At 57.1% G+C, this 67,692-nt stretch overlaps 2 protein-coding genes across 15 annotated transcripts; both read left to right on the top strand.

Moving 5' to 3' along the window:
- The first annotated feature begins 10,324 nt into the window (after window positions 1-10,324).
- On the top strand, window positions 10,325-38,018 carry EHD1 (EH domain containing 1). Of its 6 annotated transcripts, none has more exons than XM_063782608.1 (7): window positions 10,325-10,426; window positions 10,882-11,203; window positions 11,551-11,977; window positions 15,520-15,617; window positions 29,654-30,066; window positions 35,260-35,424; window positions 35,889-38,018. In XM_063782608.1, the coding sequence occupies exons 3-7, from the start codon at window positions 11,574-11,576 to the stop codon at window positions 36,411-36,413; spliced, it is 1,605 nt and encodes a 534-aa protein (XP_063638678.1). In that variant the 5' UTR covers window positions 10,325-10,426; window positions 10,882-11,203; window positions 11,551-11,573; the 3' UTR covers window positions 36,414-38,018.
- An 8,131-nt stretch (window positions 38,019-46,149) lies between these two features.
- Window positions 46,150-67,139, top strand: CDC42BPG (CDC42 binding protein kinase gamma). Of its 9 annotated transcripts, none has more exons than XM_054662440.2 (37): window positions 46,150-46,402; window positions 48,891-48,982; window positions 49,062-49,145; window positions 50,151-50,246; window positions 50,531-50,679; window positions 51,210-51,303; window positions 51,548-51,748; window positions 51,879-52,127; window positions 52,619-52,698; window positions 53,762-53,859; window positions 53,983-54,042; window positions 54,243-54,346; window positions 54,477-54,656; window positions 54,923-55,012; window positions 55,153-55,274; window positions 55,355-55,427; window positions 55,619-55,725; window positions 55,809-55,923; window positions 56,195-56,343; window positions 56,418-56,506; window positions 56,795-56,847; window positions 56,936-57,034; window positions 57,113-57,172; window positions 57,382-57,541; window positions 57,813-57,946; window positions 58,029-58,168; window positions 58,263-58,344; window positions 59,051-59,267; window positions 60,518-60,580; window positions 60,704-61,303; window positions 62,987-63,084; window positions 63,159-63,243; window positions 63,372-63,492; window positions 63,603-63,720; window positions 63,976-64,099; window positions 64,215-64,300; window positions 66,074-67,139. In XM_054662440.2, exons 1-37 carry the CDS (start codon window positions 46,243-46,245, stop codon window positions 66,128-66,130), a joined length of 4,689 nt encoding a protein of 1,562 aa, XP_054518415.2. In that variant the 5' UTR covers window positions 46,150-46,242; the 3' UTR covers window positions 66,131-67,139. The 9 variants fall into 9 exon arrangements, 8 of the variants coding, with proteins under 8 accessions (XP_054518415.2, XP_001146567.3, XP_009421709.2 ...); XM_001146567.8 differs by having other exon boundaries at window positions 53,962-54,042; window positions 57,436-57,541; XM_009423434.4 differs by having other exon boundaries at window positions 53,962-54,042.
- Window positions 67,140-67,692: the final 553 nt, after the last annotated feature.

Below are 67,692 nucleotides of genomic sequence, written 5' to 3'. Positions count from 1 at the left end.
TAGCTGAGATTACAGGCATGCACCACCATGCCCAGCTAATTTTTGTGTTTTTAGTAGAGACTGGGTTTCACCATGTTGGCCAGGCTGGTCTTGAACTCCTGACCTCAGATAATCTGCCCACCTCGGCCTCCCAGAGTGCTGGGATTATAGGTGTGAGCCACTGCGCCCAGCCCCACCTGTTTCTTATACAACGGGGTTCTGAGGAAATTTTCCTTTTTTTTTTTTTGAGACAGGGTCTTGCTCGCTTTGTCACCCAGGCTGGAGTGCAGTGGTACAATCACAGCTCGCTGCAGCCTCCACCTGCCAGGGCTCACACAGCCCTCCCATCTCAGCCTCCCAAATAGCTGTGACTACAGGCACGTGCCACCATGCCTGGTTAATTTTTGTATTTTTCATAGAGATGGGGTTTCACCATGTTGCCCAGGCTGGTCTCAAATTCCTGGCCTCAAGCAGTCCTGCCTCAGCCCCCCAAACTGCTGGGATTACAGGCATGAGCCACTGTGCCCTGTCAGAATTTTTCATTTGAATAAAAAGGTTTCTGGTACTACAAAATAAAATTTGTAAAATGGGAAATAGAGACCTAGGAATAAATGTCAAATTGCTTAATAACAGGCGTTGGCTATTGAGCCCTTTCTGTCTGCTGGGCACGCACATCCAGGACCTGGTCCTCCTGGCATCCATCATGAACCTGTTTGGGACAGGAGGACACAGCCTCAGAGAGGGTGCACATTTGCTGAAGTCACAGAGCAAGTTGGACCTTCTCCTGGGGACTGTAGGCAGCCAACAAACATCTGGCCCCTAAGACACTGTCTCTCTCCCCTTCCCACAGGCAGCTCTGCTCACACTGTCCTGGCTGCTCTGAATCCCTGGGCCCCGATTGGCCCCTGCCGTGGCCCAGCTCAGCAACCCCTCCCTGCAGACCATCCCATGACTCTGCAGGCGCTGCTCCCCTCTCTGCCCACACCCCGGCTTCGTGGGCCTCTCCCGCAACCCTTATCTCATTCCCTGCAGAGTTAAGGAGCCCTGTGTGCTTATCTAATCCTGTGCTAGTTTCAGACTCCTTGAGGGCAAGGTCCACGACTTACTCATCCTCCCTGGCTGCTTCCCCCACCCACCAGCATAGTAGGTGTTCAGGATACATGGGCTGGATGGTAGGGCCCTGGACTCTAACCCTCTTGGGGCTGTCAGGCCTCAGACTCAGAGCACTGGCATAGGGTGAAAGGGGTGCAGACAGCAGCCACCCTGCCCTGGGGGTCCTCCTGCATCTGCCTCTGCAGAGCACTGCGATCCCACAAAGGCCTGCGAGGGCTATTGGAGACCTGTTCCAACGCATGAGCAAGGCGGATCCAACACCCTCCCCCAGCTCCTTGAGCCCACTGACCTGTGTCCTTTACCCAGCAGGCCCTGGGCCCATGCACATTTCCCTGGCCTGGGTCTCACCTCCAACCCCTCTCAGAACTCCTCAAGACCTGCCCAAGGGTCACTCCCTCGCGGACACCTGCCTGGCCCCCCGCCCCACCCCCCATTACCCCACTCACTGGCTCCCTGGATGCTCTGTGGCTGGGATGTTAGCGCCCCCATAATGCCCCATTACCCACACCGGGCTATTTCCCCCACCAGCCTGAAAGCCCCCAGGAGTGGCGGCCACTGACTTTTTTCCTGTAGCCTCAGACTCAAAGGAGGCACTTAATAAATGCACACAGAAGGACTGACCTTGTGCATGAGCAAAGTTGCTTAGGGAGGGAGCCTAGACACAGTGGGGCGGTCAGCACAGAGCTGGTGGTGGGAGGCCTCAGTAGTATTGTCTTTGTCCCATCGTCCACACCACACGTGTGTGAAACGCTACGCTGACAGAGGCCCTGAGAGGTTGTGCAGATTGACCGTACGCCAGCCTCAGAGAGAGAAGGCCCAGGCGGGGAGGAGTAAAGCCTCCCTGGGAGAGGTGAGTGTGAGGTCGGCGTTTGCTGAGGTGAACCCCAGAAACAGGTCGTGATCACTGGAGGAGGAAGGAATGCCAGGGGCAAAGATGCAGAAACGGGACGGAGGCGCGGGGCGGGCGGGGACAGCTTCCTCTTCTGCAAGGCTTACTCCCGGTGGCCACCACTAGGGGGCGCCCCGGGCACCCCTCCCAAGCGGGGCGGGGCCAACCCTCCCCACCGCGCGGCTCCCAAGGCCTGGGGGAGCAGCCCCTGGGTTCGCCTTCCCCGGGCCGCCTAGAACTGCGCCTGGCCTGGCCAGGACACTGTCCTGGGCCGAGGGCACAGCCCAGGTGCCAGCGTCCTATACACAGTTGCGGGTCCCAGGCGCGCACTGCCTTACCCAAGGTGGCCCTGGTGGGGCTCTTCCCTCTGTGGTGTGTATAAAACATCACTGTATAATGTATATTCACAGAATTCACAATGAGTCCCCATGTAACAACCTGCAGAGCCCCCACATATGCCCTTCCAGGTCCCCCCCGCCCATGGTCAGCAAAGTTCTGAGTGTTAAGGTAATCACTTCCTCTCCTTTCTCTGGGATTTGCTACCCCGTACACTTTCCCAAACAGTCTGCGAGCATTTTGTCTGGCTTTCTTGTTATTAATGTAAATGGAATCACGGTGCCGTGTCTGGCTGAGTCTCATGCAGTTGATGGAGCCGAAGCTTCTTCACTCTTGTTCACTGCTGTATAGTGAAGAGAACACTTGGGGTTATTATGAGCGCTGTTATTATGAGCACTGTTGGGATTATAATGAGTATTGTAATGCACAGATTCTACTGCAGGGTGCTTCTCCAGCAGGGGCTGTCAGGTCATGGAGTGGTGGACCTAACACTGGACCAGGCCACATGGTGCCTAATAAAGGACAGCTGGGTACAGGCCTTTTTTTGATTTTGTTTTTCTTTTTTTTTTTTTTTGAGACGGAGTCTCATTCTGTTGCCCAGGAATGCAGTGGCTTGATCTCAGCTCACTGCAAGCTCTGCCTCCCGGGTTCAAACGATTCTCCCGCCTCAGCCTCCCGAGTAGCGGGGATTACAGGCACCCACCACCATGCCCAGCTAATTTTTGTATTTTAGTAGAGATGGGGTTTCACCATGTTGGCCAGGCTGGTCTTGAGCTCCTAATCCCAGGGGATCTGCCCACCTCGGCCTCTCAAAGTTCTGAGATTACAGGCGTGAGCCACTGTGCCCGGCTGTCTTTCTGTTTTTCTTTTTGACAATGATGACAACTTCAGAAAAGTTGCAAGAAAAGTACGAACAACATCCATATACCGTTTATTTTGATTCATTGACAGTTAACACTTTGCAATTATATATATATACACATATTTTTATATATATATACATATATATATTTTTTGAGATGGAGTTTCTCTCTTATTGCCCAGGCTGGAGTGCAATAGCGCTCACTGCAACCTCTGCCTCCCAGGTTCAAGCGATTCTCCTGCCTCAGCCTCCCGAGTAGCTGGGATTACAGGCATGCGCCACCACATCTGGCTAATTTTTGTATTTTTAGTAGAGACGGGGTTTCTCCATGTTGGTCAGGGTGTTCTCGAACTCCCGACCTCAGGTGATCTGCCCGCCTCGGCCTCCCAAAGTGCTGGGATTACAGGCATAAGCCACCATACCCGGCCTGCAATAATATTTGCTCCCTTTTCTCTCTCTCTCTGGCACCCACATACACACATACACACACACATATTTTCTGAACCACGGGAGAGTAAGTTACATAAGTCCTAGCCCTTTACCCTTAAATATTTCAACATGTATCTCCTAAGAAAAATGACATTTCTTACGCAACCACAAGACAAGTACCAAATTCAGGCCTGATGACAGTGATGCAATGCTATTATCTAACGTACAGTCCACTTTCAAATGTCTCTGATTGTCCCAGTCTGCCAGGACCACGCTTCACATCTGGTGTCAGCTCTCCTCAGTCTTCTTTAATCCAGAACCATCCTCAGCCTTTCTTTGTTTTTCAAGACCTTGATATTTTTGAAGAGTCTAGATCAGTTGTTTTGTAGAGTGTTCCTCATCTTTTTCTCTCCGTTTCCCCCCAATTAAACAAGTCAAGTACATCCATTATATACATTTGGACAACATAGAAAAGTAAATAAAAATTGCCCCAGTTCCTACGATGCAGGGATAACCCCGTAGACACTTGCTGTAATCATTGAGTAAGCTGACTCACTTGTTCTACGCACTCTGTGCACATGAACTCATGTCATCCTAGGAGGCAGGTGCTTTTGTTATCTCTTGAGTGCCTTGCTAAAGATCATATGGTCTGTAGGATTTGATCCTGAACAGTCTGCTCCAAAGCCCATGCACTTGGCCTTTATGCTATACTGCTTCTCAATAATGGCCAGCCACGTGCGTGCGTGCGTGTGCGCGCTCATCAGGATGCCTCAGCTTCTGCCCTATTGGCATTTCGGGCAGGGTAATTCTCTGCTGTGGGAGTGCCCTGTGTGTTGTAGGATGGTCAGCAGCAGCCTTGTCCTCTGCCTAGTAGATGCCAGCAACAATCCCCAAAATAATCATACCAAGAATGTCCCCGGGGGAGCAAAATCACACCCAGCTGAGAATCACTGTGTGGGGTGTGTGTGTGTATGTGTGTGTGTGTAGACAGGTGATGCTGTATTCCCTTCTGAAATCTATCCCAGTGATTGGTACTCCATGGTCACTTTTGGGTCCTTCCATTTTCTTCTCTGGTCCCATGTCTAGTGGCTGCCAGGTGTTGCCTGTGAAGGGACTCGTGGATCGACAAAAAGACAAATCTATTGCAGTAGCTACCTTCTACTGCTATACAACAAAGTGCCATAAACTTCGTGGTTTAGAACCGCCCCCATTTATGAGCTCCTGGTTCTGCAGGTCGGAAGTCTGGGCCCAGCATGACTGAGTTCTGTTCTCAGAGTGTCAGATGCTGAAGGAAGGTGGCAGCCAGGCTGCCCTATCACCGGGAGGCTGGGGAAGGAATCTGTCTCCAAGCTCATTCTTGCTGGCAGAATCTGGTTCCTTGCATCCATAGGACTGAGGTCCCCGTTTCCTTGCTGGTGGTCTGCTGGGGCCCCTCTCAGCTCCTAGAGGTCACCCACATTCCTTTCCACATGGTGTCCCCCAGGCTGGAGTGCAGTAGCACAATCATGGCTCGAAGCAGCCTCAACCTCCCTGGCTCAGGTGATCCTCCCACCTCAGCCTCCTGAGTAGCCGGGACTACAGGTGCATGCCACCACACCCAGCTAATATTTTGTATTTTGGGTAGAGATGGGATTTTGCCATGTTACCCAGGCTAGTCTTGAACTCCTGGGCTCAAGTGACCCACGCCCTCAGTCTCCTAAAGTGCTGGGATCACAGGTGTAAGCCACTGCCCAGACAGCTCTGCTTTCAGAGGGCTCAGTGAGCGGGGGGGGCCCACTGGGATTATCTCCCTTTGTACAGTGGACTGCACCATCTAACACCGCATGTCATGGAGTAAGTCACCAGATCCGCATTCCCAGCATTACACTGGATATGTACACCAGGGGTGGGGGATCTTGCAGACATCCTGAAATTCTGCTTAATGATGACCAAAGGGCAAGAGAGGTGTTTCTGGGACAGGACATGGAGCCAAGGGGCAGGGGACCAGGTTGGGTGAGCAGGAGACGGAGGCCTGACCCCACCTCTGAGAGGGTCCCACTATATTCCTGCCCTCGGGGACACCCCAACATGTACCTCTAGGAGCAAGCATGGCGCCTGGGCAGACGTGGGCCTCAGGGGAGGGTTCTGGTCTCCAGTCTCCTTGCAGATGGAGCGTCACCATGTTCTGTACTTAAGGGCACACTAAAGAAGCTGCAGGTCAGAGGAATGTGGCGGCTGGGCCACAGGACGGGCAGGGAGACTGAGTGTCGGCAGACAGGCGGGCTGGGGGACCACCATGTACCACCCCAAGTGACCTACAAAGACACTTTAATTTGGGGGGATGGAGGAGGGAGGTGTTAGCCCAGCAGAGGGGACAGGAGGGTGGCCTTGGGCACGATGTTTGACTCCTGAGGTGTGGGAGTGAGGGGCTAGGCTTGTTGAAGATGGGCTGGGCTCTGTGCCCTGGTGGCTGAGTGTGACACAGAGTTGGGGACAGAATTACCCTCCAGCCCCCCAGCCTGTGAGCCCATGGTGAGGCTCAGGGCCACAGCAGGGCAAGGCCAAGGCAAGGGAGAGGCAGCTAGAGCAGAACTTGGGCAGGCTCATTCTTGCACACACGAGACACACTTCAGAGCCCCCGGAAATGCAGAGGGGCCGTGTGCACGGCAGCAGTCTGCACTCATACAAGGGAGGCTAAGACCATGCACCTCACTTGTACTCTCAGGCTGCTGAGGCTGGGGGACAATGGGGTTACACTCTCCATTTCATTAGTGTAGGGCAAGGGGGACCCCAGCACCCTACAAGGGACCCCCTAATGTTGTCACCACAGAAGGCGATTGCTCATGTGCCAAATAATAAGCCATTTCCTGTGGAGTCAGGCAAAGGCCTGGGCCCTCCAATAAGTTTAGAGTAAACCCTGCACCCTGCACTCAGCGGCAGCCCCAGCCTCGGCAGCCCCAGCCTCATCAGCCCCAGCCTCATCAGCCCCAGCAAGGCAGGGCCAGAAGCTGCAGGGACTGAGACACACACACAGAAAACTGGCAGGTGAACTAGAGCTTTTACTGAAAGTGCTCAGAGACCTATAAGTCTCAGCTCTGCAAAGCACTGTGCGGTTATATGTGTACATCATCCTGATAAATGTGTAAGCCTGTCCCCCAGGCTGCAGAGCAGCAAAGGGAAGGGCTGGTGAGCTTCAGGGCAGAGATTCACTTCAGCCTGCATCTGGGGAAGAGGCTCTTGAAACCCTCTTTCTCTGCTTTTCCACCTGCCCGTCCTTGCAACTTCAAGTGGCTGGAGTGTGGAAAGGGCAGTGTTAAGATTCAGAAGGCCCTGGCCGGGCGTGGTGGCTCACACCTGTAATTCCAGTACTCTGGGAGGCCGAGGCAGGCAGATCACAAGGTCAGGAGATCAAGACCATCCTGGCTAACATGGTGAAACCCCATCTCTACTAAAAATAGAAAAAATTAGCCAACGGGCATGGTGGTACATGCCTGTAGTCCCAGCTACTCGGGAGGCTGAGGCAGGAGAATCACTTGAACCCGGGAGGTGGAGGTTGCAGTGAGCCAAGATCACGCCACTGCACTCCAGCCTGGGCAACAGAGGGAGACTCCCTCTCAAAAAAAAAAAAAAAAAAAAAAAAAAAGACTCCGAAGGCCCAGATTCTCTTTCAGTCTGGGCTACTTCGAGCAGTCACTGGACATCCCGGGCCTCAGGCTCTTTCTCACTGGAATTTGAAAGCAGCTAAGATTCTGACACGGTCACCTCCAAATTGGGCCATGTTCCGGCTGCCAGATGCCTTCAGAGCCCTCTGGGGCCCAGCAATCTCCCCAGAGCCATCACCCAAGGGCCACAGCTGCTGCAAGAGAAAGGCCTCATGGTGTGGAGAGGACACTCTTCTTGCCAGTGTGGGAGACCCGGCATTCAAAAGAACAGTCCTCCTCAGTTCCTCACCTTGTGTCGGGAAAACTGATTTGTTGCCCAAATCTCATGACTGTGAGAACAAAAATCTGTGCTGATATGCAAACTCTGTCAGTGGAAAGAATGAACCACTCCTCATCCCAGGGAGAAACCTATGTGTTTTGGTTTTTCTCAGCTCGATTTTTCTGCCATATTTGGAGAAAAACTCCTTAAAAAAAAAAATCGGCTGGGCGCGGTGGCTCATGCCTGTAATCCCAGCATTTTGGGAGGCTGAGGTGGGTGTATCACTTGAGGTCAGGGGTTCGAGACCAGCCTGACCAACATGTATTTTTAGTAGTCTCTACTAAAAATACAAAAAATTAGCCAGGCATGGTGGCAGGCGCCTGTAATCCCACCTACTTGGGAGGCTAAGGCAGGATAATCACTCGAACCCAGGAGGTGGAGGTTGCAGTGAGCTGAGATCGCACCATTGCACTCCAGCTTGGGTGACACAGAGTGAGACTCTGTCTCAAAATAAAAAAAAACCTCTCAAACATAGTTTATTATATAGGTGAATCCTGGTCCCTGTGATGGGCTTATCGGTACGATTTCTGGTAGCAAGTATAGGTACCAGGGCCTCCAACGTTTTTGGATTTGCAGCAACGGGGGTCAGCTACTGACAGGGTCCAGTCATGCTGGATGAGGATGCCTCTGGTCCTTTTGGAAGCCTCATCCATTTATTTCCGGTAATAGGCCACTAAGGCTTTGGAGATGGACTGATGGATAGCATAAATCTGGGTCACATGACCACCACCCTTCACACAAACATGCGTGTGCATGTCAGCAAATTGCTCCTTGCCCAGAGGCAGAACTAGGAACTAGTTCCAGCAGCTTGAATTGCAGCGCTCGGCTCCATCATCTCCAGGGGCCACCCATTCACCTTGATGAGGCCACTGCCATGTGTGCAGTGGACTGCACGGACTGCAGCTGGCCCTTGGATGGCATAGCCAAGAGCACAGATAAGAGCTCCTCACTGCACAGCACCGCAAGTGGAAAAGGCACCTCTCTTTTTTTTTTTTTTTTTTTTTTTTGAGATGGAGTCTCCTTCTGTTGCCCAGGTTAGAATGCAGTGGTGCGATCTTGGCTCACTGCAACCTCCACCTCACGGGTTCAAGCGATTCTCTTGCCTCAGCCTCCTCAGTAGCTGGGATTACAGGCACATGCCACCATACCTGGCTAATTTTTGTATTTTTAGTAGAGACGGGGTTTTGTGATATTGGCCAGGGTGGTCTTGATCTCAGGTGATCTGCTTGCATCGGCCTCCCAAAGTGCTGGGATTACAGACATGAGCTACTGCACCTGGCCTTTTTTTTTTTTAAGTTGTCTCTAGGGACCTTGTAGACGTTTTCCTAGATCAGGCCATGACAGGACCAAGCAGACCACTTAGAGGGGAGGTGAGGCCCCTTTCTGCTGGATGAGGGCGTTTCTGAGGAGAGCTAGGGGGTACCTCAAGGCCCTGGGTTTGCAGGGAATGGATTTATTAACTGAAGAATAAAACACTGGGAGTGGGGGATGGCACAGTTTCTGAGATAAAAGGAAAATACTTGAACCCTCCATCAATCTGCCATGGGCTCAGGCAGACAGGCAGAAAGTGAAACAGCGGAGAAACCAAAAGTGAAATGGTGCATTCACATTTTATACAACTTTCCCACCAAACAAACTGCCCTACTCAGAAAACACAAAAGAAAAAAAAATTAGGACATTTTCGGTGTGGGGCATGACAAGATAAGGAAGCTGCCTGGAAGCTGGGTGCCAACTCCATGAAATTGGGGGAACTAATTCCTGGTCACGTGGGCCTCACCAGGGTGACAGAGATCCCTTCTTTCAGTCCTTTAAGCTCTTTGGAGAAAGTCAAGTGGCCATACATAACGACAGGGTCTGGATTTTGTTTATAAATAACCCAGGAACATTTTGTTGTTTTCAGTTTTCTAGGGCTGGGTTTTCCCAGCACACAGGGCTCTGGGGAGATTTGAAAACCATGGCGCGTCAATGAGAATGCTGCCGGGGCGCCAGTTTGGAGCAGCCTCATTGAGACGACTGAACAACTACTTCATTCAGGATCCTCAGCCCTGGGCCCTTCCCTAGATCAACCCAGAAACTGCATCTCCGGGGTGGATCCCTAACAGTGCTGAGTAGGAGGCAAACACTGTGGCTTCTAAGGCTGACCCGGGAAGTCTGGACTGGGCCCGCCGGAGGCTCCTCGTCACCAATTGGCATGCAGCCTCTGGTGACAGCTCTGCCTAGGAGCCTCAGTATCTTCTTTTGAGAATAACACCAAAAAAAAAAAAAAAAAAAAAAAAAAAAAGGCGGGGGCAGTAGCTTGTGTGCTTTACTATGATGAAAAGAATCAAATCAAAGCACTAAGGGGCGTAAGATTGCAGGCAGTGTTGGAATTACTTATCTGCTCTCCAATGGTTAGGGAGCAAGAGGGGAGGGCAAGGGAACTATCTATTCCCTCGGAAGGGATCTTACAAGCGGTAGGCGAACAAACCTCCCATCGTGTCCTCTCTAGATTCCACCAGACTCAGTTCCCCTGAGATATCCCCCGTTCTCAGATTTGAGTTCCTGCCTGTTCCTCTTAGCCTACCAGCCCAAGTTATTCCCTGATACAGGCCCCTAGCCCTCCAGGCTTCCACATCTCCCAGAAGCGAGGAAGTTGGACCTGAGGCTTTCAAAGTCGCAGGTTCAATTCAGATCTCTTTAAGAGCCCCCAGGGTCCTGCTACCACAGGTTGGTGTCTTGATACTGGTTACATAACAATCAGTCCCCAAAGCTCTGACATCACCCACTGAAGATTCTCACCAGCCTGGACAGCCAAAGGGGTCTGTGTGTGGCCGGGGAGGATGGCGGGGGAGTGAGCCCCATGGAACAGCCAGGAACTGGTAAGGGGAGGTAGGGCACAGATCCCAGTAAATGATGGTAAATGGTGGTGACCCCGAGAGGAAAGCGGAAGTATTTGGGTTTTTAAACTTCCCCCTAAATTCCCACAAGATTTCATTGTTGCCCCCACACTTCCCCTCTTCCCCACATAGGGAATTTCCGATTTCACTTCCCAATACGCAAGTGGCCGGAGAGCCTCAACTTCCTCCTCATGCCCTCTCTGCCCTGCCCCAGCTATAGCCTCTGTGGGGAAACCTTCTCTTCTCCCGCGCGCGTCCGGTGTCACCCATGTCCTCCCTCGCTTGCGTCCCTCTCCCATTCCCACCCCGTCGGCCTGAGGGGAGGTCAGGCCTCTCGCTGCCCATTTTTCTTTCCCCAGTCACCAGCCCGCCCCGGATTCTCTACTCCCTCAGCTTGCTCTGCTACCACTTTCCTGTCTCTCCCTCTCCCAAAGCAGATAAAAGATGAGGGGACAAAGACAGTGTGTGTCTGGGAAGCTGGGCTGAGAGGAGGAGGTGCCGCCGCCCGGGGGTACTCCGATGCTTCCGGGGATTCCGAGCCAGCTGGAGGACCGCACGTGGCGAACGGCGGGCGCGGCGCGTAGTCAGGGAACCAGGGTGCCTGACTGGGTGTCTCGTGGAGCCATCCCGCGGGGGTGTGGGGGGGCCACGGTGCCGGAAGGCGCGCGGCCCAGAGGCCGTCTCCGCCGAACGCCCGCTCCTCGCCTTCCTAACCGCAGCACTTTCGCGAGCCTCCCTACGAGGGGCGGGGCAAAACAGGTGCGGTTGCCACGGCTCCCGGACCACAGCCTCGCGAGATTTGGAATCAGCCAATGGGGGCGGGGTAGGGGAAGACGTGGCACCAGTCGGAGGGGCGGGGCTGGGAGGGGCCCCTCCCTACCTCCCCCAATTCCGCCCTGCCCCCGCCGCGGCGGCGCTAGCCGCCACTGAGGGACCGACCCTATAAAGGCCGCTCCGCGAGGGGTGCGCAGCACTCGGCAGAGGGCGCTTCGACGGGCTGGGCTGTGCGCCTGCGCAGTGTGGGTCGCTCCCCATTCCCTGCCCCGGCCGGCCCCGCCTCGGCTCCGCACCCTCGCCCCGCTCTCAGCCGCCGCTCTGCCCCGCAGCAGCCAGCCCCGTGTCCGGCAGTATGTTCAGCTGGGTCAGCAAGGATGCCCGCCGCAAGAAGGAGCCGGAGCTCTTCCAGACGGTGGCTGAGGGGCTGCGGCAGCTGTACGCGCAGAAGCTGCTGCCCCTGGAGGAGCACTACCGTTTCCACGAGTTCCACTCGCCCGCGCTGGAGGACGCTGACTTCGACAACAAGCCTATGGTGCTCCTCGTGGGGCAGTACAGCACGGGCAAGACCACCTTCATCCGACACCTAATCGAGCAGGACTTCCCGGGTATGCGCATCGGGCCCGAGCCCACCACCGACTCCTTCATCGCCGTCATGCACGGCCCCACTGAGGGCGTGGTGCCGGGCAACGCGCTCGTGGTGGACCCGCGGCGCCCCTTCCGCAAGCTCAACGCGTTTGGCAACGCTTTCCTCAACAGGTACCCACCCATCACTCCAGGGGGCGGGGGGCGCGGCCGGGGCACACCCCTCACTCGGAGCCTGACCCTCCCGTGGCTGTCGCCCCGCCGTCCTTTGTCTCCGAGGCCCCAGTGAGACCCTCAGTGACCACTCCCTGGTCCAAGGGCCCTGCCCCTTCCCAGAGAAAACCCACTGGGGGTCTAAGAGTGGGCGTTGTCGGCTCCCCCAGCTTCTGTCCTCCCCAGAATCTTCCAGGGTAACCACCAAGCCCTCCTGCAGATCCCAGCCCCACTCCCCTCAGCACCAGGGCCGCAGTAGGAAGCTGAGCCATTCCTGCGCTCCTTTTCTTGGTCTCCACCTCCGTCCCGCAGGCTGGATGCACCTAATTCACGGAAATCAACCCTCCCCTCCCTGTCTCCTTAAGTGTCAATAGCAAAACACAATGAAACTTTTAGCCATTCCCTTCTCTGGTGCGGTGTGGGTCTGCTCTGCCTCCCCTGGGACGGTGGTTTTGTGTAGGTGGGAGGAGGAGGATCGGCTGTGGCTTGCTGACTTTGGGGCAGCCCCTTGGAGGCAGGGGACAGTTGAGGTTCGAACACTTCTCCCAATGGCAGCTCTCAAGAGGTCAGTGCTGCCCTGAGGGGTTTCAGGAAGCAGGATGAGGTGGTGGCAGTGGGAGCCCTGCAATGAGATTCTGGCCCTAAGCTCTTCTGTGCACTGAGGGACAGAATCTGAGGTTCCTTCACCCACTTGGACCTCACTTTTCCAGTTAAGTGGCCTCTGCACGCGAGGAGAGTGAGCTCCAGGACTCTGCCTGTCTCAGTGCTGTGAATGAAACACAGTGCTCCCGCCGCTCAAGGAGTGCAATGCCCAAGCTCACTTTTCTCCAAAGAAACTCGAGACATGCCCGTCCCAACCCCCAGGCGACATACCAGAGTACTTCACAGACCCTGTCCTCCCTGCCACCCCACGTTCACGGACTCCACATGCCTTTCATAATTCTGCACCAGCGAAGAGCCTCTGAAGGAATCTTTGAATCCTGCCTTCCAGGTCCCCGCCCTGCATGGTCACATTCCTTTCCAGACGCCATCCAGCCGTGCAGGGCAGCTTGCCCTAGAGCCAAGCTGGTGGCCAGGCCTACTCCAGGCACAGAGCTGACCTTCAGCAGGGTCTGTTCACTTCCAGGCATTTCAGCCCGCCCTCCTGTTTTACGGCTGTTGATGTTTGTCTGTCAAGGCCAGGTTGAGTGCAGCCCTTTGGGCTAAGGGTCCTGAAGAGGCGGAGTCCTCTTCACTTTCCTTGTGAGGGCACACCTTTTTTGAAAGGAGAGACATGGCACAGGACCAGTTTTCTGAATTTGGAAGCCTAGAGTTTCAGAGCTGGAAGGATCTTAGACATCATCTTGGCAGCCCCCACCTGACTGGTTCAGGAAACCGAGGCTCAGAGGGTCTGGCTGATGTGCGGAAGTCACCCATTAGGTCAGCCAGCACTGACTGCCTGGCTTTTGCACAGCCAGTTACTGCCTTCTGCTGCTTCTACCCGAAAAAGAGCAATTCGAGATTGCTTTGTCCGAGACCGGTGCTTTGATGACATTGGTGCCACAGGATCTGAGAGGTGGCACACGTTTATTTCCTTCTTGCTGCCACCTCATCTCCAGAGGATCCCTGATCACTGATGGCCCTGCCGAAAGGGCCCTATCAGCCCACGCTGAGGCCCAGAGCTGTGCCAGGATGTGTAGTGTGGGGAGTGAGCCCGGCGAGGAGGGTGCAACAAAGGAGGCTTTTCTCTGGCTGATACAGCCTCTCCCAGCTGAGTCTTGAAGAGACTCATTGAGCCGTGAACTTGACTTGCCGGCCTTCTCCCCCTATGTGGCTGCTCTAAGAATAAAATCAGCTGGAGCAGACCAAGGCAAGGTGCAGTCAGGGTGTCTTAAGAGTGTCTTGCAAAAACTTATTGCATAACTGGGACTGCCACTTGTGCGAGATGAAACCTGTGCGTCCTTGGTGAGATGGAATCGGAGGCATCTTTGCTGCTTCCCCTTTCTTGTTTTCTGCCATATACCCTGGGCTCTGCAGAGCAACTGGTTTCTGGGTCCTATAGATATTAACTCACTTTCTGGGCTCATTTATGAGGCATTTTTATGTATGTGATTTCCCAGAGCCAATTCTGCTTCCCATCCTTCTATTCTGTAATCATCTCTCCAGCGCCTCCTGTCCCCAGCAGGAAGGCCAGGACTGGCCTTCATGCATTGCTACTGGCACTGGTGAGAGTGAGGCCCACGTTTTGCTCGCCCTGCAGGTCAGCTGGTCTTGCTCCACTGCCTTGCAGAGCACCCCTTGCCCTGGCCAGCTGCCCTCTGCCCGTGGGCCCCTGGTCACTGGGGGATGGGGCCAAAGGGAGAAGCTGATCGGCTCAGAGTCCTCCCGTCTGTTGGAAAGGCAGCTTCAAGTCTGCGTCCTACAGATAATGGGTCAGTCTTTTCTTTGCTCTCACTACCTTTTTCAGAGAAGTTTTTTGTTTGTTTTTTTGAGACAGAGTCTCGCTCTGTTGCCCAGGCTGGAGTGCAGTGGCGCACAATTTCGGCTCACTGCAAGCTCCACCTCCTGGGTTCGAGCAATTCTCCTGCCTCAGCCTGCCGAGTAGCTGGGACTACAGGCGCGTGCCACCATGCCCAGCTAATTTTTCTATTTTGGGTAGAGATGGAGTTTCACCATGTTGGCCAGGCTGGTCCTGAACTCCTGACCTCAAGTGATCTGCCTGCCTTGGCCTCCCAAAGTACTAGGATTACAGGCGTGAGCCACCACGCCTGGCCTTTCAGAGAACTTTTCAAAGGAGCTTTTTCTGCGTCCAGTGAAGGATCCCTGCTCTCAACTGAGACTGCCCCTTGCCTTTCTGGGCTGTTCTAAGCTTAGTGTGAAACTCAGATATGCGTGGCTGAGCCCTGGCCCACAAGTCGCCAGCCTCTCCACGGCTTTGTTCTTCCTCAGCCTGCTCGGACTTTCAGAGAATGGTGCGTCTGTGCTTCTCCGTCCCACCATCTACCAGCCTGTGTGGTCCCCAGCTTTTGCCGGCTGTCCATTTCAATTCCCTCACCCAAGCGGCTGGTTGAAAGGGCAGGGCTGGCCCTAGCAGCAGTAGGAAGTGGCCAGCTCTCTTCAGTGTGGAGATTTAGCCAAGTGCTGGAGGATTCTGAGATTGGATTTCAGCGCCCCAGCGTGACCTTCTGCTTCCCCTCCGAACTGAATGGTGACCTAGGCTTGCACAGTTTTCACTAACAAGTCAGCAGCTTGAAAGTTGACCTCTCAAACTCTAGGGGAAAAGTGTGTGAGGAAGTGCTGATTTGGGTCAGTTTGAGCCTGCTGGTTGCATTCCCAGTTGAGAAAGTCCATACGATTTGCCGGCCACCCCGGGAAACTAAGACGATAGAAAACCACCTGTCAGTTCCCCGCTGCTGGAGAGGAAGCCAGAGATGGAGCGAAGGAGTACAGAGAGCCCTTTGTTGTGTCCGGAGCAGTGATGACTGTGTCTTGACGCCTCTCTTCTGGCTCTTGCTCTCATGTAGGTTCATGTGTGCCCAGCTGCCCAACCCCGTCCTGGACAGCATCAGCATCATCGACACCCCTGGGATCCTGTCTGGAGAGAAGCAGCGGATCAGCAGAGGTAAACAGCTGTGACCACAGCTCGGGCTGCTGGTGTTGTCACACATCCTTCTCTCTAAGATCTGCAACTTGGTTCAGATGCTGCCCTTGAGATTTCTCCTTTTTTTTTTTTTTTTTTTTTTGACGGAGTCTTACTCTGTCACCCAGGCTGGAGTGCAGTGGCGCGATCTCAGCTCACTGCAACCTCTGCCTCCTGGGTTCAAGCGATTCTCCTGCCTCAGCCTCCTGAGTAGCTGGGACTACGGGCATGTGCCACCACGCCCGGCTAATTTTTGTATTTTTCGTAGAGATGGGGTTTCACTATATTGGCCAGGCTGGTCTCGAACTCCTGACCTCATGATCTGCCCGCTTTGGCCTCCCAAAGTGCTGGGATTACAGGCGTGAGCTGCCACACCTGGCTGCCCTCGAGATTTCTTCCAGTCTCAGCCTTTCTAAAAAAAAAAATGTGGCCGGGCACGGTGGCTCACACCTGTAATCCCAGCACTTTGGGAGGCCGAGGTGGGCGGATCACGAGGTCAGGAGATTGAGACCATCCTGGCTAACACGGTGAAACCCCATCTCTACTAAAAAATAGAAAAAATTAGCTGGGCGTGTTGGTGGGCGCCTGTAGTCCCAGCTACTCAGGAGGCTGAGGCAGGAGAATAGCGTGAACCCAGGAGGTGGAGCTTGCAGTGAGCCGAGATCGCGCCACTGCACTGCAGGCTGGGCGACAGCGAGACTCCGTCTCAGAAAAAAAAAAAAAAGTGTCCGAGTAAGAACCCATTTTACATCAGCCTCCCATCTCCACAGTGCTCTGTGCACTGAGAGGGCGGGAGCTGCTTTCTTTCTTGGCTCCCTGGGCCTAGGCAATGGGAGCAGCCATGGTGAAACCACAGCCAATCTTATGTGGCTGTCATGCTTTTGAACCCCTGGGGCATGCTGGAAACAACAGGATCAGAATCGGGCCATGCTGTGAGGGTGCAGGAAGCATTGCTGACTCTGAACAAGCCCCTGGTCCCCAGAGCTTATTAGCTTTAGTCTGTGTTTAACAGCCTTTGCCCCCCAAAGCCATATACATTCCTCACACATCCAGCAGGACTGAGAGAGAGCCAAGCAAAAGGAGAAGCTGGTAGAAATTCATGAAACAGGGGCTGGTGGAAATTTGCTTACATTTGCTTAGAGGTTGACAGCAGCCTCCCTGGCTGAGGCCTTCTTGCTATGCAGTAGTGCACCGTGCCCATTCCAATTGTGTAAACTCCTGCCTAGATTCTGCCAAGCTCTTTTGAAGATCTGGTTCAGGATGAGCCTGAACTGGGTCCTCCATCTGTCACTGCCCCTTTTTCACAGACGGGTGGGGCGCTTTGGGGCCTGATGCTTTCTGGGAGGAGCTTGAGGGTAGGCTGGTACCTGGCAGGTGAGGAGTGGAGTCTACAGCTCCAAATGTGAAAATGAAATAAGATCAAACTCAAAGAGGGGTTGAGGACAAGTGAGCAAGTTTGTTGATGATTAACTTGCAGATCCTTCCCGTGTCCCTTACCCTCTGGACTGGCCTTTGCTGGGTGAGCCTTGCAGTCAAAGCCGGCAGCTAGGATTTGGGGTGCACATGTCTCTCTGCTAGGGCTCTGAGGGCATGGGGACTCTGTTCTTGGAGCTGAGAAACCTTGCTTCTCTTTCCTTCCAGCCTTGCGGGTCTTGCCCGTGTGGGACTGCATCAGAGCGTACTGAAATCACTGGCCCTCATCTGGTTTCAGAGCTGCCAGTTAAGCTGTTAGATTCTCCCACCCCCTGGAGTTAAGGGAGTAGATTTGGAGACCCCTTCTAAAAAAAAAAAAAAGCGAGGGCTAGTATTTTTATTTCTTACTGCTATTGTTGTTCCAACCTAGTTTTAGTAAATGCCGGATAAGCAAAAGCCCTGTCATTTGCCAAAGCAAGGTCAGAAAATCTGATTAAGTTACTCTTTTATTTTTTTGAGGCAGAGTGTCACTCTGTCGCCCAGGCTGGAGTGCAATGGCATGATCTCGGTTCACTACAACCTCCTCCTCCCTGGTTCAAGCGATCCTCCCACCTTAGCCTCCTGAGTAGCTGGGATTACAGGTGCATGCCACCACGCCTGGCTAATTTATATATTTTTAGTAGATACGGGGTTTCGCCATGTTGGCCAGGCTGGTCTTGAACTCCTGACCTCAGGTGATCTGCCCGCTTCGGCCTCTCAAAGCATCATCACAGCCTTGAACTCCTGGGCTCAAGTGATCCTTCCACCTTAGTCTCCCGAGTAGCTGGGCCCACAGGCACAGGCCATCATGCTCGGCTGGGGTTGTATGTCTTGTGTTGCTTGCCTTGGCCCCTGCCCTCTGAGATGCTCCCTCCCCACCTCCCACTCCCTCTGCTTCCTTTCCCTGGTAGGAAAGAGGCAGGCAGAGGTGTCTACACTGGCTGTCTCTGGGACAAGCACCAAAGTGTATGCTCCATATCAGTGGATCTGCAGACACAGCATGGCGTTTTGATTGGGAGCAAGGGGTGGACATAGGTGTTGCCTTGTGGTCCCTGCCCTGGAGTTGCCTGTGCAGACAACAGGTTGGAGGAACAAGCCAGCAGGACATGAGGCTGCTGTCAGTGTGCTGCCATGCTCTGCCTGTGTGGCCTCCCTCTCCCCTCCAGGTGCAAAGTGTGGCCCCTCTGCATCCCTGAGAGGCCAGGCTCCCCTATATCCACAGAAGGTCATCTCTACCCATTATGGGCAGGAAGGAGCCGGTGGCTGAAAGAGAAGCACATCACGCTGATTGGAGGAGGGGTTTCCTGCTGTGAAGTAGCAGAAGATCAAACCGATTTTACTAGACCATTTCTTTTCCTCCATAGCCCTAGAGGCCTTGGTTTAGATGTGTTTTACTAAAAGTTACCTGGTTAGGGTTTGAATGATGGTGTTTTACTGTCAGGAGAAAGACCATTGCTCAGTACCTCTTGGAGGTGCTGGGTGTAAACTCCAGGATGAGCCCCGCTAGGTGTACACAGGAGGAGTGGATTTCTGTTTCCTGGAGGCCCCGCCCGTCAGTCATGGAAAGGCCCGTGTGGCCTGTCCAGCGGAGGAGGTTGGAGTGGAGCAGTGCGCTCCCGGCAGGGCTGGCCGCCTGCTACTGCCTTTGCTGGTGGCGTGGAAAGCAGGTGTTTCCCTCTCGGAAAGATAGGGCCGGCAGAGCACGCACCAGGGCCCCAGCACGACACGCCTCCCCTGGCCTGCCAGCCCGTTCCCTGGAAACATGTCCTTGTGGAGGCCATGGATGGACATTGGGGTTGCTAATTGCATTTACTTCCATTTCCCACCCCGTCTGGCCCCGCCTGGCCCCTCCTGACTTTTTTTCCCCTTTCCCCATGGTCCTAATGTGTGCAGGAAACACGGTCTGAAAAGATAAGGTGGGCTGGTGCAGGCCCAAAGCAGTCAGGATGCAGCCAGGCTCTGTCAGGGACCCCTGAGGACTGCCTCAGGGACGAGAAGGGGGCCGGGTTGGGGTCTCTTGGGCTGCGTTTGCCTGTGTGCTAATCTGAGTGACTTTAAAGATACCATTCTCCTGTGTCAGCAGAGAAAGGTGGCCTCTGGGGGCTGCGTTCATTCTTGAGTGCTGCCTGTGTGACTGATAAGGGCATTCCAAAGGGCAGCTGGGTCCGGCAGGGGTGGTGCCCTTGGCTCCAGGGGCTGCCGACCAGTTGCGTGGTCCCGGCAGTGCCTCATGCCGAGTCATCCCCCGGCGGGGCCTCTGTGGGCAGCCCGGCCAGTTCGTTCGTTCCCCACTGTGGTCACTAGGCAACTGTGAACTAAGCGGGAGTTTTTGTGTCTCAATCTCCCCATGAAAGCTGTATCAGCATCAGCAGGGTAGTGTTGTTTCTACTTGCAGTAGCAGATCAGAGACCTGGCCAGCTTTGTGTCTGACTTTCTGCTGGCCACTGCCACATCAGTGAGTTCCATTGAGTTATCACAGCAGCTGCATCTAGGAGGAAGCTCCTGCCTTTCAGAGGAGGAAGCAGAGGCTTAGGAAAGTTAAGTAATTGGCCTAAGATGACAGGCAGGCCAGCAAGTGTCGGCGCTAGGATTTGAACCCAGGTAGGGGCTGTGCTCCTACTGCGGCGGAGCTGAGAAGGGTGCCTTGGCATGAAGGCTGTGGGTGAAGGAGTGCCGGGAGCTTGGGTCAGACAGACCTTTGCCCCTGTTGGGTCATTACTGTGGAGGCCTTCTCAGCCCTCCTGAGACACACAGAGGCCACCCTCTGTTTCTCTCCCACCCAAGGTTAGACTCCAGTCCTGAAATGGACCTGAGGTCTGGGGCTTTGAACAGCAGTGCTGGTATTGTGTTCCCTGTTCCCAGCCATAAATGACCCCTTGGGGTCTCCAGGGAGCCTGGTGGCCTGGGCTCTCGTTTGCCCTCTGGTGGTCTGCAGGCTCCCTCTAAGCCTGGGAGCTGTCCTGATCCTTAGTGGTTGGATGGGGCCTCCCTGCCCACACTCCCACCTGTGTGTCCTGAGCCCTCCGGCCCAGAGGCAGGCCTGCGCCGTGGGCCGCCCCCACTTCCTGCCGACACCTCCTGAGATGGAGATGCCGCTGCCAGCAGCACCCCCAGGCTGAGGTTTCACCAGGGTGCTCCGAAGACCATCAAATGCTCCCAGGGGCGGCCCAAAGGCCATGAGCCAGGCCAGGTGCTGTGTCCCTCTTGGATTCAGCATCCATAGCACAAGTAGATCAGAAAGTTCAAGTCCCACGTTAGTACTTGGGGAGCTGGGTGGCTCTAGGGAGTTGCTGTAGTCCCTGGGAGCTGCATCAGTCCATCAGGAAACACCATAGTCTCTCCAGTTATTGTAGATGACCAGAATTTACATGTTAAGCTCTTGCCCTAGTGCCTGGTGCACAGTTAAGTGTTCAAGTGTCAGCTGGTTCATAGTCAAGAGATTGAAAAGCCCAGGGCTTTCCAGACAGTGATCTGAGTAACATCCTGGGGAGTATCCTCGGGGAAGTGCTGACTCAGCCGGGGTTTCCCGTTGGGTTCCAGGCCCTCCTTTGCTCCCAGCTCCAGGCCTCCCAAAACCCTCTGCTCGCCCCACCTGGCTGTGGTCTCCCTCTGTGGCCCAGCAGGCCAGGATGCCAAGACAGCTTTTGGCCTCAGCCTCTGCTGGGGGCGTGCAGGCTCTGCCACAGAGGAGGCGTACCAGGCGCTGCCCGCGCTCAGCACCTGTTCCCCAGGCTGCGCACTGGCGGTGGGCTGGGGAGCAGCTGGCTGAGCGCCTGCAAACATTCCGTTTATATTTGGGGGATGAGGCATTCTTCATGCATTTGAAGTCCTTGCCTACACACCCATCAGAATCTGAGCTTCTTAAGCCCAAAATACAAATCCTGCGAGTAAATAAGAGCAAACATTTACTCCTGCTCGCAGTGTGCCAGGCTCACTCCATCCTCCCGCGGCCCTCCAAGCTGGAAACCTACTATCTTCGTGTTACAGACTGAGAAGCTGGGAACCGAGGCTCTGAGAGGTCAGAGACCTGCTGGGTCACACAGCTCGTTGTTGAGTAGAAGGTTCAGGATGGAAATGTGGGCCTGATTCCAGAGTTCCTCTGCCCCCTCCCGCCCCTCTTTTGTTGCTTCTGTCTGATTTGCTGGGGTCTACGTTGTGTGTAGTGAAGTCCACCCTCCTCAGGCGCCCTGCTGTACAAAGCATTCCTGGGCTGCCGCCACCATGACAGAGAGTATTCCCATCGCCTGAAAGTTCCCGTGCCCCTCATAGTCACTCCTGGTCCCAGGCAGCCCACTGACCTTTGTCTCTAACTTTTGCCTTTTCCGGAATGTCACCTAAATGGAATCATACAGGATGAAGCCTTTTGCTTCCACCTTCACTTAGCAGGATGCTTCTGAGCTGCATCTGTGTGTTTGAGAGCCCCTGTGGCCCGCTCCTCTTTGTTGGGGGTCCTTGTCCCATCATAGGGATGCACCATCCATTGTCATCCATTCACCTGTTGGGGCGCTTGGGTTGTTCCACCCGAGGCAGTTTTGAGTCAAGTACGTGGTTCGTGTGGGCGTGTGCTGCTGCTGCTCTCAGGTAAATGCTGAGGAACGGAGGCGCCTCTGTGCTCCACTGGAAAACCCTTCCGGAGGAGCTTCAGCCTGAGCAAGCCCAGGAACGAGGCCCAGCACGCGTTGGAAACCTGTGTGATGGAGAGCTAGGGCGAGAAATACTGAAGCCCACGCAGCTTGAATGACAGGAAACAAAAGTCGATTGGAGACAAACCCTCTATTGTTTCATGTTCTAGAAATCTTTGGAATGTATAAAGCAGCTTTTCCCCCTGCGGCTGGAACTACCTGTGTTTTGGAGGCTGCTGGGGTAGGGCGGGGAGGCCTGAGAACCTCCCTCTTCCCCTTCTGTGCTGGCGGGAAACATGGTCCGGCTGTTCTCAGGAAGGCAGACCCTGTAAGGCCAGCGCCTGGAGAGGGGCGCCCCAGAGCCGCAGTGGCCTGGAGGAGGCTGGGTGGGACGCGGGTAGCCATGAGAGGCACCTGCGTGCACGCTACCCTGAGGTGCCATGCCTGGCTCAGCCTGGTTGCCCGGAGCCACTCTGTTCTTTCATCCCACAGCCCCAGGACTTTTCGTTTTCACTTTTTAAAAATTGTGATAAAATACACCTAACATATAATATTTACCATTTTAATCTTTTTTTTGGAGGTGGGGGTGCGGAGATGGAGTTTTCCTCTCATTGCCCAGGCTGGAGTACAGTGGCACGATCAATCTTGGCCCACTGCAACCTCCGCCTCTGGGTTCAAGCAATTCTCCTGCCTCAGCCTCCCAAGTAGCTGGGATTACAGGCGCCTGCCACCACGCCCAGCTAATTTTTGTATTTTTAGTAGAGACAGGGTTTCACCATGTTGACCAGGCTGGTCTCGAACTCTTGACCTCAGGTGATTCGCCCACCTCGGCCTCCCAAAGTGCTGGGATTGCTGGCATAAGCCGCCGTGCTTAGCCTTTTTTTTTTTTTTTCTTTTGAGACAGAGTCTTGCTCTGTTGCCCAGGCCGAAGTGCAGTGGTGCGATCTCGGCTCACTGCAGCCTCTGCCTCCCGAGTTCCAGCAGTTCTCCTGCCTCGGCCTCTTGGGTAGCTGGGATTACAGGCGTGTGGCACCATACCTGGCTAATTTTTGTATTTTTAGTGGAGATGGGGTTTCACCATGTTGGTCAGGCTGGTCTCGAACTCCTGACCTCAGGTGATCAGCCCGCCTTGGCCTCCCAAAGCACTGGGATTACAGGTGTGAGCCACTGTGCCCGGCCTCATTTTAACCACGTTTTTTGGTCATGGACCCCAGAAAAGTAGATTTTAACTATTTGTAGGTGTGCATTTCACTGGCATTTAGCACATTCTTCATTGTTCAGCCGTCACCACCATCCAGCTCCAGAGCTCTTCACTTCCCAAATGGACACTCTTCCTGTTCAACACCAGCTCCCCTCCTGGCTCCCTGCACCCCGCAGCCCCTGCACTCCCCATTCTATATTCCTTTTCTGTGCACTTGATTACTCCTGGTATCTCCTGTCAGTGGAATCCTACAGTGCCGTATCTGTCCTTTTGTGACAGGATGTTTTAAATAAACTTTTAGGTTCAGGAGTACATGTACAGGTTTGTTATACAGGTAAATGGAGTGTGGTGGGGTTTGGTGTACAGATTATTTCATCACCCAGGTAATAAGCGTAGTATCTGATAGGTAGTTTTTCTTTTCTTTTTTTTTTTTTTGGGGACAGGGTCTCACTCTGTCACCCAGGCTGGGAGTGCAGTGGCACAATCACAGCTCACTGTAGCCTCAACCTCCCGGGCCCAAACAATCCTCTTACCTCAGTGTCCCAAGTAGCTGGGAATACAGATGCATGCCACCACACCCAAATTTTTTAAATTTTTGTAGAGGGGGGTCTCGCTATGTTACCCAGGCTGGACTCAAGCAGTCCTCCTGCCTCAGCCTCCCAGAGTGCTGTGATTACAAGCGTGAGCCACCATGCCCAGCCTGCTAGGCAGTTTTTCTGTCCTCACCCATTCCACCCTCAAGTAGGCCCTGGTGTCTGTTGTTCTCTTCTTTGTTGCCATGTGTACTCGATGTTTCACACCCATGGATGAGTGAGAACATGCGGTATTTGGTGTGGAACATGCGGTATTTGGTTTTCTATTCCAGTGTTAGTTTGCTGAGGATAATGGTCTCCAGCTCCATCCATGTTGCTGCAAAGGTCATGATCTTGTTCCTTTTTATGGGTGGATAGTATTCTCTGTGGTATATGTACCATGTTTTCTTTATCCAGTCTACTGTTGATGGGTATTTAGGTGGATTCCATCTTTGCTATCGTGAATAGTGCTGCAATGGACATATGTGTGCATGTATCCTTATGGCAGAATGATTTCTCTTCCTTAGGGTTTATGCCCAGTAATGTGATTGCTGAGTCGAATGGTAGTTCTGTTTTAAATTCTTTCAGAAATTGCCAAGCTGCTTTTCACAGTGGCTGAACTGGTTTACATTCCCACCAGCAGCGTATAAATGTTCCCTTTTCTCTGCAACCTCACCAGCATCTGTTATTTTTAGACTTTTTAATAATAGCCATTCTGACTGTTATGAGATGTTGTCTCATTGTGGTTTGATTTGCATTTCTCTAATGATTAGTGATGCTGAGAGTTTTTTCATATGCTCGTTGGCTGCGTGTGTGTCATCTTTGGAAAAGGTGACAGACTTATTTCATCACTTAGCATCATGTCTTCTAGGTCCCAGGATTTTCTGAGCCAGAGCTTCCTGGTGGCTTATGATCCCTTATCAGAGGGGGCTCTGGCTTTTACTCACTAAAACCACTCCCTCTGCAGGTGGGCCTTTCTCTCCAGCCCACCCGCTTGGGCCATGTTTTCTGTGTCCTTTTGCTCGGCGTCAGTTCTGTCACTCCCACCGGGGCCTGAGCTAGTCAAGCTAACAGCAAGGCCCCTACCTTGGTGGGTGCCAAAGCCTGAAGGCTTGTTGCCTTGGGCAGTGCCGGGGGTGCTGGCAAGCCCTGTTCTGTACTTGATACCGGCCGTCCAGCTCTGATCTAGAGAGTGGCTCAGTGCTACCGCTGTGCAGTGTAGCCTTTGGCACCTCTTGAAACCCGGCGTCTTTAAGGCTGAGTGAGGTGCCTTTGAGGGCAGCGAGGGCCTGGTGGGCTAAGGAGCGCCGGTGGGCCTGGTGGGGCGTGCAGTTACGTGGTCACTGCCTGCATGGCACCGGCCTGAGTGCTGTGGCCCTTTTTGTCACCTGTGGGTGTGGCTGGCCAGTCACTGTGTTTCCCTCACAGCAAAAGCACATTTTCTGTAATAAACAGGAAATTTTAGTCACCTGCAAAGAAATGGGCTTACGTCTGTTGACTCCAGCTTGAGATGACGGCCAGTAACTGGGTTTCAGAGCAGGTGGGGCAGGGCTTCTGGACCTGGGGCAGGGAGTTTTGGAGTGCTCACTCTTCTTTCTTCCTTCCCCTCCTTTTTCTCTCTTTCCCCAGGGCCCCCCAGCCATCCAGGGGGAGGGGGGAGTGGGGCCTTGCTGGGTGGAGTTTGGGAGGGTGACCTCAGCTCCCCAGGCGCCGTCCTGACTCCCAGGCCAAAGCTAACATGGGCTGAGCACAGCCCATCAGGGCGCCCTCATTCCCAAGAACTCGGTTTTGGCATCACAGCCTCCCCAGCTGTGTGAATTCTAGTTTCAGCTTGTGGCGGGCTGAAGACAAATGATTTGACAAGGGGAGAAGCTGGGCCCCCTTTTTGCTGAGCGAGGAGCCTCAGTCCTTGAGTCATCGCCTTTTCAGTACTGACCTGCGTTCCCAGAGCTGGCCATAAAAGGCTGTGGGCTGCGGGCCCCAGGCAGGCGCTGCAGGCTCAGCTAGTGTGGCCTCATCCCCTGGGGGCAGAGGCGGCCTCTCCCTGCCCCTGTTTCCCTCATGTTGCCCTTGGCCTCTCTTTCTGGTTTTCTGCCGAGACTTCACTCTTTGGGCATCCTCTCCTGTGGAGCTCAGAGCCAGCTGCAGGGAGTCCGGGTGCCCGGGGCCTTGTACTTTGGAAGCAGGAGCCTGTGGTGGCATGAGGTGCCCTGGCACGATGCCCTTCCACACCTTCTGGGCACAGGGAACCTGGCAGCTCTGCTGTCTCCTACCATCCACCTGAGCCTCTGGAAGGCTGATCGGGCCTCCCCGCCCAGGCTGGAGGCCAGGACCCCGGCTCCCCTGCACTCCTACCCTGTTAAGAAGCTTGGCCCTCGGGGCTGCTTCTGGTCAGAGTGCCCTATTTCCTGTTGAGCTGGGGCAGGGAACGGCCGCACATCACCTGTGGAGAGGCTGCCGAGGCTGTGTGGCTGAAGCTGTGGATTTGGGATTTTCCTTACGTTTTGGTGACTTTGCTCAAGGATGAAAGTCCTTGACCGGTGATGGGTCCAGGCCGCTGGCCCCTTGTTCCCACAGAACCCTGGCTTCCCCTGCCCCAGCCTGCCAAGGAGGCTGTCCCTGTCGGGTCCTGGGCTGGAGGCCCAGTGCTCCCACACGCCCTTCTCCCTGCAGCCCGGCCGAGGAATTGGTATTTAAATTTCACAGATGGAGAAAGTAACTGAGAAGTTAGGAAAAGAACTTCAGGTCACAGAGTCAGTGGCAGGGGGCGGGAGTGGAGTGCAGAGCCATCTTAGTTAGTGGCCCGAGTTCCTTCTGGGAGCGCCAGGTGTGGGGAGGGGCTCCGCGCCCCTGTGGCTTTGGGCTCACAGATGGCGCCAAGCACGCTTGGGCCTGGGGCCGGGGCGGGCGGCAGGAGTGTTTATCCCATGAGCGAGCTTGACTCCGCACACCCTGTGGTGCCATTTATCTTGGCGCGCTTGTGCGTAGAGGCAGCCTCTCAGGAGCCTGGGCTGTGGACCTGCCTTTGTCCTGGAGGGCTTTGCAGGGTGGGAGCAGCGGATGCCACCAAGGGGGAACCCGTGTAGCGGAGGAGTCAGCAGCAGCTCCCACTGGGGGACGGCAGGGCTGCCCTCCCATCACCGTGGGCGACCCTGTCCAGCTGCCGCTTTTCCTTAACGCTTTGTCCTTGGACCTCCCACCTCGCTGCTGTTTTTCTGCCCCCTCAGTCTAGAGAGCACCCATCTCCATCCCCAGCTTGGCAAGAGGGTGGTGTTTTTCATGGAGATGCCAGGAGCGGGTGGTGGGCTGAGGACGGGTTTGGGCCCAAGCTGTGCGACTCTCAGACTGTTGTGTGCAGGAGTGGCTTCTCCTGCTCTTTTCCGGAGCCTGACTGCTCTCTGGGAAGTATTTGGTGCTTCTGAAGAGGGCTGGCCTACATTTGGGTGGCCTGGGACCTGTGGGAAGACTGAGCCAGGGACATGGAGGCTTGCCCAGAATCAGGCAGAGAGGATGTGGCCCCTCGGGGGTGGGGCCCAAGCTCCCCAAGGACTCTAGGCCTTTGTTTCCACATGGCCCGCCTGTCACTCCTTACTCTTCCTAGACCGGGAGGGACAGAAGTTTTACTCTAGGGGCAGAGGAAGAGGTGAGGATTTCTTTTGTTTTGTTTTTGAGACAGGGTGTCGCTCTGTCGCCCAGGCTGGAATGCAGTGGCATGATCACGGCTCACTGCAGCCTCAACCTCCTGGGCTCAGGTTATCCTCCTGCCTTAGTCTCCCAAGTAGCTGTGACTACAGGCCTGCACCACCTTTGTAGAGTCGGGATTTTGCTATGTTGCCCAGGCTGAAGTGGAAATATTTAGAAGAGGCCTAGTTGTCATATAGGATTCAAAACCGCTGTTACAGAGACCCAAAAATCATTGGCTTAAGTCAGATAGCCGATAGTTTATGTGAAAAACAACAGTCTAAGGCCATTCTGAACATGCAGCTTTCATCTCTGAACCCGAGGTGCTTCCTCCAGCTCCTCCCATCACATCAGCATCCCCGTCCTCAGGAGGGAGAAAACAGAGGGCTCATGCACCTTTTCTTGTTCATTCTGCTGAAGGAGGCTGGGAAATGCAGTCTGAAGCTGGGAGGCCATGAATCCAGCTGAAACTAGATAGTTATATCTGGTTCCTTCCTTTAGGAGGAATTTCAATTAGCAGTCTCTGCCACAGGCGACAGAATTCACTTTAATTGGTGGGCCTTAATTGGGCCATAATGGGTTGGTGGGAAGCAATATAGAATAGAGTTTAGAATCCAGGCGCGGTGGCTCAGGCCTGTCATCCCAGCACTTTGGGAGGCCAAGGCGGGAGAATCTCTGAGCCCAGGAGTTTAGCATAGACAACATAGTGAGACCCCCATCTCTACAAAATAAAAATTTTAAAATTAGCCAGACATGGTGGCACACGCCTGTAGTCCCAGCTACTCAGGAGTCTAAGGTGGGGGGGATGGCTTGAGCCCAGGAGTTCAAGGTTGCAGTGAGCGAAGATTGTGCCACTGCACTCCAGCCTGGGTGACAGAGCAAAACCCTGTCTCTAAAAAAATGAATATAAAAATTTTTTAAAAAGAATATGGAGCTTAAAGCTGGAGTCTGTCCAGTCCAACCACTTTGTTTTGGAGAAGTGTTTAAGACCCAGGAAGGGGAAGTGGTTTGTAGCACTTCCTGGGCTTCTTGTAGAGCAGAGGTCAGCAAACTTTTTCTGTAAGGGTGGGATAGTTAATACTTCCAGCTTTGCAGACCTTATAGTTTCTGTCACAACGACTGAACTCTGCTGTGTTAGACAAAAGAAGCCATGGATAATACAAATGAGCATGGCTGTGTTTCAATAAAACTTTATTTATACAAACAGGTGGTGGGCCAGGTTTGATCCCTGAGCTGTAGTTTGCCAACCCTTGTTGCAGAAAATAAGTGAGATTCCTGCAAAATGGGGAGCCTGGCACATCAGCACTGAAAAAGTAGCAGCTGCAGTTACTTTTGCAGGCGCCTCTTGTCACTACCGTCCCAGGGCATACAGCAGGCAGGTGGCAACACTGGAGTCTATGTTCTACCCTCTGTGCTGTGCCGAGCACAGTGCTGGGTCTCCTCCTCACTCTCGCCCTCCTCTGACCCACCTTAGAGCTTGCACTGTGGGACAACCTTTGCATTAGCACCTGTTTATGCCAAGTGCTACATGGGTTGGGGAGTGTTATGGTGGGGGCAGGAATAGGGGAGATAATCCTGCCCTCAGGGTGCTGTGCTGTCTAGATGAACACCTAGGAATTTTTTTTTTTTTTTTTTTTTTTTTTTGAGACGGAGTCTCGCTGTGTCACGCAGGCTGGACTACAGTGGCACGATCTCGGCTCACTGCAACCTCTGCCTCCTGGTTTCAAGCAGTTCTCCTGCATCAGCCTCCTGAGTAGCTAGGACTACAGGCATGTGCCACCACACCCAGCTATTTTTTTTTTTTTTTTTGAGATGGAGTCTCACACTGTTGCCCAGGCTGGAGTGCAGTGGCGCAATCTCAGCTCACTGCAACCTCTGCCGCCCAGGTTCAAGCAATTCTCCTGCCTCGGCCTCTTGAGTAACTGGGATTACAGGTGCCCACCACCATGCCGGGCTAATTTTTGTATTTTTAGTAGAGACAGGGCTTCACTATGTTGGCCAGGCTGGTCTTGAACTCCTGACCTTGTGATCCACCCACCTCAGCCTCCCAAAGTGTCGGGATTACAGGTGTAAGCCACTGTGCCTGGCCTTTTCTTTTTTTTTTTTTTTGCGACAGTTTTGCTCTTCTTACCCAGGCTAGAGTGCGGTGGCATGGGCTTGGCTCACCACAACCTCCGCCTGCTGGGTTCAAGCGATTCTCCTGCTTCAGCCTCCTGAGGGCTTGCGCCACCCTGCCCGGCTAATTTGTGTATTTTTAGTGGAGACAGGGTTTCACTATGTTGGCCAGGCTGGTCTCAAACTCATGACCTCGTGATCCTCCCACCTTGGCCTCCCAAAGTGTTGGGATTACAGGCGTGAGCCACCACGCCCGGCCTATAGGAATTTTAAAAACTATCTCAGGCTGAGAAATACCAGGCCAGGTTGGAGATGAGAGCCATCAGAGCAGCAGGTCCCTTGGCGCCCCTGAGCTCTCCCTTCTCTTCCCCCCAGGCTATGACTTTGCAGCCGTCCTGGAGTGGTTCGCGGAGCGTGTGGACCGCATCATCCTGCTCTTCGACGCCCACAAGCTGGACATCTCCGATGAGTTCTCGGAAGTGATCAAGGCTCTGAAGAACCATGAGGACAAGATCCGCGTGGTGCTGAACAAGGCAGACCAGATCGAGACGCAGCAGCTGATGCGGGTGTACGGGGCCCTCATGTGGTCCCTGGGCAAGATCATCAACACCCCTGAGGTGGTCAGGGTCTACATCGGCTCCTTCTGGTCCCACCCGCTCCTCATCCCCGACAACCGCAAGCTCTTTGAGGCCGAGGAGCAGGACCTCTTCAAGGACATCCAGTCACTGCCCCGAAACGCTGCCCTCAGGAAGCTCAATGACCTGATCAAGCGGGCACGGCTGGCCAAGGTAGACCCTGGGGTGAGGGGAGCAGCCTATTGCCAGGCAGGGCCATGGGGCTCTGAGACTGGCACTCAGGGCCCCAGGATTGCCCGAGACCCTTCCCAGCTCACTTCACAGGCAGACCTGCACTGAGCTGTTTCCCTCTATAGAAACCAGTCTTTGGTCAGCACCCGCGTGCAGCCTGCTGTTAACTAAGATTCTCTACCCGGCCTCCCTCTAAACCTGTTCTGTTTGTGGTTTATACCCCATCTACTTTCAGGAAGGGTTTGACTATGCTTACAACACAGAAACAGCACACAGGAAGTTACCGCTGAAGCAAAGGAGGCAGCCTCAGAAATGGAGTGTTGGGGGATAGAGCTCTAAGGCTTGCTGGCTTCCCTCTAGGGTTTTTTGTTTTTGTTTTTGTTTTTGAAGCGGAGACTCGCTCTGTTGCCCAAGCTGGAGTGCAGTGGCATGATCTCGGCTCATAGCAACCTCCACCTCCCAGGTTTAAATGATTCTCCTACCTCAGCCTCCCGAGTAGCTGGGATCACAGGCACGCACCACTATGCCCAGCTGATTTTTGTATTTTTATTAGAGACAGGGTTTCACCATGTTGGCCAGCCTGGTCTCAAACTCCTGATCTCAGGTGATCTGCCCACCTCAGCCTCCCAGAGTGCTGGGATTACCCCTCTGGGGTTTACTGAGCCTGAAGTGCACTCAGCACAGTGCTGGATGCCGGGGACTGGCGGGGAGTGACACACAGCCCCTGTCCACTCCTCAGCCTTCATGGGGAAAGCAGAGCACGCAAACAAAAAATAAACATCAGTTATTTGTGTCGTCTCGGAGCGAGCACAGGCTGCTGCGGGAGCTGGCGCTAGGGGCTGTCCCAGTGGAGTAGAAGGGCTGGGGGGGCCTGGCAGGAGCTGAAGCTTAAGCTGTGACAGGAAGCAGCTCATGAGGAGACAGGGTGCCAGCCTGCAGCCCGGGGAGCACTGTGCACGGAAGCCAAGGTCACGCTGAGGCAGTGTCAGTTCAGCAGGCCTTGCAGACCATCCTTATGTCTCCTGGCAGCCCAGGCCTGGTGGCACCTATCAGCAGCCTCTGAATGGCCAAAGGGTTTGGAATCTCAGTGGCTGACCAAGTACTTGAGTGAGAGCCGGCGTGGGTGGGGCCAGGAAACGAAGGTTAATGCCACCAGCGGGCCCTTCCAACACAGAATGACAGAACACATGCCCTTGGCGTGTCTGACTTTGGATAGCACCCTATCGTGAGCCAGCCTAGACGAGTCACCATGAATGACAGTCCCGGCTGTGGTTGGGGTTGACCCCGTGGACAGGAGTGTTTGACACAGATTGTCTGAACAGCTGAGAAGTGACCAAGCCCACATTTGTATCAGCAGGGCACCTAGCTATTCTTTCAGGCTCTTAGCACAGGGCTCGGTTGTTTCAGAAATAGGCTCCAGCCAGGCATGGTGGCTCATCCTGTAATTCCAGCACTTTGGGAGGCCAAGGTGGGTGGGCGCATCACCTGAGGTCAGGAGTTCGAGACCAGCCTGGCCAACATGGCGAAACCCCATCTCTACTAAAAAAAATACAAAAATTAGCCGGGCGTGGTGGTGCGTGCCTGTAATCCCAGCTACTTGGGAGGCTGAGACAGGAGAATCACTTGAACCCAGGAGGGAGAGGTTGCAGTGAGCTGAGATCACACCACTGCACTCCATCCCAGGTGGCAGAGCAAGACTCTATCTCAAAAAAAAAAAAAAAAGAAAAAAAATAGGCTCTGGCCAGGCATGGTGGCTCACGCCTGTAATCCCAGCACTTTGGGAGGCCAAAGCAGGAGGATCCCTTAAGGCCAGGAGTTAGAGACCAGCCTGAGCAACCTAGTGAGACCCTGTCTCTATTTAATTTAAAAAAAAAAAAAAAAAAAAAAAAGGCCCTTGCCGTAGCTCCCATCTCCAGGCCAGGCCAGGCCACAGCGTGGCTGGGGAACTGTCCTGCCTGCCAAGCCAGGCCCTTTGGTGATACGTCCCCAGTTCTTCAACAGAGCAGGGTGCTTGCCCCCACCTCGTGGCATGCAGGGGGTACCAGGGTAGACATCATGTGGGCATGAAGGCTTCAGTGACAGATGTGCCTGTGGCCAGGGTCACAGTCCCCTGATCTCCAGAATATAACTGAGGACTGAGGATGGGCACTTCCTGGGGAGCCCATGTCCTTGCCTGCTCAGAGGCATAGAGACTGCAGGCGTTGAGCACAGTGGCCCTCGTACCCACTCTGTCTGGAGGCCAGACAGTCAGAGGGCATGTGGGTGCTACCTGGTCTGAGCAGTGAGAACTGACCCTTCATCCTTTGCCACCACTGTCCTCCCATTGTGCCCCAAGTACCCTGGGCCCCACCTCACCCTGTAGATGAGGAATTCTTATTCTGGCCTGAACCTCCGTGAGCTGTGTGCACGGGCGTGGGTCAGATGCCTGCTCTGGAGGACAGAGGGCTGCGTGTTTTTCTTATTTTTAATTTTATTATTTTATTTTTTGATTTTTTTGGAGATGGAGTTTCACTCTGTTACCTAGGCTGGAGTGCAGTGGCGCAATCTCGGCTCATTGCAACCTCCGCTTCCCAGGCTCAAGCCATTCTCCTGCCTCAGCCTCCTGAGTAGCTGGGATTGCAGGCACCCGTCACCACACCCAGCTAATTTTTATATTTTAGTAGAGACGGGGTTTCACCATGTTGATCAGGCTAGTCTCGAACTCCTGACTTTAGGTGATCCGCCTGCCTCGGCCTCCCAAAATGCTGGGATTACAGGCGTGAGCCACCGCGCCCCGCTGGCTGGATGTTTTTCTAGATCTCTCCCTTCTGGAGCCTCCCTGTGAGTGGAGCCAGCTTTGAGAGAGGAACCCATACAAAAACCCAGGTGACTGACCCTGGCCTCAAAGGACAAAGGACGTCCTGAGCTGAGGGGTGTGGGTGTGGCCCTAGCTGAGGCTCTCTCCTTGCAGGGCAGAGAGAGCTCCCTTGCTCAGCCACCTTTGAGGACAGACAGGACAAGGGGCAGGCATGAGCCCCTGCCTGGTCGTCTGTGAGACCGTGTGTGACTGCCAGGCCCCAGGCACACTGAGTCACCGCGCCTGGAAAACCCTGTGGCCTCCAGTGTTGCCTCACACCTGCCACTTCCTTTTCCTGGAGTGAGTGGTGCTCTCTGTGATGACTCCCACCGGCCTGGGATCTGCCTGCCACAGTGTCCCTGGGGAGACTCTAGATCCAGACCCACATGGCACGGGGCTGCCTCCCTCAGGCAGTTCTCAGCCAGGCCCCCACCCAGGGCACAGGCTCAGGCTGAGTGGGGTGGTGGATGGGCTGGAGCCGGGGAGAAGGGCAGCAAGGCTGGCTGGCCGCAGCCCTCCGTGGCTGGACACGACTTGGCAAGGCCGAGGGATCTGAGGGCTGGGCTACTCTCGAGGGCTGCCAGGTTCCCAGCTTGCCGCAGGGAAATGAAGGGGGTGCCGCCCTGAACAGGCACATGCCTAAGCAAGGTATTGACGCTTGGATAAAGCTGGCAACCGCCAGGAGAAGCCTTTTTGGGATTTTTCGAATCCTTCGTCATCCGAGCTGTGATGATGGAGTGGAGCGTGGCACGGGCCCATTGGAGTTCTGTGGGCTCCATTGGCACTCAGCACGGATTTGGACATGCAGGCTGGTGGGCCCTGCAGGAAGCCTGCTCCCTGCTCTGCTGCGTGGGAGGGGGCAGCTCGGGGGAAGGGGGCTTGCAGAGAAACAGAAGAACATGGGCTGTGGGGCACCTTCAGCAGCCCAGGGTTCCAATCCCAGCTCCTCCATGTGGGAGCCAAGCGCCCCAGGCAGCCTTCCCAGCCTTGCTTAGGGCCGGGTTGGGAGAATCCCACCCCGCAGGGCTGTGGTGAGGGTTGAACGGAGGGTGTGTGATGTGCAGTGAGGGTTGAACGGAGGGTGTGTGATGCACGGTGAGGGTTGAGTGGAGGGTGTGTGATGTGCGGTGAGGGTTGAGTGGAGGGTGTGTGGTGAGGGTTGAGTGGAGGGTGTGTGATGCGTGGTGAGGGTTGAGTGGAGGGTGTGTGATGCGTGGTGAGGGTTGAACGGAGGGTGTGTGATGCGTGGTGAGGGTTGAACGGAGGGTGTGTGATGCGTGGTGAGGGTTGAACGGAGGGTGTGTGATGCGCGGTGAGGGTTGAGTGGAGGGTGTGTGATGCGCGGTGAGGGTTGAGTGGAGGGTGTGTGATGCGCGGTGAGGGTTGAGTGGAGGGTGTGTGATGTGTGGTGAGGGTTGAACGGAGGGTGTGTGATGTGAGGGTTGAACGGAGGGTGTGTGATGCGTGGTGAGGGTTGAACGGAGGGTGTGTGATGTGTGGTGAGGGTTGAGTGGAGGGTGTGTGATGTGCGGTGAGGGTTGAGTGGAGGGTGTGTGATGCGCGGTGAGGGTTGAGTGGAGGGTGTGTGATGTGCGGTGAGGGTTGAGTGGAGGGTGTGTGATGTGCGGTGAGGGTTGAGTGGAGGGTGTGTGATGTGCGGTGAGGGTTGAGTGGAGGGTGTGTGATGTGCGGTGAGGGTTGAGTGGAGGGTGTGTGGTGAGGGTTGAGTGGAGGGTGTGTGATGTGCGGTGAGGGTTGAGTGAAGGGTGTGTGATGTGTGGTGAGGGTTGAGTGCAGGGTGTATGATGTGCGGTGAGGGTTGAGTGGAGGGTGTGTGATGTGCGGTGAGGGTTGAGTGGAGGGTGTGTGATGTGTGGTGAGGGTTGAACAGAGGGTGTGTGGTGAGGGTTGAGTGGAGGGTGTGTGATGTGCGGTGAGGGTTGAGTGGAGGGTGTGTGGTGAGGGTTGAACGGAGGGTGTGTGATGTGCCCAGTGGTGCACGACAAATTGCCTTCTTTGGGTTGACAGACTGGGTTTTACTCTTCCTGAATCATCACAATGATCCGTGCAAGGCCAAGGCTGTTGTCTTCTGTTTCAAGTGCGTTTTCCTGTCCTGTCCTCTGTCCTGTGGCAGTGGACAGCTGTGGCTCTTGCCAGATTGTGTCTGCTCCTAGGACTGTGTGAGCTGGTGGTGGTAGCGGCCTTGAGCTTGACCCATCCCTCCCGCTTCCCTGTTCCTGAGCGAGCACCTTGGAGTATCCTTGGAGTGTCCTTGGAGGCTCTGCTCTCGGGGGCAGCCTGGGCCAAGAGAGCGCCTGATGCTCACCCTGTCCTCACAGGTTCACGCCTACATAATCAGCTCCCTCAAGAAGGAGATGCCCAATGTCTTTGGTAAAGAGAGCAAAAAGAAAGAGCTGGTGAACAACCTGGGAGAGATCTACCAGAAGATTGAGCGCGAGCACCAGATCTCCCCTGGGGACTTCCCGAGCCTCCGCAAGATGCAGGTACAGCTGTCCCGAGGCCCCATGCAGGCTGGTGGCCATCAGGGCAGAAGGAAGGCCCAGGGCACTGGATTTGGAGGGAATCCCATCTCCATGGGGAAGGGCCTCCCTGAACGGAAGCAGCTGGGTTAATCACCAGCACCCCACCCAACTCAGAGTTGACCCAGGCGGTGACACTGCAGAGGGGAATGTGGTGACTCACCCTGCGTGGTGGGGGGAGGGCAGGGCCATGCCAGGCGCTCTGGTGCCCTGTCCATGAATCCTTGCCGCAGCCCTGCAAGGAAAGAGCTGGAGGTGCCTCCTGTGTACAGGTTAGAGAGCCAAGGGCCAGACAGGTTTGCCGAGTTGCCCCTGCTAGTGTGGGGGAGCAGCACTTTCTGCTTGTGAAGCCCTGACTGGAACCACTTGGCCTGGAGTCTGGGAGGGGCCTCCCTTCCCAGCCCTTGTCCTTCCTCCCCCGCCCACAGGAACTCCTGCAGACCCAGGACTTCAGCAAGTTCCAGGCGCTGAAGCCCAAGCTGCTGGACACGGTGGATGACATGCTGGCCAACGACATCGCGCGGCTGATGGTGATGGTGCGGCAGGAGGAGTCCCTGATGCCTTCCCAGGTGGTCAAGGGCGGCGCCTTTGACGGCACCATGAACGGGCCGTTCGGGCACGGCTACGGCGAGGGGGCCGGTGAGGGCATTGACGACGTGGAGTGGGTGGTGGGCAAGGACAAGCCCACCTACGACGAGATCTTCTACACGCTGTCCCCTGTCAACGGCAAGATCACGGGCGCCAACGCCAAGAAGGAGATGGTGAAGTCCAAGCTCCCCAACACCGTGCTAGGGAAGATCTGGAAGCTGGCCGATGTGGACAAGGACGGGCTGCTGGACGACGAGGAGTTCGCTCTGGCCAACCACCTCATCAAGGTCAAGCTGGAGGGCCACGAGCTGCCCGCCGACCTGCCCCCGCACCTGGTGCCGCCCTCCAAGCGCAGACATGAGTGATGGTGCCCGGCCCGGCACCTGCCATTTGCACGCCCGGCCGGGAGGCAGAGACGGGGGGAGGGGAAGGCTCACCATTTCTCAAGGTCCATAAAGACTGAGCGGATGTTTCCTCACCTCTCGAAAAGGAAAACCACCATCTTTCTTTTAAGGCTGTTCCTGGGCCTGGCGGGGGAGGCAGGGGTGAGAGGATGGAATTGTGTGCACAAGAACTGTGGCTATTTTAATATATAACGTTAGAGGCTGCGTTCTTTGTCGCCGCCTCCCCTGTGTGCCAGCCCTGTGTGCACGGCCTCTGCCCCCCGGCCTTTGCTGTGGCTGGAGCTGGACAGTGCAGCGACTGCGACCGTGGGGGAGCCAGGTCGCCCTTTTGGCAGCTGCTAGGCTGGGGCTGCATGGACAGGAACACCAGGCACCCTCCGTGTGCTTCTGAGCTGAGGTTGCTTCACGGGACCGTGCCTTCCTTCCTCACCCGGCTCTGCCTCCTCCGTGCTCTCGGGCGAAGTGGGTTCTTGTGCCTTCCCCTCCCGGGCCCAGGCTCCCCGTGCGCGGGCCCTGCCCTTTCCTCCCGCGCCCCACCGGCTCCGACGCGCCACCCCGCTCAGCAGTCACAGAAGCAGGGCCCAGCCACCTTGGTCTTTTTTTGGGAGTTCAGGGGAGTAGGAGAATGTCTTCCAGAAAAATACATAAGCTAGTTTCTGTTCTGTAAAGTGATATCTTTCATACTTGACCAAAGTTCCCAATAACTTCCCAACCACTGTTCAAAAGCTGTGATTTTTGTCTCCCCTTCCCACCCTCCAGCCAAGGAGCAGCCCTGCCCAGGGGGCATTAGGTGTGGGTACCCGGGGAGCACCCCGTTCCTGGACCCCAGTGTTGCGTTTCCTGGCTGAGGAAGGGTGGTCATCCCAGCTCCTGCCCTACCCTCTCACTTAACTGGAGCTTTGGGACGCGCCCTCCACAGTGGGAGGTGGGTGGTGGGTGGCGGTGGCGGGGCCTCACGACAGCTTGGTGCTGGTAAGAGGAAGCCCGTGGTTCTGGCTAGGCTCTCATGTCCAGACAGCGGGGACCAGGGGAAAACCCAGCCCCTTCTCCTGTAATCCCCCTTCATTTCCTACCTTCCTTCCTCCTCTGTTTAGCAAAGGAGGGCAGCTCACTTGGATGCCCTTACAATGCCCCTGGCCCCAGGTTGAGCAATAAGAAACCAGAGCCTTGCGGCCCAGTGGCCCGGGCCAGTTCAGGCCGCCTCCCCCTCCTCTGCCTGGGGCCATTGAGCCCAGCCTCCAGGGCCCGGGCGCGTTTGCAGGCCAGTGGCCACTGTCCGGGCTGTGATGGCACCAAGGCAGGTGGAGCACCAGGTACCACACAGCTGGGCTTCCCACCAGGCTTTCCCGCGGGGGTCTCAGGGAGCTTCTCCCCAGCGCTGCTCGGAGTCTGCAGGAACTGGCCTTGTTCTCCTTAGCCCGTCACTCCATACAGTATTAGGTGAGGATGGATGCGGGCGCTGTCCTTGCCGGGAAGTCACTGTTGAAGTTGCAGTGGCTTGTTCACACCTGTGGGAAGAGAAGTGAAGACTTTCTCCTTGCATTAAAAAGTCTGAACTGTGCGAAAGCTTCGGGTGCTTCCTTGTCTTTTCCAGGGGCAGCAGTCCTGGGCCGTCCTCCCCTGGTGTCTGAGGGGGTGATGCCAGCATGGACAGAGTGGCAAGGCAGCCGGGGCAAGGTGACCAACCCTGCCCAGTCCTGCTCTGCTGGGCAGTAGCTGCCCCCTCCTACTAAGAGGGCCAGGCCTGTAGGGAAAAGGGTTTCTGGGGTGATGCCGCCTTCCCTGAGCAAGGTGGGAGCTGAGCAGTTCACTTGGGGTGGGGAGGGGGGAAACAGTTGGGAGGATGTTGATAGCTGAGGCCTAGGCTGGCACCCCTCAGCCACAGACGGATGAGTGGGCACCTGCAGGGCCCTTGGCACTGGGTGGCATCAAGTAAACAAGGGTTTCTGGGCTCTGGAGCCAGACTGGCTCCTTGCTAGCCCCAAGGACGGTTTAAATACAGGGAAGCCGGGCCTCTGAAGGCAAAGCAGATAGCCCGTGACAAACATGCAACTAAGGGTGGGGCCAGTCAGGCCCAGGTGATGTCACAGATGGGGGACTGTTTATACCAGCAGAGGGAAGGGTGACCGATTAGTGACCCTTCATAAAAGGGTGCAGACTTGAGGTGCCATGGGTAGAGGCTGCTCCAGCCCCTCTGGCAGAAGGCAGGACAGAAACAAGTTCCTGAGGGTTTCAGGGACCCAGTTGTGTGCTCCGAGCCTAGCTGGTGCGGTGGTGTCTGGTCCTATGACCAGCACTTGAGGTGCCAGTGGATGCTTCAGTTGCTGCAGGGCTGGCCGGCCCTCCCTGCGTCACTCAGCTGCCACCTGTGGGCGTTCACCCTGTGCCAGGTGGAGCTGCGCTGTCACGATCTGAGGAAGTTCACGTTCCCCCATTTCACAGAGGGAGAGTCCGAGACTGAGGACTGCCGAAATAACAAAGGTGGTAGAAGCAGATGCAAACCAGGCCGTCCAACTCCAGCGTGCTTTCCATCAGGTTACTAATCCAAAGCACACACTAAGAGGAAAAAACGGTAGATCCCCCCAACCCCACCCTTAGACTGCAGCTGTACTCAGGGCTGAGAGACCCACATTAAAGGTTAAATGCTGTCACTCCAGCCTGGGGTCCTGAAAGCTTGGGGCAGGGGTCACCCAAGGGAGGTGGAGCATTTTTGTTCAAGCTGTGAGCACATTAGAGAAGGCACAGAACTTAGCAGTGCCCCTGAACTAGGAGGAAGGGAAGTGCTGCCTGGCCGCCCACTCTCCTTCCCGGAGCACTCCACCTGCAGGGCTCTGTGTGGCCACAGAGGGGCTGTGAACCCCCTGGGGCTGCCCCAGGAAGCGCCTGCTGATCTGAGGCTTGAAAGGGGCTGAGGGCAGGTGTCTGCCCCAGAGTTCATAGCCCTGGTTTCGGTTCTACAGGTTGGGGGTCATCTTTGGGCTGCGACCGGGGTTCAGGGAGGGCCAGAGGATGTGGTCAGAGATGTGGCTGCCCACCTAGAGGGCTAGTCCCAGCCCTCGCCTCCTCCCTAGATCCATAGCTGGCCATGACCCTGGGGAAGAAGCCTCCTCTTCAGAGGCTGGCCTGGGGCAAAGGAGGGGCATTGCCACCCAGCTCCCAGAGCCCCTGGACTGAGGCCTTCAGGGCAATCTGTCGTGGGTCCCACCCACGCAGCACCTCACAGCCCAGGACCCAAGAGGCAAAGGGCCCGCCCACTGCCTCTGGCCATGCACAGCTGTTTTCTATGTTGCAGTTCCTTGTAAGATCTCATTCAGAATAAACATTTCTGGCTGGGTTTGGTTCACACCTATAATCCCAGCACTTTGGGAGACCAAGGTTGGGGGTGAGGTGGGGTCGTGTGAGGCCGGGAGTTCAAGACCAGCCTGGGCAACATAGTGAGACCTGCACCCCCCCCCCCCCGCCCCCACACCATCTCTACCAAAACAAAAATTAGCCAAGAGTGGTGATGGGTGCCTGTGGGTAGTCCCAGCTACTTGATAGGCTGAGGTGGAAGGTTCACTTGAGCCTGGGAGTTTGAGGCTGCAGTGAGCTATGATGGCATCACTGTACTCCAGCCTGGGAAACACAGTGAGACACTGTCTCTATTTAAAAAAAAATTTTTTTTAAATAAACATTTCTTCTCCTTACAAAACAAGTTAACCACAAATCCAATCAGTGCCCTGTTCTTATCTCAAATGGGTGTTCTAGAAGAATAGACCAGTAAAAAATAAATAATGGCCGGGTACGGTGGCTCACATCTGTAATCTCAGCAATTTGAGAGGCCGAGGAGAGTGGATCACATAAGGTCAGGAGTTTGAGACCAGCCTGGCCAATACGGTGAAACCCTGTCTCTACTAAAAATACAAAAATTAGCCAGATGTGGTGGCTCTCGCCTATAATGCCAGCTACTTGGGAGGCCAAGGCACAAGAATCGCTTGAACCCAGGAGGCAGAGGTTGCAGTGAGCCAAGATCGCACCATTGCACTGCAGCCTGGGCGTCAGAGCAAGACTCCGTCTCAAAAATAAATACATAAAATAAATCAAATGGGCTAGTCATAGGACTTGCCCGGCCACGGCCAGCAAGGTGGTGAGAGTTGGGAGGTGAGAACATCCAGCCACCACTCCTGTGTTAAAAGCGCACCAGGTCTGGCAGCCCGTGGAGGGCAGCCTTGGGGAGACCGCCCTGAGTTCAACTCCCAGCTCTGCCACTCTAGCCAGATCTCTTCCCCCACTGAGGCCGTTTGCTCAAGCCTTAATTCAGGAACAGACGTGGCCCACAGAGGCAGAGCCCGAGGACACCCACCTTGAGCGGCCTTTGCCAAGCACCCCAAGGAGGTTAGTTGGGTGGGGTGCAGGGAGCAGGGCACCTCACCCAATACCCAGAACAAAACAGGCCGGCCCCTCCCTTCCCTGAAGCAGCTCCCAGACTCAGTGGCGCCTGTAGGCTAGAGAGGTGGTGGCCAAGGGGGCTCGGGCCTGGCTTCCTGTGCACCCAGAGGGATTGATAATTGTAAAACCACATGGGGCTGCAGCCGCTGCAGAGCGTGGGAGCCCCTATGGCTTGTTGGAACAGTGCAGGGAAGGTTTTTGGAAGAAAAACCAGGATGATGAAACCACCATATGTCCACCCATTTGGAGCTTTGGACTTTTCATAGGACACGCCCCTGGTGCTGGGCAGATGGGGTTGGGGAGGGGGCTGCCAGGACTAGCTGGGGGACTGGGGGGTCCACACCCCTAGCATTTGCATCAGCTCCTTCCCAAAGCCATCCCAACAGACGCACCTTCAAATAAGAGCCAGGCATCTGAGGCTCAAGGGTGGGCTTAGGGAGCTCCCCGGCTCCAATCACATTGCCGCCCGTGCTCCTTCAGAGAAAGGTTGGGACGGCCATTGGTGGCCATACTGGGAAGCTCATTTGTCCCTCACACCTGAACAGGTGCAGTTCTCCATTATACACAAAAAGACAGCGTCCAGAGAGAGAGGAAGAGATCTACCCAAGGCCCCACGCCTGGTCAGCAGCGGGCAGGGCTGCAGGACCCAAGGCCAGCCTCTCATGTCCTGACCTCCTGGGTAGGAGCGGGCCACTATGCCATGTGCACATTTCCAGAGTGGCTAAGGGCAGGGGGCGGCCGCCATTCCTGCCAGCCCTGAAGAACCATCTGGTGGGAGCTGCTTCCCGAGGCCACGGCTGGAGACTCTCATCCTAGGCCTTCCCCTGAAGGCTGATTCTCAGGACTTTGAGGAAGGGGGCGCTCCAACCCTGGGCTCAGCAGCCCTCCAATGTGGCCAGGATGCCCTAGACCTGGGCAACCTGCCTTGTGTCTGGGCTCCCAGCCACAGAGGGCTATGCCCTTGGGGGCAGACACAGGGTTCCCTGCCACTTCCTCATGCTGGGTTCTCAGGTCCTCTCCCTGCCCCCACACACCTGCCCTCTGCAGGGCGAGTCTGCACTCAAGGAAGGAGCTCAAGGCTGGCACCACCTCCCTCCCCAGCTTCCATGCATTAGTCTGTAAAGGAGGGTAATAACTCTCTCCTAGCGTGGCCCTTGTGAAGATAATAGATCTAAAGTCACTTTAAGTTTCCAAGAGGCCCCTTACACTTGCAAGCTGTTATCAGCGTGAGTGCTCCCCACAGAGCTGGGTGAGAGAGCTAGTGATGTCCCTCAGTACCAAGGGGCTTGCGGGATGAGTGAGAGGCTGCGGGGGGTAGCTGAGCCCTCCTGCACCTGGGGAGTAGTCGACCATGGAGGAGGCATTTGAATGAAGGTACCCTGGTGAGAAGGAAAGGAAAGAGGGTGGCCTGACTGCCTGGACAGGGTGTGACTGAGGCTCTCGGGGGTGTCTCCTGTCAAGACTCACCCATCCCTGTGAGCTGGGCCTTGGGCTGTGCCATGCTCAGGGCTCTGTGGCGAGCGTGTCAAGGCTGCTGTGGCCCTAGTGGTCTGGCCCCACAGGATCAGAAAACAGATCTGCTGAGACAACATGGTGTCATGCCCTGGAGCTGCTTCGGGCAGTCAGGGCTGGAGGCCTGGCTGCTTGCTAAGGCTGGAATAAGCTCAGAAAGAGACTGAGCCTTTACAGACTTCCTTCCATTGGAGCTGCAAAGGAATGAGCAGGGGGCCCAACCCTCCCCCTTTATTTTTATTTATTTATTTATTTTGGAGACATGGTCTCACTCTGTCACCTAGGCTGGAGTGCAGTGGCACAATCTCAGCTCACTGCAAGCTCTGCCTCCCAGGTTCAAGTGATTCTCCTTTCTCAGCCTCCCGAGTAGCTGGGACTGCAGATGTGTGTCACCATTCCAGGCTAATTTTTGTATTTTTAGTACAGACAGGGTTTTGCCATGTTGACCAGGCTGGTCTTGAATTCCTGGGCTCAAGTGATCCGCCCACCTTGGCCTCCCGAGTAGCTGGAACTACAGGCTCTCACCACCACACTCAGCTAATTTTTAAGTTCGTTTGTAGAGATGAGGTCTCACTATGTCACCCAGGCTGATCTTGAACTTCTGGGCTCAAGTGATCCTCCCACCTCGGCCTCCCAAAATGCTGGGCTTACAGGCATGAGCCACCATGCCCGGACCCAACCCCCTTTTACAGACAAGGAAATTGAGGCTTACAAGACAGATGTGACAAAAACTAATAAAGGACCAGAAAGAATCACGTGTGAGAGGCGGGAGGTGCCGAATGCCAGTCCCAGCCCTGCCCCGTGCAGCCCTGGCCTCAGCCCTGGGACTCAGTGTCCACTCAGCTATACTGTGTGGGGATGGACAGATGGCTGGGGATGAACCTTTCTGAGAACTTACCAGAGAGGTTAAGGGACTTGCCTGAGGTCACACAGGGACTGAGGCAGGGCCCAGAGGCCTCACCAGGGGTGTCCACGAGGGGCAGCGGAGGAGAGGCCCATCTTCCCACCCAGGAGCCCTTCCCTATCTCCGGTTCCCTAATGCTGGCTGGAGCGCCTGTCCCTCCTCTGGTCTCTGGCGCCCCCGTGTGGCCTCAGTGAGCAAGCCCCTTCCTACCTCCTGTGGGCTCCACCCCTGCCCCGCCCCTATAAGGAGGGCTCAGAATCTCTCAGGTGAGAGGGATCTGAACTCCTGCCCCCTCTCCCTTCCAGGAGACCAGAGACAATGAAGGGGATCCCCAGAGTTTGGTTTGAATCCTGGCTCCCCATCCCATTCTGGTTGATTTAGGTAATACACCCAGACTCTGTTTCCCCAAACATTTCTCAGCCCATGGGCCCTGCGTAGCTACAGGGCGGGCCTCTGGGGAGATCACATGGGAGGCAGGGCGAGTCTGAGACCAGCCCCGGGCAATGTAGAGACCCCAGCTCTAAAAAAAAAATTAAAAATTAACCAGGCGTGGTGGTGCAGGCTTGCGGTCCCAGCTACTCAGGAGGCTGAGGTGGGAGGATCACTTGAGCCCAGTATGTTGAGGCTGCAGTGAGCTAAGATTGCATCACTGCACTCCAGCCTGGGTGACAGAGCAAGACCCTGTCTCAAAAAAAGGCTGGGTATGGTGGCTCATGCCTGTAATCCCAGCACTTTGGGAGGCCGAGGTGGGCGGATCACCTGAGGTCAGACCAGCTTGGCCAACGTGGCAATATAGTGCAACCCTGTCTCTTTAAAATAAATAAATAAATAAACAAATAATCACATGAAAAACCCTTTGTGGGGAGAAACACCCTGTTTGCTTCAAACATTCATGGAACACCTCCTCCCTCAACCTGATCCTGCCCCCATCTCACCGAGGTCCCAGTACGAGAGGAGAGGCAAACCCCTAAACAGGTCTTTTAATGAAATAATGTGTTGGCCAGTGGCTACAGCCTGTAATCCCAGCGCTTTGGGAGGCTGAGGCAGGCAGATCGCTTGAGTCCAGGAGTTTGAGATCAGCCTAGGCAACATGGCGAAACCCCATCTCTATAAAAAATACAAACATGGCCGGGCCCAGTGACTCACGCATGTAATCCCAGCACTTTGGGAGGCCGAGGCAGAAGGATCACCTGAAGTCAGGAGTTCGAGATCAGCCTGGCCAACATAGCAAAACCCTATCTCTACTAAAAATACAAAAATTAGCTGGGTGTGGTGGCACATGCCTATAATCCCAGCTACTTGGGAGGCTGAGGCAGGAGACTCTCTTGAACCTGGGAGGCAGAGGTTGCAGTGAGCCGAGATCGTGCCACTGCACTCTGGCCTGGGTGACAGCGTGAGACTCCATCTCAAAAAACAAAACATCAGCCTGGCCTGGTGGTGTGAGCCTGTAGTCTCAGCTATTCGGGAGGCTGAGGTGGGAGGATCACTTGAACCCAGGAGGTTGAGGCTGTGGTGAGCTAGGTGGGAGGATCACTTGAACCCAGGAGGTTGAGGCTGTGGTGAGCTACGATTGCACCACTGCACTCCAGCCTAGGGGACAGAGTGAGACCCTGTCTCAAAAAAGAAAGTGTTGTCTAGGCCGGGTGTAGTTGCCCATGTCTGTAATCCCAGAACTCCGGGAGGCCAAGGTGGGAGGATTACCTGAGCCCAGGAGTTCGAGACCAGCCTGGTCAACATAACAATAACCCTTGACTCCAAAAAGTAAAATAAAAAATCAGCTGGGTGTGGTGGCATCTGCCTGTAATCCCAGCTACTCAAGAGGCTGAGGCAGGAGCCTAAGAGGTCAAGGCTGCAGTGAGTTATGATTGCGTCACTGCACTCCAGCATGGGTGACAGAGAGACCCTGTCTCAAAAAAAAAAAAAAAAAGTGTTGTCTGAAGCCACCAGTATGTCCCACCCTTTGATCTCTCCTCATGGTGCCTGGTCCATCCCAGCTGGACACAGCTGGACAGAAATCAGAAATACCACTGGACAGAGCCAGCCCCTCCCCTCCCCAACCTCCTCCAGCCTATCTCAGACCTCTCCTTGCCCTTCACGTTCCAGGTCAGACCTCAGGCCCTGCTCCTACTGAAGCTTAAAACGCCTGTGGTGTTGGTACCAGCCCAGCTCCACCTCCACCCCAGGGTCTAACTTAAGAGCCACCTTGTCCTCAGCCCCTCAATTCGCCTTCCTCCTTCCCAAGCCTCAGTGTGTCCATCTGCCAAATGGGCGTGACCATCCCTACCCCAACTTCCTGTCTCCCACATCAACTCTAATGATACAATCAAAGTAAGATTCAGAAACTTTTTTTTGGGCGGGGGCGGGGGGGGCGATGGGTGCCAAGCGCGGGCAAACCATGGAGAGAGCGAACTACAATTCCCATCCGGCTCCGGGGCCGCGGGCGTCCCTAGCCCCTCTCTCTTAGCCAAGGGCAAGGCGGCTGCGACCCAGGGGGCGAGAGAAGTTGCAGTGCTCCGCGCCTCCTGGGTCAGGGCCCAGGGAGGGCCCAGGTAAGTCTGGGTCTGGGGCCGCGCGGGGACCTGGGGAGTCTTTCCGACCCCGCGGAACCCCACCGCGCCCCTCGCAGAAGTCAGTTGTTCTCCCTGGCCCGCCCCCGCACTTCCTGGCCGGGAGTTGGGCCCGCCCCCGCGCGCCTCCGCCCCCACCTTCACCTCCAGCCGCGGCTCCCATTGGCCGGCGCGCACCTGCCCGTCCGTCGGGGGGCGGGGCGCGGCGCCCAGGTGAGGGCGCGCTGGCGGCGGCGGAGGAAGGTGACAGCGGGGAGGGCGGGAGAGGGGGGGGAGGACGCGCGGACAGAGCCTCAGACGGTTGGGCGGACGGACGGCCCGACAGGCGGGCATGCGGGCGGCCAGACTGTAGCCGAGCAGCGAGGCTCCGGCCGCAGCCATGGAGCGGCGGCTGCGCGCGCTGGAGCAGCTGGCGCGGGGCGAGGCCGGCGGCTGCCCGGGGCTCGACGGCCTCCTAGATCTGCTGCTGGCGCTGCACCACGAGCTCAGCAGCGGCCCCCTACGGCGGGAGCGCAGCGTGGCGCAGTTCCTGAGCTGGGGTGAGTGGCGGGGCGGCACGGAGCGGGGGCGGGCCTAGGGATATCGCGCCGAGACCCCCGCACCCGCAGACTTTCCCGCAGGGACCCGCACCCCCACGGGCTTCCCTCGCAGACTCCCTGCAGTGGCCCTGACGCGTACCACCGGACCCCCGCGGCCCGCACACTCGCCTGCACACCTCACCCTCACTCCAATTCTCACACACGCTCCTTCCCTCTCACAGACCCCGACACATGCACACACACACCAACTTGTGCTCAGGTATCGACCGCAGACGCATGTACCCAGTGCACCGCCTAGAGTCCCGTACAGATTTCCTTGCTTACAGGCCACACCTGACGCAGGACACACACAGACCCTCATGCATGTCACCCACTGATACACGGGCTCTGTTTCTCCTTCCTCTCGGATGCATTGAGACACACAACTCATGGAGAGACCCAGGGAGCGCTGCAGACCACCCCGACCGCATTGGCACTGCAAAACACACAGATCTGTAGGTATCGCACACTTGCAGACCTTCCCCCCACCAACACACACACCCCCAGCTCCCTGCGTACAAGACCACTGCAGCCTGGACTCAGGAACCGATTTCCAACCCTTGGCCTGTGCAGGCTGCTGGCCAAGCTCCTTGGGGGCTGTGGCGCCGGCGCCGGGGAGGGGGGCCTAGCTGGAGATGGGTCTGTACCTTTCCTGGTAGACTCATCTGAGTCATTGGGAGTGGCTGGCCCGGGGTGACCCTGAACCCACTGTGGGCACTGGCGCCAGCTGGAGGGTTCCCTGGTCACACCCTGCCGGGCCATGGGGAAAAGGCACGGGGGCCTGGCCAGGGCAGGGTGAGGCAGGTGTTTGCCCAGTGGGCAACTAGCGTTCCTGGCACTCCTGAGCTCTGGGAAGGCACAAGGCCTGGGGTAGAGGGGGAGGCTGCCACCCAGATGTGCCAGGGAGTTGTCCCCTAGCCCCAACCCTTCCATCCAGGGCGAGGCAGTCAGAGGCCCCTGCCTCTGTGCCTGTCTCCCTGGTATGCCTCCGTGCTATGCCTGTCTGCCTGTGTTGTTGTCACCCCCCCATGACACCCACACACGTGTGTGTGTTTGCACACACATGTGTGCTCCTCCCTGACTGCCTCCAGCACCTCTGCCTGGGACCCCTGTTGACAATCTCCCAAGGTAACTCAAAGGGCCGTGACTCATTCCTCTCCTGCTTGTCTCTACTTGTCCCTGCTCCTGCCCGGAGCCCCCATGCCCTGTGGGAGGCCAGAGGATTAGGCAGCCTGTCCAGGGGCCTGGATCCTCCTGCCTGTGGGCCTGGGCTTCGGCCCTCTTCTGGCGGGTGGGTCCCTATGGTGCTGGCTTCAACTCCCACGGGGAGGCCCGGGGCTGCTCCTCCCCAGCTCCACACACAGACCTGGGAAAGAGACAATGAATTTCTGTAATGAGGTTTCCACCCCGCCCCCGCTGCGGGCTTCTGCCTGATAAACCTGTGGAACAGCTCTCTGTCCCACCCACAGACCCGCCCAGCTGGCAGGGAGTTTACCTCCTGGCAGGGGGAAACTGAGGCAGGGCGCCAGACCACAGCTGCCCCCCATCCTGACTGATCACTCCTGCCTCCCTAAGACCCAATTCCTTCCCAAAACCTGGGGCTAATCCAGGCCTGGAAAGTGCCTGGGAGTGGCTGGAGTTGCCCTTCCTGGAGGTATCTGGGATGTGAGGAAAGAGGACGTTCTTGACCAGACAAAAGCTTCGTCCAGACAGGGAGGCAGGGCTGGGAGTGAGAGAGCCGGTCAGGCCTGGAGGCATCCTGAGCACTCACGCCTTTAGGGGCTAGTGCTAGCACCAGGGAAAGGCATCTTTGTCCTGTTTGTGAGTCTCAGCACCTTGGCAGACTGGCATCCATGCCTCCAGCCTGAGGGGCCCCACGTGGGAAGCATAGAGCCTGTCCTCCCTGCCCTAGGGGCTGCAGGCCTCACCCCCAACCAGGCACCTCTATGCCTACAGGGTCCCCGGACCCAGGCCCACAGCTCCTGAATGGGAGAGAAGCCTCTCTGGGGATAAGGAATGTCACCTGTCCAGTTTCCTAAGACAGGCCTGGCCTGAACCTGTGAGGGGGCCAAGAACTGTGAGGTGGGGGTAGGAATGGTGTCCCCATGGTCCCCAGGGTGACCTAGCCAAGCAGAGTCAGGCTGCAGACTGGGCAGGACTACAAGTCCCATCAGCCCCTGGGATGGAGGCTGCCTAGAGTCTGGGGCCAGGGGGCCAGGGAGGTCCAGGGACCAGGCGGTCAGCTGAGCCCGGCCTCTGACCTTCCGCACTTCCTGATCATGGCCAAAGGAGCACCAGCTCCTGCCACAACCCCTTGGCCCGAGGCTGTCCCTGGGTAGGTCATCCCTGCCTGGGCTCACAGGAGCGGCAGCTCCTGGCTTGCCCAAGGTGAGAGGGGGAATGGAGCCCTCCCTCCATGCACTCTGAGTCCCGCCCTGTGTCCCCTCAGCCAGCCCCTTCGTATCAAAGGTGAAAGAACTGCGTCTGCAGAGAGATGACTTTGAGATCTTGAAGGTGATCGGCCGAGGAGCCTTTGGGGAGGTGAGCAAAGGGCCTGGGGTAGGTGGGGGGAGGTGTTCACACCGGGCTGGGCTCACCCCGGTCCTCCCTGTGGCCTTAGGTCACCGTGGTGAGGCAGAGGGACACTGGGCAGATTTTTGCCATGAAAATGCTGCACAAGTGGGAGATGCTGAAGAGGGCTGAGGTCAGTGTGGAGTCTGGGGGGCCCTTGGGCACCCTACAAATGGGTGTGGGGGAGGTGTATGCTGCCAGGGCCTATGGCGCGGGGGGGGCGGGCAAGGCTGCAGACCAGGCAAAGGGTGCCACCCTCAGCAGCCACTGATTTGTTATCTTTCTCACAATAAACCCTTTATTTAATTTTTAAAATTTTTTTTTTTTTTTTTTTTGAGACGGAATCTTGCTCTGTCAACTAGGCTGGAGTGCAACGGTGCTATCTTGGCTCACTGCAACCTCCGCCTCCCAGTTCAAGTAATTCTCCTGCCTCAGCCTCCCGAGTAGCTGGGATTACAGGCACCTGCCACCACACCCAGCTAATTTTTGTATTTTTAGTAGAGATGAGGTTTTGCTATGTTGGACAGGCTGGTCTCGAACTCCTGACCTCAGATGATCCTTCTGCCTCGGCCTCCCAAAGTGCTGGGATTACAGGCGTGAACCACCGTGCCCAGCCTACAATAAACTCTTTTTTTTAAGATAGAGTCTCACTCTGTCACCCAGGCTGGAGTGCAGTGGCGTGATCTCGGCTCACTGCAACCTCCACCTCTTGGGTGCAAGGGATTCTCATGCCTCAGCCTCCCAAGTAGCTGGGATTACAGGCGTGTGCCACGACACCCAGCTAAGTTTCTTGTATTTTTAGTAGAGATGGGGTTTCACCACATTGGCCAGGCTGGTCTCCAACTCTTGATCTCAAGTGATCTGCCTGCCTTGGCCTCCCAAAGTGCTGGGATTACAGGTCTAATAAACCCTTTTGAAAGCAAGCAGAGTCGTTCCCATTTTCCATATGGTCACACTGAGGCCCAGAGCCGTAGAGCGTGGGCTTGGGCTCAGTCGCAGCCAGACAGGGAACAGTAGAGCTATGACCTCCATCTGAGCTCCCAGACTCACAGAATCTTTCTCCATCCCCTGAGCTGGCAAGGGGAGCATCCTGGGCTCTGATCCCACCCCACCCCTTACTTCCCCAAACCTGCTGCAGACAGCCTGTTTCCGGGAGGAGCGGGATGTGCTTGTGAAAGGGGACAGCCGCTGGGTGACCACTCTGCACTATGCCTTCCAAGACGAGGAGTACCTGGTGAGGATACGTGGCGGGGCTGGAGGGGAACATCCTAGGGACACAGGAGAGGGCCCTTGGGGCCAGGGGCACTGGGCCCAAAGAGAGACCCCTCTTGGGACCAAGAGACTCCCACTTCCCACCAGTTCCTGGGCTTGGCGCCTCCTGCCTGAGCCCTGGCTGGGAACTGGCCAGCCCAGAGCTGCTGGGAGATGCAGGCCTGCCTTCCCAGAGCCCTGCGGGACCGCGGTGAAGTGGCCAGGTGCACCCTTCCCCCGGGTCTGATTCTTGTCCGCCACCTCCAGTACCTTGTGATGGACTACTATGCCGGTGGAGACCTCCTGACGCTGCTGAGCCGCTTCGAGGACCGTCTCCCGCCCGAGCTGGCCCAGTTCTACCTGGCTGAGATGGTGCTGGCCATCCACTCGCTGCACCAGCTGGGTTATGTCCACAGGTGGGGCCCCAACCCCGCTGCCCTGCCCAACCCCTGCCAGCTGTGCTGGGGACAGCTGATGTCTGCTGAGCACTCACCATGTGCCAGGCACTTCTCTGGGTGCCTCATCCCTGTGCTTCCTTGGAATCATACCAAAGAGCCCTCTGTGGCAGGGGCTGCTGCTGTGTCCGGCCTGCAGCTGAGGGGGTCAGAGCTTAGCACAGGGAAACACCTGTCTCAAGGTGACTCGGCTCTCGGGTGGCAAGCTGTGGTCTGCACTGGGGAAGTCTGACTCCTGCGTCCCCCATAGCACACTCTGCCACCTCCAAGGGTTGTCCCCACACATCCTTTCTACAATCTAGCCATCTTCCTCCTTCTGGCCTGTGGGATCATCTACACACACACACGTTGCTCATCACATGAGCACCTACACACAGGAATGTGTGTGAGCTGGTGCTGGCACACACCGTGCATGTGCACCTGGGCGTGTGCCTAAATGGCCACTTACACACAGGTCAAACGCCTCACTCTCCCTGCCTGCCATCCCCCAGGGATGTCAAGCCAGACAACGTCCTGCTGGATGTGAACGGTCACATTCGCCTGGCTGACTTCGGCTCCTGCCTGCGTCTCAACACCAACGGCATGGTAAGGACCCCGCCCCAGAGTGGGAGCAGGGGATACAAGGCGGGCCAAGCTCTCAGGAAAATGGGAGGCCCCAGGCCTAGTGCAGAGGCATCAGGCCCCCCGGGGAAGGTGGGTGAGACCCAGGCCCCAGGTGGGCAGCAGCAGGCCAGCCTGGCAGAGTAGGGGTGACAGGGCCATCGCGAGGGGCCAGCAGTCCCAGCCAAGCCCAAAGCTGTCCTCATGGCTTCACCACCACCACCCACAGGTGGATTCATCAGTGGCAGTAGGGACGCCGGACTATATCTCCCCTGAGATCCTGCAGGCCATGGAGGAGGGCAAGGGCCACTACGGCCCACAGTGTGACTGGTGGTCGCTTGGAGTCTGCGCCTATGAGCTGCTCTTTGGGGAGACGCCCTTCTATGCTGAGTCCTTGGTGGAAACCTACGGCAAGATCATGAACCACGAGGTCTGGACACCAGGCTCTGGGCTTCCAGAGGGGGCAGTGGGACCCCTGAGTCTGTGTGGTTGGAAGTACCGGCAGGTAAGGCTGGGTTCCTGGACACTTGACCCAGCCTGCCCCCTCCCCCGACCCACAGGACCACCTGCAGTTCCCCCCGGACGTGCCTGACGTGCCAGCCAGCGCCCAAGACCTGATCCGCCAGCTGCTGTGTCGCCAGGAAGAGCGGCTAGGCCGTGGTGGGCTGGACGACTTCCGGAACCATCCTTTCTTCGAAGGCGTGGACTGGGAGCGGCTGGCGAGCAGCACGGCCCCCTATATTCCTGAGCTGCGGGGGCCCATGGACACCTCCAACTTTGATGTGGATGACGACACCCTCAACCATCCAGTGAGTGGCAAAGGCCACTGCAGGAGGGGAGCTGCCCTACCCCCTTGTTGGCGGGGGGAACCCTCCCTCTGAAGTCCCCTGGGGTGGGCTGGGGGTGAGGCCTTCAGACACCGGGGCTTATGATTTATGGACTCCCAGACTGACCCGTTCCAGCCACCATCCGCTGGCCCAGCCTCTTCCAGCCAAACTGGGGTTGGGGAGCATCTCCCACAGGCTCCCCATGCTTGCCTGCACTGAGGTGGGCTGTGTCAAGGGAAGGGCCTCTGACCACAGGTATCATTCTATTAACTAGAATCCATATAAGGAAGAAAACTCCCAGCAGCTCCTAGGAGACTTGTGGGAGCTGGGGGTTTGTTTGGGTTGGGCCGTGTTACCCCCCTGAGTTCCCACCTGTGCAGGAGGTGGTCGCACCTGGTCCCAGGGGGCTCCTGGGCCTCGGGCCTCGGGCCTTGGCCTGTGGACTCTGACTCTCCTTCCCTCTCCCTCTGCAGGGGACCCTGCCACCGCCCTCCCACGGGGCCTTCTCCGGCCACCACCTGCCATTCGTGGGCTTCACCTACACCTCAGGCAGGTGAGGCTAGTCCTCACACACCTGGTGGGAGGCTCGGGGTTGCCTGACCTGGAGGACACTGGGCGCGTAGCCCACTGGGGCCCTGGGAAGGAGGGCAGAAGGGCTCCCCAGTATCTGCATGTGGCAGGTGCTCTAGCCCTCATCCTCGGGGTCCTGGTGAAGCCACACCCAGGTCCCGCTGGGCCACATGCCAGCACATGGCTCTCATGGCGCCTTCCATGAAGGGCGAGGGTGCGCTGCACCTAGAGCCAGAGGTGCAGGGTTCGAAGGCCCCTACTGCTCCCGGGCCTCACTTTGTGGCTCTGTAAAATGGGTGGGATGGACCAGGCGTGGTGGCTCATGGTTGTAATCCCAGCACTTAGGGAGGTCGAGGCGGGTGGATCGCCTGAGGTCAGGAGTTCGAGACCAGCCTGGCCAACATAGTGAAACCCCATCTCTACTAAAAATACAAAAATTAGCCGGGCGTGGTGGCGGGCGCCTGTAATCCCAGCTACTTGGGAGGCTGAGGCAGCGAGAATCGCTTGAACGTGGGAGGCGGAGGTTGCAGTGAGCTGAGATTGCGCCACTGCACTCCAGCCTGGGTGACAGAGCGACTCTGTCTCAAAATGGGTGGGATGATCTCCACCTACTCCCATTCGAGGGGCTGGCCTGAGACCGCAGTGAGGTCCTGGTGCGGTGTGCTCTGAGGTGGAAGGAAATGGGTCAGATCCCCACTCCTCTAGACCAGCCGGGCCACTGTCACCACATCCTGTCCTCGACAGCCCTGGGGAGAGGCCTTGTCACCACCATCTTCCCCTGGGGAAACTGAGGGTAAAATACATTGGGTTCGAGGTGATACAGCTTGTAAGGGCCAGGATGAGGGCTTAAACCTGGGCCTGGACCCGAAGCCTGTGCCCTGCAGCTGCTACCCCGGGCTGCCACCCATGGCACCAGTCTGGGGTCTCCTGAGGGCAGGGTCTGTTTTGGCTGTTTCACAATTAATGAGTGATTCGGTCCAGGAGGATGGAGGAGACTCTGTGGGGTGAGGTTTCTACCAACACACATGGCCCCTGTCCCCCTACAGTCACAGTCCTGAGAGCAGATCTGAGGCTTGGGCTGCCCTGGAGCGGAAGCTCCAGTGTCTGGAGCAGGAGAAGGTGGAGCTGAGCAGGAAGCACCAAGGTACTGGGAGCGGCTGGGCCGGGCCTGGGTGTGCTGGCCCTAGGGGCTGCTGCTGCGGGAGTGGAGGAGTGGACTCACCTGTGGGTACCACCTCCCCTCCAGAGGCCCTGCACGCCCCCACAGACCATCGGGAGCTGGAGCAGCTACGGAAGGAAGTGCAGACTCTGTGGGACAGGCTGCCAGGTATCCCTTCCGCCCACCCCCCCGGGGGCTGAGTCCCACCTGGGCTCGGGTCCTGCCCTGCCCTGGACACGCTGTATGATCCTGGGGGAGCATTTTATACTCTCTGAGCCCGCGTATGGGAAACAGGCCAAGGAGACTTGCTCCTGGGCTGAGAGGCTGGGGCCGCCAGCACTCGAGGTCTCAGTGACTCTTCCTGGCAGAGATGCTGAGGGACAAGGCCTCATTGTCCCAGACGGATGGGCCCCCAGCTGGTAGCCCAGGTCAGGACAGTGACCTACGGCAGGAGCTTGACCGACTTCACCGGGTGAGGGCTGGGTGAGGTGGGTGAGGGCTGGGTGAGGTGGGTGAGGTGGGTGAGTGGCCCTGGGCTCCATGGACGGTTCGTGCCTGACTCTGGGCCTTGTCCTTCCCCGCTCCCTCCCCTGCCTCCTCAGGAGCTGGCCGAGGGTCGGGCAGGGCTGCAGGCTCAGGAGCAGGAGCTCTGCAGGGCCCAGGGGCAGCAGGAGGAGCTGCTTCAGAGGCTACAGGAGGCCCAGGAGAGAGAGGCGGCCACAGCTAGCCAGACCCGGGCCCTGAGCTCCCAGCTGGAGGAAGCCCGGGCTGCCCAGAGGGAGGTGGGTGACCAGGGTGGGTAGGGACAGCACCTGGGCCCTGCCCCCAGTGTGCCTGGAGGGAGCATGGGGAGCTTGGTGGGAGATGCTGCCCCCCGGTTGTAGCTGGCAGAGGCTAGGCCAGGGGATGGTGGCTGGGACGGGGCAGTCTGGGAGTCCATGCCTCCTCATGTCCACTGTGGCTGGCAGAGTCTGGAGTCCATGGTAAGGTGGGCAGAGGGGCTGCCGAGGGCAGAGTTGGCAGTGGCCTGCCTCTGCACCCCTCACAGCTGGAGGCCCAGGTGTCCTCCCTGAGCCGGCAGGTGACGCAGCTGCAGGGACAGTGGGAGCAACGCCTTGAGGAGTCGTCCCAGGCCAAGGTAGTCAAGTCCTCCCCCTTGGCAAGAGGTGCTTCCCCACCAGCCTGACCCCACTCAGAGCCTCAGGGCCAGGCCTGTGTCCCAGGTGGGTGGGCCATGGCATCTTGGGTCTCTGCCCTGACCCCCTCCATGTCCCCAAGACCATCCACACAGCCTCTGAGACCAACGGGATGGGACCCCCCGAGGGTGGGCCTCAGGAGGCCCAACTGAGGAAGGAGGTGGCCGCCCTGCGAGAGCAGCTGGAGCAGGCCCACAGCCACAGGTGAGCCAGGCAGCTGGTGGCAGGGAGGGGCTGGGCCTGGCCTGGGCGGTGAGTCACGGCCTTGGCCTTCTCCTCCCCAGGCCGAGTGGTAAGGAGGAGGCTCTGTGCCAGCTGCAGGAGGAAAACCGGAGGCTGAGCCGGGAGCAGGAGCGGGTGAGCAGGGGGACAGACGGAGGGTACAACAGACGGACAAGGCAATGGGGAGCCAGTTGGGGGGTGGGCAAGCTGCAGCCAGTGAGCAGGGTGGACATGGACGGGGCTCGGGGTGCTGGGGTACCTACAGGGAGACGGCAGTCCCAGGACTGCTGGGGCCTGGGGCTGACCTTTTCTCTGGCCGGCCCCAGCTAGAAGCAGAGCTGGCCCAGGAGCAGGAGAGCAAGCAGCGGCTGGAGGGTGAGCGGCGGGAGACGGAGAGCAACTGGGAGGCCCAGCTCGCCGACATCCTCAGCTGGTGGGTGCCAGGGGTGGGTCGGGGTGGGGAACGCAGGCGAGACTGAGGGCCCAGCCCATGACCCTGAGCCCCTTCCCATTCAGGGTGAACGATGAGAAGGTCTCAAGAGGCTACCTGCAGGCCCTGGCCACCAAGATGGCAGAGGAGCTGGAGTCCTTGAGGAACGTAGGCACCCAGACGCTCCCTGCCCGGCCACTGGTGAGCCCCAGAGATGCCCCTGGGGGCTGGCTTGGGCAAGTCATTGACCTTCCGTGAGCTCAGCATCCCTGCTACTGAAGGTCACTACTGGAGGTGGGGACACCAAGCTCATGAGAGATAGTGATTTCCCTGAGCTCACAGTGGGTCATTGGCTGAGCTGGAGCTTTGAGCCTGGCTGGGTGGCATGGGTAGCAGGATGCTCTGGTAGCAGGGGGTCCCTGAGGCAGCCAGGCCTAGAAAGCATCTTATATGGGTGCTCCGTGGCCACCAGGACCACCAGTGGAAGGCGCGGCGACTGCAGAAGATGGAGGCCTCGGCCAGGCTGGAGCTGCAGTCAGCGCTGGAGGCCGAGATCCGCGCCAAGCAGGGCCTGCAGGAACGGCTGACGCAGGTGCAGGAGGCCCAGCTGCAGGCTGAGCGGTGAGGCTAGGGGCAGGCACTGGGGGCCAGGGCCCGCACAGAGGCCAGTGGCGAGCCCTTGCCGTTCTCCCCAGCCGTCTGCAGGAGGCCGAGAAGCAGAGCCAGGCCCTGCAACAGGAGCTCGCCATGCTGCGGGAGGAGCTGCGGGCCCGTGGGCCAGTGGGTGAGTGGCTGCCAACTGCTTGCCCCGGAGCCAGGCTCCCCCGCGGCCTCCCACTTGCCAAGGGGGCTCCACGATGGCCTGGCAGGGTGGTGGAGACAGGAGTCTGTTCCTGGACTCTGCCGCTTACTCCATCATCTGTGACCAGCACTTCTGGAGTGCCTGCTGTGCCCAGCCCTGCCCCACCCTGTGGTCATTTCCCATTTTACTGAGGTGGGAACTGAGGCCCCTCCTGGCCCCTAGTTCCTCAGGCCAGGGACCCCAGGCCAGTGACCCACCCTTTCTTTGCAGACACCAAGCCCTCAAACTCCCTGATTCCCTTCCTGTCCTTCCGGAGCTCAGAGGTAAGGACCAGGCCAAGGGGCTTGTTGGGGAGAAGTCCTGGGAGAGGCACAGGGACCTTGACTTTGCTCCTCTCTCTCCCACCCCCAGAAGGATTCTGCCAAGGACCCTGGCATCTCAGGAGAGGCCACAAGGCATGGAGGAGAGCCAGATCTGAGGCCGGAGGGCCAACGCAGCCTGCGCATGGGGGTGAGGACAGGTGGGTCCATCGTAGGGGGCCTGGGGCCCGCCCTTGCCCGTCTCACCTGCTCCCCCGCCCTCCTGCAGGCTGTGTTCCCCAGAGCACCCACTGCCAACACAGCCTCTACAGAAGGTCTTCCTGCTAAGGTCAGTGCCCAGAGGGGCAAGCAGGGTGGGGGCACCAAGCAGTTCTGCTAGGCTGAATGGGCACTGTGGGGACACTCCACGTGCATCGTGGCCAGCAGGCACAATTGGGGTGGAGGTGGTGGCGATGAGCTTGCCTGCCGCCATAGATTGGCCGGGACTCGGAGGTCACTGTTGCCTGGCTCAGCCCCTTGTCTTTCCTGACCCCTCAGGGATGGGGCATGGGGCCCTGGGAGGCCTTGGGTAATGGCTGTCCCCCTCCCCAGCCCGGCTCACACACGCTGCGCCCCCGGAGCTTCCCATCCCCGACCAAGTGTCTCCGCTGCACCTCGCTGATGCTGGGCCTGGGCCGCCAGGGCCTGGGTTGTGATGGTGAGAGTCCCCACCCACTATGCTCCAGCCACGGTCCCAGGTGTGTGGCCCTGGCATACCCAGGCTGTTTCTCCCATCCCGGGGTCACTGGCACCTGCTGGTCAAATTTCCTCCTGCTCAGCTTTGTTCCTTTTCTCACTTAATGAGGAACTGGGGACAGTTCGGGTGCCACCGTGGCTTCAGGGAAGCTGGCTCTGGACATGCCCCAGTCCTGGTTTGGGGCTGTCCCCTCCCAGCCTCACCTCATCCACCTTCTCCACTTTCCCCACAGCCTGCGGCTACTTTTGTCACACAACCTGTGCCCCACAGGCCCCACCCTGCCCCGTGCCCCCTGACCTCCTCTGCACAGCCCTGGGAGTACACCCCGAAACAGGCACAGGCACTGCCTATGAGGGCTTTCTGTCGGTGAGTGGGGGCCGAGGGAGGGGAAGATGGGCATGGGGGGCTGAGGGTCCCTGCAGCCCTCCCATGCTTGCCTTTCTGCCAGGTGCCGCGGCCCTCAGGTGTCCGGCGGGGCTGGCAGCGCGTGTTTGCTGCCCTGAGTGACTCACGCCTGCTGCTGTTTGATGCCCCTGACCCGAGGCTCAGCCCACCCAGCAGGGCCCTCCTGCAGGTCCTAGATCTGAGGTAGGTGCCGGGCAGTGGCATGGGGCAAGGGACTAGTGGTAAGGGGGGCAGTCAGGGACAGGGAGATTTCTGACCTGTTCTGTGAACCTCCCAGGGACCCCCAGTTCTCAGCTACCCCCGTCCTGGCCTCTGATGTCATCCATGCCCAATCCAGGGACCTGCCACGCATCTTTAGGGTGAGTGCCTGGGATGAGATGGAGCAGCCACCATCCACCTCCCCATGCTGTCCCAGCTCTGGCCACTGTCCCCCCACTTCATACTGCCCTCATGGGCCAGCCCACAACCACAGCACGCTTTCCACGTGAGCACCTGGCCAGGTCTCACCTCGTTTAGGATCTGCTGTGGCTTCCCATCGTCTGCGGGGCTCGGGGTGCTCCTGACCTAGCCCTTGAGGCCCCAAGGCTCTGACCCTGCAGGCCTCCCAGCCCTCTCCCTTGGCACCTGTCTCTGCTCTGGTCACACCTTGCTCTCTCCAGTTCTGAAGGCGCCCTGTGCCTGTGTGCACCACATTCTCAGTCCTTCACATCTGTCTTTGCATGAAATTGCCGGCCCTGCACTGGAGCCCAGCCCCTCACCTACCTTGACTACTCCTGGTTAGTTACTCGTCCCTCAGGCTTCAGCAGAAATGTCTGGTCTCCTGGGAAGTCATCCTTCACCTCCCGGTCCCGGTTTGGGTCCCTCTGTGTTCCCACTAGGCCCGTCCTTGCCCCATTATGGCGCTGGTCGCATGGCTCTGGAGTTGTCTGTTTGCCTGTCTGGCCTACTCCCTGCTGCTGACAGTGCACGCTAGGCCCCCGGGGCACAGCGGCTGCTGGAGGCAGGAAGGGAGGGAGGACAGATGGCTCTGGTCCACGGCCCTCCAGCTGGGGTCCTTGCCCACAGGTGACAACCTCCCAGCTGGCAGTGCCACCCACCACGTGCACTGTGCTGCTGCTGGCAGAGAGCGAGGGGGAGCGGGAACGCTGGCTGCAGGTGCTGGGTGAGCTGCAGCGGCTGCTGCTGGACGTGCGGCCAAGACCCCGGCCCGTGTACACACTCAAGGAGGCTTACGACAACGGGCTGCCGCTGCTGCCTCACACGCTCTGCGCTGCCATCCTCGGTGAGCTGGTGGAGGGGACTGAAGGGAGCAGTCCAGGCCTGCGGGAGTGCTGGTGTCTAGGAATAGTCCCAAGGGCCGCTGCTACTGCCCATTCCCTGCAGCCACGAGACACAGACTGCCTTGCACCACGTATGTGCTCCAGCCTCCTGTGTGCATGGCTGGGCCCCCAGGTAGGGGGCCTGGCTTATCCCCACTCCATTTCGCTGTGCCTCAGTTTCTGCTTTTTCCAAAAGAATCTCAAGCAAGTGGAAGGAACAAAGGCTTTTTTTTTTTTTTCTTTTTCTTTTTTTGAGACAGAGTCTCGCTCGGTCGCCCAGGCTGGAGCTCAGCAGTGCAATCTCAGCTCACTGCAACCTCCGCCTCCCAGATTCAAGCGATTCTCCTGTCTCAGCCTCCAGAGTAGCTGGGATTGCAGGCATGCGCCACCTCGCCTGGCTACTTTTTGTATTTTTAGTAGAGACGGGGTTTCAGCATGTTGGCCAGGCTGGTCTCGAACTCCTGACCTCAGGTGATCCACCCACCTTGGCCTCCCAAAGTGCTGGGATTATAGGCATGGGCCACCGTGCCCAGCTGGAACAAAGGCTTTAGAAAGAGAGAAACGAAGGTTCAGTCCTGGCTGTCTCACTACAAGCTGGGGGACTGGGGGAGCTGCTGTAGAACCACCCAGAGCCTCATAACATCTCCTGGGTGGAGCTGCGAAGAGCTTCACTTGTGCTCAGCCTTGAACCTGGGGCTCAGCAGGGCTCTTCTGTAACTAAGGCTGGGAAAGAGGCATGAAACAGAGCTCCTTGGCGTTCCCCAGCAGCTGAGGCCCTGAGCCAGGCCCTGCTCTCAGGGCGGGAGCCACAGGAGAGGTTGTGCGGGTCCCTGGAGCAGTCGGGGACCAGAGGGGAGGGGATTTATTGAGCAAGGGGCTCTGCTGAACCCTCCCCTGCATCACTTCCTCGCTTCCTCAGAGTTGCTCTGTGAGGAAGTACCATCGTTGTCCCCAGTTTACATAAGGAAACCAAGGCTCTGAGAGGTGACATGACTTACCCGAAATCCCACAGCTCAAGATGATGGGCCTCACCCCAACCCCTCTGGAAGAGCCTGTCCAGACTGGGAGAGAAGGGTCAGTGAGGCAGGGATGCGGGATTATTGCCACCCCCATTTCCTCAAGATAAACAGGCACAGCAGGGCAGGTGGACTGCCCAATCTCCGTGTCATTGAGTGGGACTGCTGACCTCTGACCCTCTGCCTCCCTCTACCAGACCAGGATCGACTTGCGCTTGGCACCGAGGAGGGGCTCTTTGTCATCCATCTGCGCAGCAACGGTACCTATCAAGGCTGGGCTAGGGTGGGCGTGGGCAGGGGCAGCCCCAGCGGGCAGAGGAGGATGGGGATGGGTCACTCTTCAACCACCTGCCAGTGACACTCTCCCCTCGCCAACCCTGCAGACATCTTCCAGGTGGGGGAGTGCCGGCGCGTGCAGCAGCTGACCTTGAGCCCCAGTGCAGGCCTGCTGGTCGTGCTGTGTGGCCGCGGCCCCAGCGTGCGTCTCTTTGCCCTGGCGGAGCTGGAGAACATAGAGGTAGCAGGTGCCAAGATCCCCGAGTCTCGAGGCTGCCAGGCGCTGGCAGCTGGAAGCATCCTGCAGGCCCGCACCCCGGTGCTCTGTGTAGCCGTCAAGCGCCAGGTGCTCTGCTACCAGCTGGGCCCGGGCCCTGGGCCCTGGCAGCGCCGCATCCGTGAGCTGCAGGCACCTGCCACTGTGCAGAGCCTGGGGCTGCTGGGCGACCGGCTATGTGTGGGCGCCGCCGGTGGCTTTGCACTCTACCCGCTGCTCAACGAGGCTGCGCCGTTGGCGCTGGGGGCCGGTTTGGTGCCTGAGGAGCTGCCACCATCCCGCGGGGGCCTGGGTGAGGCACTGGGTGCCGTGGAGCTTAGCCTCAGCGAGTTCCTGCTACTCTTCACCACTGCTGGCATCTACGTGGATGGCGCAGGCCGCAAGTCTCGTGGCCAAGAGCTGTTGTGGCCAGCAGCGCCCATGGGCTGGGGTAAGGCCTGCTGAGGGCTTGGCAGGGGGGCCAGGCACCTTCAGTGGGTGGGTGAAGACAGGGTCCCGCCTCAACTCATGAGCCTGGCATTGGAGGCCTTTGGTGCCAGTTTGCATCCTCCAGCCCAACAACACCCTGTCCCACCCTCTGTGGCTTGCAGGGGACCTTCCTTTTCCATGGCTGAGCTCATGCTCCTCTCCTGCCTGAGCCGCTCTCCTTTTGTTTCTATCTAGCAAACTTTTTTTTTCTTTTGAGACAGGGTCTCTGTCTGTCACCAGGCTGGAGTACAGTGGCACAATCTCGACTCACTGCCACCTCCACCTCCTGGGGTCAAGTGATCCTCCCACCTCACCCCCTCGAGTAACTGGGGGCACAGGTGTGTGCCATCACACCTGGCTAATTTTTGTTTTGTTTTGTTTGAGACAGAGGAGTCTCACTCTGTCGCCAGGCTGGAGTGCAGTGGTGTGATCTCGGCTCACTGCAACCTCTGCTTCCCGAGTTCAGGTGATTCTCCTGCCTCAGCCTCCCTAGTAGCTGGGACTACAGGTGCACGCCACCACACCCAGCTAATTTTTGTATTTTTAGTGGAGACGGGGTTTCACCATGTTGGCCAGGCTGGTCTCAAACTCCTGACCTCGTGATCCACCTGCCTTGGCCTCCCAAAGTGCTGGGATTACAGGCGTTAGCCAACGCACCCGGCCTAATTTTTGTATTTTTTCAGAGATGGGGTTTCGCCATATTGCGCAGGCTGGGAGTCTCAAACTCCTGGACTCAAGCAATCCTCCCGCACAGCCTCCCAAAGTGCTGGGATTACAGGTGTGAGCCACCGGCCCCGGCCTGTACCTGGCAAACTCTTAACTAGGTACCACCCCAGTGTCAGCTCAGGGCCTGGAGCTGGTAGGCGCTCCAAAGATGACCGCTGCGATTGCTGTGGTCACCATTGCCTTCGTGCTCCCCGCCCTGCTTCCCCGTCATTGGTCCTTTCCTTCTCTTTGCCCCACTATCTCTCCGTCCAGACCTGTGTCACGGCTCTCATCGCCTCCACTTCATGACTGGCTTGGTGCACTGGGGTTCCACAGAATGGGCCGGGGCTGGTTTCCTCATCCACATCAAGCCCCCAGCCCAGGGTGGCACACTCCAGGGCCGATGGGTTTGGAGGAATGAGTGGAAGAGTGAATGAATGAATGAGGCAGTGGGGCAGTCTGGTGCATGCACAAGTAACTAGCATGATGGGTAAGGGCTGGAAGAGAGGGGCAGAGTGTCCTTCGTGAGCAATGGCTCTTTGGGGTGGGGCCTGCAGGTTGGGTGCCGCATATCACCCAAGCTGCCCAGGGCCAAATCGCAGCTCTCAGGACCAGCTGAGTGACCTGACCTTGACCATCACATGGCTCCAGGGGTTCCATTCCCTCATCTGGAAATTAGGGATTATAACAGTAGTACTTGCTCAGAGTTGTTAGAAAATTAAGGGAGGAAAAGCATGTCGTGTTTAGAACTGAGCCAGGCATGTGGTGAGTGGTCCAGGGTTATCTCTGATTTGATGTGGAGGCTGGGCCGGGCGACAGGGAGTCTTCAGAGGAAGGACCTTAGCGTGGGGCATGGTAGTTACTGTGCTGTGGCAGGGGACAAGGTGTTCCCTGTGGAACAGAGGGGGAAACAGCTCAGAGGTGCCTGGCGTGCCCGCAGGGTATGCGGCCCCCTACCTGACAGTGTTCAGCGAGAACTCCATCGATGTGTTTGACGTGAGGAGGGCAGAATGGGTGCAGACCGTGCCGCTCAAGAAGGTGAGGGTCCGCCAGAGCCCTGGGGTAGCGCCGGGGGTGGAGGCGTGGCCTGACCGCTGTGCCTGCTGCCTCAGGTGCGGCCCCTCAATCCAGAGGGCTCCCTGTTCCTCTACGGCACCGAGAAGGTCCGCCTGACCTACCTCAGGAACCAGCTGGCAGGTGAGGGAGTGCGTGTGTACGGCTGTGTGCGTTCACCAGTGCGCACGTGTGGCTGTGTGGCCCTGAATGCCAGCTGACTGGGCCCCGGGAACGTGTGAGCACAGCCCAGCTCTCCACTTCTCCCACAGAGAAGGACGAGTTCGACATCCCGGACCTCACCGACAACAGCCGGCGCCAGCTGTTCCGCACCAAGAGCAAGCGCCGCTTCTTTTTCCGCGTGTCGGAGGAGCAGCAGAAGCAGCAGCGCAGGTGCGCGTGCACGACGCGGGGGCTGAGGCTGGGCGGGGCCGCCTCCGCTTGTGGACGGGTCGAAGGGAGGGTGGAGCTTCGCCACCCACTACCTACACCTCCGCCCACAGGGAGATGCTGAAGGACCCTTTTGTGCGCTCCAAGCTCATCTCGCCGCCTACCAACTTCAACCACCTAGTACACGTGGGCCCTGCCAACGGGCGGCCCGGCGCCAGGGACAAGTCCCCGGTTAGTCCTCTGGAGCCAATCACAAGCCACTCTGGTGAGGCTGAGCCAATCACCGGCCTCTGTGGTGAGCTCTAGCCAATCACGGGCCGCTGTAATTACTCCTAAGGCCTGGGACTCACCCTTCTGCTACCTGGGACTTAAGTAAAACCAGGCTGGGGGCCCAGTGGCGTTCAGTTGTCCTGGTCTGTTGTGCCTTGGGCCTCTTGTCCTCCTTGTGCCTGCTAGTCCCAGCCCCTCCGCACTGTCACCCAACAGGCTCCCGAAGAGAAGGGCCGAGTTGCCCGCGGCTCCGGCCCACAGCGGCCCCACAGCTTCTCCGAGGCGTTGCGGCGCCCAGCCTCCATGGGCAGCGAAGGCCTCGGTGGAGACGCAGACCCCAGTAAGGGCAGCCCCTCAGCCTCCAGTGTGCCACCCCCCACCCCAAGTTTCTACCCCCTTTGGATCCCTGAAATCTGATCTTGGTATTTTTGTCTCCTCGTCTGCTGCTGGAGCAGTGAAGAGGAAACCCTGGACATCCCTGTCCAGCGAGTCTGTGTCCTGCCCCCAGGGATCTCTGAGCCCTGCAACCTCCCTAATGCAGGTGAGCGGGTCCGGGAGGCTTGTCCGTCCCCTGTTCAAACGTCAGGCAGTTCCGTTTTATGCTAGGCCTTGCACAGTGACCTAGGCTAGGGAACAAGCTGAGCCCATCCCTGCCCTCGATTCTACGAGATGCAGATTCTTACCTGTCTCACCCCACCAGTGGGCACCAGCAGGATCCTGGATGCAGGCCAGCCTAGGTGGGAATCTTGGCTCTGACTGTTCCAGCTGTGTGGCTCTGGGCAAAATGCCCAACCTCCCTGATCTTGTCTTACCTGTAAAATGATGTGGTTTCTGGGAGGCCTGCATGAGCTGATGATACCTGCGAAGGGCTCAGCATAGTACCTGGCATGGGGAAGGTGCCACAGAAGGGGAGCTCTTGGGATTCTTTTTTTTTTTTTTTTTTTTTCCAGACGGAGTCTCACTCTGTCACCCAGACTGGAGTGCAGTGGCACAATCTCGGTCAGTGCAACCCCCACCTCCCACATTCGAGCGAGTCTCCTACCTCAGCCTCTCCCAAGTCGCTGGTATTACAGGCATGCATCACCATGCCCAGCTAATTCTTGTATTTTAAGTAGAGATGGGGTTTCATTATGTTGGCCAGGCTGGTCTCGAGCTCCTGACCTCAAGTGATCCGCCCACCTTGGCCTCCCAAAGTGTTGGGATTACTGATGTGAGCCACCATGCCCGGCCACTCTTGGGATTCTTAATAGAGGCCCAGTCCACAGCAGGGAGTTGGGGGGTCAGAGGAGGGAGCAGTCCATTCTGAATGAGGGCAGGGGAAAACCTAAGAGAAGCCAGGGAGGTTCCCATTCCCCCTGCAGCCACGTCTACAGCACACACATCCACCCACTCCCGTCACACCAGGCCACTTGGAGCCCTGGGGCTTGCCATGTTCTTCCACACCTGCAGGCTCTTGCCCCTGCAGTACCCTCTGTTTTGAATGCCTTTTCTCTATCTTCACCTTAACCAACATCAGACTGTCCTCCAGGTGACCCACCAGGATCATCTTCAAAGGAGCCTTCCTGGCCGCTTGGTCAGGTAGTCATTGCCTCCCTGGGGCTGGTGCCACCTTTGCCACCCCGCTCCCTCCACATCTTCCTTGCAGCTTCTGCTGTGCCGTGGGTTTCTTCTGGTGCCTGTTCTCCTCCGTTGACTGTGGGCTCCTTGGTGGTGGGGGTCAGGCTTCATTCTTCTGCCCAGAGTAAAGCATGTGGTCGACTGAAGGAAGAGTGGAGTGAATGAACAAAGGGACTTTGAGGCTGGGCGCTGTGGCTCACCCCTGTAATCGCAGCACTTTGGGAGGCTGAGGCAGGCAGATCACTTGAGGTCAAGAGTTCAAGACCAGCCTGGCCAACATGGTGAAACCCTGTCTCTACTAAAAATACAAAAATTAGCTGGGCCTGGTGGTGCATGCCTGTCATCCCAGCTACCTGGGAGGCAGAGGCAGGAGAATCACTTGAACCTGGGAGGCAGAGGTTGCAGTGAGCCAAGATCATGCCATTATTGCACTCCAGGCTAGGCGACAGAGCAAGACTCTGTCTCAGAAAAAAAGAAAAAAAAAGGACTTTGAGTCCATTCAAAGTTAAGTAGGAGCTCTCCAGGTTCTTCCGGTGACCCTTTTACCACCTCTACTCCTCACCTCACATCTGGCTTCCTCCAGGGGCCCTGATACAGTGGGTGATGGGTCCTAAGGGGGCCTCCAGGACCCACCGGCCCTATGAGGAAAGAGTTCTTCCTGATCCTACCCCTTGACTTCCTTTTCTTTCTCCTGCAGGTCTCAGAACGGCCCCGAAGCCTCCCCCTATCCCCTGAATTGGAGAGCTCTCCTTGATGCCCTCTGTTAGGGCCCACCCCAATCCCAGGGCAGAAGGACATGAGGGAGGAAAGAGCTTGAGGAATGCCATACTCCGGCTGGTCCGGGACATGGAAATTCGGACTCAGGGAGGACCCGGGCTGGGCAATGACTGGGAGACTTCCCTGGGTTCCCAGGACTTGGGGGTCCTGACTCCCAGCCCTCATCCTGCCTTGCCCCTCTGTTCCCAGCCCCAGCCTTTCTAAGCCATTGGGAATAGAATGGCCCCTTTTGTTCTGGTGTCCAGGGGTGATTGTGCCAAAGCTCTTATTTCCAGTGCCAAGCCCCCAGAGGCTTGTAAGAGTTGGGATGAGGGATGGAGAGGGACTGGGTCTCTGGGAACAGGTTGGAGGTCTTGTCTGTGGACTGTCTGACTCCCAGCTGAGGCCAAGATGGGGCATGTCCCCGTCTCTGCTTAGCATCTGGGTGAGAAAAACAGGCTGTGATCCAGAAGAAGGGAAGATAGAGAAGGAGGGAAAGGATGTAGGCGAAGGAGGTGAGAGACAGGATAGAAGGAAGGAAGTGGAGGAGGAGGTCATAGGAATTGGAAGGAGGTAGAAGCCGTGCAGAGGAAGAGGGGAGAGGGACGAAGGAGCAGCGATGAAGAAGAGGAGGGAGACAAAAAGAGGGATGGAGGAGAGAGGGAGTCTGGAGAACAAAGGGTCCTTTCTCTGGGGAGGGGTGCAGTGGGCGGGGCTGACACTGTCAGCCAATCCTCCCATCAGGGAAGAGAATCCTGGACAGGGACAGGATGGGGAGGGTATTTATAAGGGCTTTTTGGTGGGAGATGGGTACCCAGTGGGGGCCACTGGAGGGTCTCCGGGCACACTCCGGCCCTTCCCAGAAAGGGGGTCGTTTTTCTCGAATCTTCAACCAGTTGTGTATTGGAAACTAGGGCGCATTTTACTATTGATCACAGTCATTATATTGTTATTATATTACTATTTTTATTAAACCTCCCCCCACTGAAGTGTTGGGGGCAAAATAAGTATTTATCTCCTCAAATGCCACATTCCCAGGAGGGACAGACCCTGATGCTCTGTGAGGCAGCAAGAAACCAATAAAGATGCCGGGCGCGGTGGCTCACGCCTGTAATCCCAGCACTTTGGGAGGCCGAGGCGGGCAGATCCCGAGGTCAGGAGATTGAGACCATCCTGGCTAACACGGTGAAACCCCATCTCTACTAAAAATACAAAAAATTAGCCGGGCGTGGTGACGGGTGCCTGTAGTCCCTGCTACTCGGGAGGCTGAGGCAGGAGAATGGCGTGAACCCGGGAGGCAGAGCTTGCAGTGAGCCGAGATCACGCCACTGCACTCCAGCCTGGGTGACAGAGTGAGACTCTGTCTCAAAAAAAAAAAAAAAAGAAAAAGAAAAGGAAACCAATAAAGACAGCTTTGTAAGCTGCTGGCCTCCTTGCCTGGATCTGTCCTCTTGGGGTTCAGAAGGTGGGGGATTAGGAATGGAGGGAACAGTGGGGGTGTCACAGACAGTTAAAGGCCAGATTGTCTTCCCTGCCTTTTCAGGAATCAGGTGACATTCA

This window comes from Pan troglodytes, chromosome 9, assembly GCF_028858775.2.
Source record: "Pan troglodytes isolate AG18354 chromosome 9, NHGRI_mPanTro3-v2.0_pri, whole genome shotgun sequence".
Lineage (NCBI taxonomy): Eukaryota > Metazoa > Chordata > Mammalia > Primates > Hominidae > Pan > Pan troglodytes.
This window is presented reverse-complemented; position numbering and strand designations above follow the sequence as displayed.

Excerpts from the sequence above, each read along its gene's own strand:
- EHD1 (XM_063782608.1), top strand. The coding sequence starts at position 11,574 with ATGTTCAGCTGGGTCAGCAAGGATGCCCGCCGCAAGAAGGAGCCGGAG. Across the intron at positions 11,978-15,519 it reads GGCAACGCTTTCCTCAACAG|GTTCATGTGTGCCCAGCTGC; the intron begins GTACCCACCCAT and ends GCTCTCATGTAG. Across the intron at positions 30,067-35,259 it reads AGCGGGCACGGCTGGCCAAG|GTTCACGCCTACATAATCAG; the intron begins GTAGACCCTGGG and ends CTGTCCTCACAG.
- CDC42BPG (XM_009423434.4), top strand. The coding sequence starts at position 46,243 with ATGGAGCGGCGGCTGCGCGCGCTGGAGCAGCTGGCGCGGGGCGAGGCC. Across the intron at positions 63,085-63,158 it reads AGACCGTGCCGCTCAAGAAG|GTGCGGCCCCTCAATCCAGA; the intron begins GTGAGGGTCCGC and ends CTGCTGCCTCAG. Across the intron at positions 64,301-66,073 it reads CTGCAACCTCCCTAATGCAG|GTCTCAGAACGGCCCCGAAG; the intron begins GTGAGCGGGTCC and ends TTTCTCCTGCAG.